General features: G+C 41.5%; 1 protein-coding gene across 1 annotated transcript; it reads left to right on the top strand.

Moving 5' to 3' along the window:
* The first annotated feature begins 22,481 nt into the window (after positions 1 to 22,481).
* On the top strand, positions 22,482 to 50,639 carry LOC147639355 (uncharacterized). The gene is made up of 7 exons (XM_086790441.1): positions 22,482 to 22,584; positions 24,059 to 24,093; positions 24,177 to 24,306; positions 24,413 to 24,589; positions 49,500 to 49,598; positions 49,680 to 49,925; positions 50,027 to 50,639. The coding sequence occupies exons 3-7, from the start codon at positions 24,250 to 24,252 to the stop codon at positions 50,297 to 50,299; spliced, it is 852 nt and encodes a 283-aa protein (XP_086646567.1). The 5' UTR covers positions 22,482 to 22,584; positions 24,059 to 24,093; positions 24,177 to 24,249; the 3' UTR covers positions 50,300 to 50,639.
* Positions 50,640 to 72,089: the final 21,450 nt, after the last annotated feature.

Raw genomic sequence — 72,089 nt, forward strand, 5'->3', positions numbered from 1 at the left:
GGTGTAGGTGGAAGTGGTCCCTTATGAGGTTTAAGTAAGTGAATATGAAATGAATTGTGAATGTGCCAATGTGGTGGTGGTGGTAAGTCTAATCTATAAGTTGCATCATTGATTTTTTATCAATAAAAATTTTAGACCCATCCACGGAGCGATATTTTGATTCGAAAACATGGAGAATAGATATATCGCACCATGAACAAAATCTCTTATCAATAAAATTCACCCAACCGTCCACGGAGCGATATGTCAATTCGATTTCACATGGAGAATAGCCATATTGCACCGTGAACAAAATCAGCAAAAGAAAAGGGAAAGAGAGAACTTATCAATAAAATTCACCCAACCGTCCCCACGGAGCGATATGTCAATTCGAAAACATGGAGAACTTCCATATCGCACCATGAACGAAATCAGCAAAAGAAAAGGGGAAGAGAGAGAAAAACTTATAAGCACTTGAAAAAAGGGCTGGGATGGATGGATTCAGTGAGCTGTACGAGCAAAGTGTGGAGAAACGCAATTGGAAAAAATCGTGAAAAAAACTGTGAAGAAAAAAGCGTGGAAAATAAAATATTCCTCCTTTTTATAGAGCAAAACACAATCATGCGTTGACTGTGTCAGCCCTACACGTGGCAATTCGTGAATCGACGATGACGTAAGCCCTTTGACACATGGCATTCGATCCTCAATCATGTGACATCAGCCCTATTATTTGACCTATATAAAGATGGTGCGAGTTTTTTTCTGCTTTTCTCTGCGCTCAAAAATTTCTCGCTTTCCATACCATCCACCATGGTGCGAGTCAGCTTTTTCCACGGCCATACCATTCATGGTGCGATAGGTGCATTCCTGCGTCGTTGCTTTTCCCTTATCGTATGGTGAACGGATTCCACCCGGATCAGAGAAGCGATGAAGGTTAAGGGTTCTCACTTGTACAATGTTGCAGATGATGTGGATGATTTATTGCTAGAGGAGATTAAGGACGAGCTTAGCACCACAGATCATCTCTTTAACCTGTTGAGGAGGCTTGGGTAGGAGAAATCCCTTTACCATGTAGAGCCTATGTTCAACGTTCCTTTCAGTCTGGAGGAGATTATCAAGGACATGACAAGGACATCCTTGGAGGGAGAGTGGACAGAATATTTTAGGTTGGTCAGTGGAGGGACTGTCTCTCATGGGTCCATTACGTATGTCCACATGTCAAGCTTCACAGTCACCTCATCTCAGAATTCAAGCATGTTGAAGAGGTGAGACACTTACTCAAATGATCAACGCATTAACATTTGTGTTGACATGGGCCCAGTGCATGGCAAGAAATGCAGGTTGCTAGAATATCATTTTGGGTTTGTTGCCTATCTCTTTCTTAATGCTGATAAGGAGGATTACACAAAAGAGGAGCTCAAAGGAAGGACTGATAAATCAGAACAGTCCTTTATTTCAAGTGCTCAATCTACAGAAGAAGAGATCCTGGACCTTGTGTCGGAGAAGGAGGAGGAACTTCTCAGCACAAATTTTGATGTGGCAGAGTTTAAGGCCTCCACCATCATTGATGAAGGAATGTCATCCATACATGGGGAGCAATTGACGTCCAATTTTGTCATGCCTGGGCTACCGTCCTTTCTAATTAATGGGAAGTATTACCTCTCCCACATTCAAAAACTCTACAATTTTAGGGAGGATTACTATCTTGCTATAATAGCAGACGATTGTGAAGCTGCATCCGGTGTTCTCGATGTATAAAATGAGCATAAGGATGAATTTCTTACATTGGACACATAAGTGATAGAAAACTTCTTAGAGGCCCCAGAAGTAATGTCCTTGTGCTTTAAAAAAGCCAAGGAGAATGAAGCTTCTCTTCCTTCAGAGGAAGAATTTCAAGCCCTTCAGCAAGATATGGGCATTTCTGAGTTTGGTAAGGAACTTGTTCCCGAACTTGACCAAGAAAATGAAGAGGGATCCATCAACCTTTGGGATGCAGTGAAGTTGGAGAAGGATGAGAACTAGAAGGTAAATTATTGCTTCTATTACTTGAATTAATTATTTCTTTAGTTTGTCGGGTTTAATTCTTATTGCTTTAGTCTGTTTGAATTCTTATTGCTTTAGTCTGGTTTAATTCTTATTGCTTTAGTCTGTTTGAATTATTTCTTACTTTAGTTTGTTCCCTCCTAGTTCTTTGTTGTCAATGCAGATAGAGCTTGACGACGCCGATGGATTTCTTGGACGAGGTGATGCTGGTCGTGCAAGAGTTGGACAAGATGCCGCTCTTGCACACTACATCTCTTCTATCAACAAAAATATATTTATTATATATCATAGAAAGTACTCCAGGGATGCAAAGATTTCACTCCTTACACTGAAAGCCCTATCTAGGTATACAGGGTATGCATTTATACCTTATAATATACATAAAGTCATGCTTATAGAGAAGTGTGCTGCCATCCGTATCTTTGGATACGACCCTGGTTTTGGGCCTTCTCGAGCAGGTTATTTTCTATGTTATTCAAGCTATGTCCTAGGTGCAGGAGTGGAGGATGTAAAGTCACTCAAGGGCTTGTTAAAATCCTAAGATCTCTCTAGATAATTGTTTTGCATAAACATGCATAAATCAGGCATAAACTCAACCACCCAACCACCCCCGAGCCCAAGGGATGCACACATGAATCATAAATGAAATACATCATGCCTCTACCTTGATGTCCCATACCATCAAGGGGTATAATTCTAATCCAATAGTGATGGTAGATGAGTAGATATGGACCTCTACACAAGAGACCATAGCATAAGCCTCCAAGCCCCCCAAGCCCCCTTGAGTGTGCCCCATGCCCCTATTATATAGGAGGGCCCTCAAGTGACTCTTGACTTTCCATTCCCCATGTGTGACCCTTGGATGCCTGACCCTAACCTTAACCCTTAAGGTTAGTCCTAACCCATGCTCTACTAGAGCTTGTTCCCATGCTCCCATGCTCACAAGCCTAATGTGGGTTAGCCTCCTAGTATATGCACTAGAGCTTGTTCCCTTGGATGCCTGACCCTAACCTTAACCCTTAAGGTTAGTCCTAACCCATGCTCCACTAGAGCTTGTTTCCATGCTCACAAGCCTAATGTGGGTTAGCCCCCTAGTATATGCACACATAATGTACATATAACATACTTCCCCTCTCTTAAAACATTGCACTCTTGCAATGAAAAGAAAGAGAACTGCGCTGAACAATCTTAACCGACTCCCAAGTCGAATCCTCAATTTCTCTATCTTTCCACCAAATTTTAACCTCAAGGATTAGTCAACTAGAAAGTTTCCTTTCCTCCCTGAATTTAAGAACCTTATCAGGTTCATGTGGAACATAGGATAATTCTTCGACTTCAACGAGTTCTTGAGGAGTAACTGTGTTATCCTCACCTCCCAGTTTTCCTTTCAATCTATTGATATGAAAGACTAGATGAACTCTAAAATGTGGAGGTAGTTTTAAGTTCAAACGCAACCGTGCCAATCCGATGTATAACTTGAAAATGGACCACAATATCTAGGAAATAAATTCGAGCATTTTTCCATTGACAAAGTCTGAAAAATCTTTAGGAACATTAAAATAAACCAACGCTCCTGGTTCAAAAGACCGAGATGAGCGTCTCCTATCAGCATAAAACCGTGCCCTATCTTGAGCACTCCTGATAGAATCCCGAGCTTCGGTCAGCATTTCCTGCATATCACTCAAGAAATCCCTCGATACATCAAGCTCAATGTCCTTAAGACCAGCATCAATAGGTGCCCTGAGTTGATACCCATACATAAGTATGCACGGACTAAAACCAATAGCCGTATATTTAAAACTGTTATAGGCAAATTTCATCATTGGAAGATCTGTTTTCCAATATGATGATTTTCTAGAGACATATGTACGAAGCATATATACTATAATCTGATTCATACGCTCTGTTTGCCCATCAGACTGCGGATGATCAGAGCAATTCACATTCAAAGTAACTTTCTCGTTGTAAACCATTTGGAGTAAAGTAGGAAAACATGGCATTTTAACAGCAGAAACCAGGGATTCATCGGCGCCCCGATATACCCACATCTGGATATGGAATAATTGACGTCTCGAGTTACCCATATCAACAAAGAGAGTCATCAACATCTCGATGAGTCACATATGTCCATCCGAAAACAATCAGGTTGACTATATAAATCACCTAAAGTATGGAACTAGAGAAAGAAATGCCAACAAAGGAAGAATCCAAATTTCTTTATCCGAACACAACAAGATAAACTTGTTTGAACTCTAAAGAAAGAGATTTCAGCAAGTGAAAACGCCAATAAGATTACCCTCCATCAAAACATGCAGGTTATAGATAAAAGAAGTTTATCTAGAGAATGCCCACACTATAACTTCTAATGAATTTAGAAAATAAGATTGTCTTTGAATGTTGAGGTCAACATGCTAAGTGATGTAAGCAAAGCAACAATCTTGAGCCCAAATTATCCCATAAGATAATATATGTGAGGGATCACTAGCGTCCCATACCACTATGATACCACCCATACATACCTTAACAATTTGAAACTCCCTAGTATGCCGTCTAGGAAATATGAATAAAATCCTGTATAAAAGGAATAAGATGGCCTTATCCAGACTTTCACATACTAAACCTGTCTCTATATACTTGAGACTACATCAAGGAATAACTCCTTCTGAGTACATCATTAGAAAAGAAATTGAATTATTGGCGCCTTTCTAATGATAACTACCGAAAATACAACAAAGTTAGGATAGAAAAATAACTCGCCTAGATATATAAGCAACTAGGTATCCGAGTTGGAATATATACAAGAGTACAAGAAATATACTCCAAAATTATGTGCAAAAAACGAAGGCAAATGCTACCTTCAAAGCACATGTAATTATTCAAAAGATGAAAAGATCCTTATAAAACCATGGATAAAAGCATAGAAGCTCCTCGAATCCATAAAGACCATAGTTGATTATAAAAATCAATGCATACCATCTAATGGACATTAATCATCCCAAAAGAAGCATTAAAATTGGTGGCCAACTCATCAATCCGGAGTATATGAACATTGTGTCGTTCAAGCAAAACTCCAAAGTAAGCAAGTGAAACACATGTGTGTAGCACTCAATAAAAAACCCCTAGACACAAGTGATCTAGGTAGAACCTGATGAGTCCAAATAAAACTTGAAAAACATCCAATAAAAATCCACCAAAACAAACCGATCAACTAACCCATGATAGAATTTATCTTAGGCTTAAGAAATTAAGCACAAACCACACTTAAACAAGTGCAAAATAAGTTATCATGGAAAAGTGTCAAAGGTGAAACACACTTTGAACGCAAATTACAGCCATCAAAAGAAAATAAGGAACATGTCCAAAAAGAATGGCTAAACAATGGTAAAAAATCATGAATACATCGTTTAGAATTAATCTAAACATAAATATCCATTTAATACGAGGTATAATCGTATTAATAATATGCGAATAACCTGCATCTATCTAATGTCAGCACGAGAAAACGTACCTCAATATTAAATAACCCTCGAAAATATTAAATTCTCGAGAAAAAGAATTATCATGATTTTTTTCTAATTTTACCTAATTTTCTAAGGCCTCAAATTATAATAATTTTGAATTCCACCAAACCTATCTTATGGCATTCCAAACTTATATTTTTTCAGAATATTTTTAGCAATTAATTTTGCCAAAATACCATTGATATTTTAAAAATATCAATTTTTAGGATTTCTAAAAATAATTTCTAGAAATTTCCTAATTTTTCCTGAGAATCCCATCGTTCACAAAATTTCCAATTCCGCCCAACAATTCTCAAATCCAATGAAAATTTATAATTTTAATGGATTTTTTAATTTTCTAGGTCCAAAATATATTTTTAAAGGAATTTGAATGGTCACGGGCGCCCGAATGGACACACCACATGCCAAACACCAACCCCACATTTTTCCAAAATTTAAAATAACCTTTGTCTAATTTTTCACTAATTTTCAGGAATTTTTTGAAATTTTTAAACTACCCCGAACGCATTTAGAATACGAACGGTCAAAAAATTTCAGAATTCCAATGGTTTTCCCGAAATATGGAAAGCCAAAAGTTTTGAGAAAATGAAAAGACAAAAAAAATCGGAATGTGAAAGGTCAAAGGTTTCCGGAATACGGAAGTCAAAAGTTTTTTTGGAATTCGGAAAGCCAAAAGGTTTCGGGAAAACGGAAAGCCAAAGGTTTTCCGGAAGATGAAAAGCCAAAAAGTTTCAAGAAAAAATTTCCAGAAATTTTTCAGAGAATTTAATCTCAAATCCCATAATTTCTCACTATTTTTTAGGCTTTTTTCAAGCTTTTTTTGAAATATTATCAAAAGCTTTTTTAATATAAAAACTTATTTTTTTTAAAAGCCTAATTAAGCTTTTGTGGGTTTTGATTTTTTTAGGGGGGGGCAAATTTTTCGCCAGCGGGGCAGCGGCGGCTGCAGCGGTCCCCCCCGCGTTGCGCCTGATGGAGGTGATGGAGAGAATCCTCCCTCTGCCCTCTCTCCTTTCTTTCTCCATCCAAAATACAATCCTCCTCTCCTATCTCTCCTCTATTAACCACAGGGAGATTAACTTTAATCTTTGATTAAAGTTTTTAATTAAACAATACTTAAACATAACCATTAATTATGATTAATGTTTAGAAAATCATTTTTAAGAGAATTTCTCACGGAAAAAAGAAGGAAAAATCATATGTGAGAGGCGGAGAGAGTCCCACGCACACGGGAGAGCATTTCATGCATCAACACGCTGTCCTACTGAATTTCAGTAGAAAATCGACAGAAATTTGATCGCATACCCACGGAAAAAACTCGTAAAAATGTATAAAAAATACATTTTTAATCATAGAAATGCACAAAAAATTCCTAAAAATTAGGAATAAACATGCATAAATCAGGCATAAACTCAACATCCCAACCACCCCCGAGCCCAAAGGATGCACACATGAATCATAAATGATACCTCTACCTTGATGTCCCATACCATCAAGAGGTATAATACCAATCCAATAGCATGTAGCTATAGTGTGAAATGGTAGATGAGTAGATATGGACCTCTACACAAGAGACCATAGCATAAGCCTCCAAGTCCCCCAAGCCCCCTTGAGTGTGCCCCATGCCCCTATTATATAGGAGGGCCCTCGAGTGACTCTTGACTTTCCATTCCCCATGTGTGACCCTTGGATGCCTGTAACCTTAACCTTTAAGGTTAGTCCTAACCCATGCTCCACTAGAGCTTGTTCCCATGCTCCCATGCTCACAAGCCTAATGTGGGTTAGCCTTCTAGTATATGCACACATAATGTACATAGCCCCATTACACATTGCCATACCACTGCCTCCCCATGCTGATGTGGTGGGAGTACCCACCGCCCATAATTCATGGGCAAGCAATCTCCCATGCCCAATCCCCCACCCATACATAGGTGGTGGGGTATGCGTAACGGGCCTTACTTCCATTGCATGTGTTTCGGGTAAGTCTCATGATCGAGTCTTACTTTCAATTCTCATCGGTAAGGACATTGCTTGGTACAAATAAAAATCTCACATTGGGCCAAAGTCTGGAGGTGGGGATCTGCGAGCCCCGCGGACAAGAAACACTTTTTGATTTAGGCCCATTTCAGACTACGAGGGACGACCTCACCGGTCATAAAGACCCCTAGCATGGATCAACGGCGGGAGGGTCGGTCGGTGGGGGCAAAGGACAACAAGGGCCATCTGATCTCCAATGCCTTTTTGTAACCTCGGGCATTTTTGTAAACTCATGCCAATTTGTAAACTTGGGCGTGAGCGACCGACGCCCATGCGTGATTCAAACCCGGGTTACCGCGGACCTAGAGCAAAACGCTACCATTACACCCGCCCGCATTCATGCTCTAAACAATCGGCCATTAGGCCTTAAGCTTATCTCCCCCTCCCCTCGGCAATCCAACCGACCGACCCTCCGTCCTCCGACTAAGATCAGACGACCCTCGTTGGCCCCACCCGCGCAACAGGCCTTCCACCATTGATCCCATGCCCAAAGGGGTCTTTATGACCCCCTGGGAGATAGTGTTGAGGGTGGAGAGTGCACAATAGGGCTCGAAAAATAATGGCATTTTAGAGTATTTGTACCGGTGAGAATTAAGAAAAACCGGCTAAGATTTTAAGTAGCCCTTATTTTAAGGAATGCATTTTTCATTTATTTTAGTTATAAAACCGGCATATTGTAGAGATTTTGAAACAAATACTGGATAGATTTAAGATTTGTCCTTATTTTGATTAAAAATATATTTTTTTGAGCACTGTGCAAAAGAGTCCTCGACTTGATTCACACAACAGGGTAGTAGACTTCTTAAAATACTACCAATAACATCAAATGAAATGGTGCCAATTGTGGTTAGAGGGGATGAAGCTACCCCAATGGACCTTGACCGACAACCAAGGAGTGGACCTTGACCAAAAAAAAAGGTCAATGGAAAAGTACCCTTTAACATCCTTGCCTTGTACATTCTTCTTTATCTGCTCTCTATGCATTGGCTTTGCCAAGTTGTTGTTGCAACAACAATCGACACCCGACCCCAAAGCCATTGCCTCCCACTTTGGCCGTGCTCAAGAACCTCGCTCTTCAAGAGAGGCCTCATAGCTTGTAGCTCTATAAGTGAGCTCGTTGCAATTCTTTGACCCTCTTCTCCCAATGTCAACGAGTTATGTACACTTGTTTCGGCCTCTCACACCCACTCTAAGTCGAATGCATCACCATGAACAATGTAAATGTTATGTAGCATTAGACAGGCACAACCACAACATCGAGAACATTGTGAAGATCCATATTACATCTCTTAAGCAACATATTGAACCTAGCTTTTAGCATTCCAAAAGCCCTCTTGATAGGCATCCTTGTGCTAGAGTATATGAAGGTCATATGTGGTAAACCATCCTTGTTTCCCACCAACATGTATGGGCGAGTAAAATATGCATAATCACCTACCAAATAGTACTTCCCAAGGTCTCCTCTTTCACATTCTAGCCAATTTTCACTTCGAGCAAAGTTCACATGATCATGGAATGAACCTACCCAACTGACATCATAGTTCCAAATTGGATAGTCTAGATATAGCTATAAAAGAATTGAGTGAAAACCCTTACGATTAAAATAATCCACATGGTTTTGCCTCGGTGCAACAATGGGTATATGTGACTGATCAATGGTTCCCACAACGTATGGAATACGTTGTGGGAATACCTTGAATACATATGGAATACCGTATGGAACTCTTCACCTAGCTTCAACAAACGAGACTTTGAAGGCCAATGGATGTAAAAATTATGCAAACCAAAATCTTTGATTGCATTACACTCAAGAACAATTCCAAATGTTGTGCTCTTTGCACACTCGTACAGGTCTACCAAAACGTCAAGTGTTGTGCCATATGCAAAGAAAGACATACTCAATTTTCCAAGCTAACCACCTCATGCAAAACTATGTTGCGGTGTTTCGTGATGGGAGAAACCTTGCCACATGTATCAGAATGTATCCCTACTCACATGGAGATGCCTATTGGCAGGGCAAGAGCTTAGCAAAAAACCCTCCAAGATATGTTGTGGGCAAGGGTAGGCCTAATAAGGACATGGAGCATGACCCTTCCTACAATTCATGGTGTTCTTTGACTTCACTAACTGGGCCACACATTTTGCCATCATGCACTATGGCCTCATCATGGTCAATGTTTGTTTCCATCAATTGTGCCAACATAAGAAAAACCATGCACAATAAATACCTCTCTTGACAAGGCCACGTAAACCTACAAAATTACGAGGCATAAAACATTAGCTCTACCATAGTTACATAGAGGATTTGAACACACACTATTAAAGTGTATGAAGAGAGAGAGAGAGAGAGAGAGAGAGAGAGAGAGAGAGAGAGAGAGAGTGGATTATGGCCATTTTTGTGTGCATGTCGAGTGTGTGTATGTGTGTGTGTGGAGTGTGGTCATTTGTGTGCGTATGGGGCGTGTGCATCTAAAATTAATGTGATGAAATCCAAAAGCAAAAGAAGCACATGTGTGTGTGTGTGTGTGTGTATGTATCGTCGAGTGTGTAATTGAGTGTGTGCTTGAGTGTGTGCTTGTGTATGTATCGTCGAGTGTGTAATTGAGTGTGTGCTTGTGTGCTTGTGTGTGTGTGTGTGTGTGTGTGTGTGTGTGTGTGTGTGTGGAGCACTAGTCAATAGCAATATTTAAGAAAGAAAATGCTAACAACTATATGGCATCAACATATATTCATCTTTGGCATAAACATGTCATTTTCCTTAGTGTGTATTCTTCAAAAGTCAATAGCATTATTAAAGAAAGAAAATGTTAACAACTATATGGCATCAACATGTATTCATCTTTGACATAAACATGTCATTTTCCTTAGCATGTATTCTTCAAAAGTGGAGTACTAGTCAATAGCATTATTAAAGAAAGAAAATGCTAACAACTAAATGGCATAAACATGTATTCATCTTTGACATAAACATGTCATTTTCCTTAGCATGTATTCTTAGTACTAGTCAATAGTATTATTAAGAAAGAAAGTGCTAACAACTAAATGGCATAAACATGTATTCATCTTTGACATAAATATGGCATTTCCTTAACATCGAATTGGCATCAAAAAAGGCTTTACCATACAAAGATAATAGTCATTAGGAGCTAAGAACTAAGATACTAGCTATACCCAAAAGAATACAACACTAATTATCAACAGAGAACCAAGATATTTATTCTACACTAAAGAACAATTGTAACAAAGTAAAAAGGGACTCAAGTCAATTTGGGCCCGAGGCCAAGGGACCCGAGGCCAAGGGATGAAGGGGATGTGAAAGGGGCCAAGGGTTAAGACTAGGTTGTCATGGGAACCTTTTTGATAATCATCAATATACAAGTCTCTCTTCTCTCTAAACCTAGGCTAATCAACCTAATCTAGGCTAATCCAAGGCTAATTAGGATAATCTAAGGCCAATATAAGCTAATCTAGATGTTTTTTCAAGATTTTCTTGAAAAAAATAGTGCAAACGTGGAGAAATCACTCATGTTGATGATAAAATTTAGGGCAATGGTGATCTTGGTTGTTGGCCATGGCATTTGGACATGATTTGTCTCAAATTTGAGACATTTTGGATCAATTTTGATAGGCGGATAAATTTTTGGCCAAAGTGAATGTGTAATGGATAACTCTTGTGTGGTGTGGACCTCCTCTTCATCTTTCCCCTTCTTCCCATTCACGTTTTTTATTCTAGGGTATCTTGGAAGTAGGTTTGTTCATCTTGGAGTCTTGAAGCATCAACATGGAGTTCAAACGAAGACTTATGATATTCCAATGGTTGTGAATGGCACCGAATCGCTGATGTTCTTCTTCGACAGGCTACACGAACTCGTCGTTTACTTGTAGGTGCTTCCTTTAGTTTAATCGACTTTGCTATGGCTAGCACTTGTGGGATTAGCAGTGTTTGAGCAAAAGCGGACTGCATTTTTCTTTTCTAGGGTTCCATGGAGATAAGAATGCATAGTGTGGCTTAATTGGTTGTTTATTATGCTCTTAATCATAATAAGCTTGGTTAAGTCTCTACATTAGTTGATTCCTTCAATTTCTCCAACTCTCAAGTGATATAATTGGGGATTTTATAATAATAGCCCTAATTTCTTGCAATTGGTCAAATACTCATGCTATTCACTTGTATGGAGAGCTATATGATGCCTCAATGAAGACCATATGCAACCATATGTTATCAATTGAAGCATTAGGAGAACCCTAAGAAAGATTTGAGTATTGGGGATGTGGTTCTATTTTCAACATTGCTTGGCAATTAAGGATTTCCATGGTTCAATCAATGGCATTGAGATCCTTTCATGCATTGTTACATGCCATTGGAAAGTTGTAGATGCCATTCATAGCCATTTTCATGCTATGATATGTCACATGACATGTATGAATCATGCTATGGTTTTATATAAGTTTATGGAATGAAGATGTATTCCATTCATTAGGGAGCATTTGAGCATAAAAAGGGCCCTATAAGGATCCCTAATTTTAAGGAATTAAGAATAATTTTATTGAGGCTTAAGGAGACAAAGCTCATAAAATGACGCCTACTTTTGGGCCCAAAAGTAGGGGATCTCTCTAATTTTTGAACTAGGATTCTCTTTCTATCTATTAAAACCCCCTACTAAGATCACTAGTATCTACGCTTTCATTCTTATTTACTCCACTTTAATAGTCATATTTGAAATCCCCCCCACATTCCGTTTCTTTCAATCATTACTATTATTCATCAAGTTTCCTACCAACCTCTGCAATAAGATTCTCTCTCTCTCTCTCTCTCTCTCTCTCTCTCCCCCTTTTTCCCAAGCTCTCTTCTCCTATTGCAAATACAATAGGACAACCCTGAGTCTGTCTCCCTCTCTCTCTCTCTCTTTATCTCTCTCCCTCTTCACAATAGAATAGCCCTATTGTGAATACAATAGGATAGCCCTGAGTCACTTCATATTAGTCTCTTCCATTTTTCGAATGGCAAAAATTTCAGATTTAACAAGAGTGCGGAAGGTGGACTTGCATATTCACATATTGAATGAATATGCACCAATAAAAAAAGAACATCTGAATGCACATGAGAAGCATGCAACAAGACAACAGGGTCGTACTAATGTGGATCTTTGGATTCATGGATATTTATATCCTATTGATCCTTCTTTGCATTATCCTCCACCCTTCACTGATCTCCCTTCATTTATTCAGGTTGTTCTGGAGAGGGTGAGAATGGGCTCCTTGGGTATTGTAGAAGGTTAAGCATGAACGATGCATGGAGAGTCCAATTTCTCCACTCACAAACACAAAGCTTAAAAAGCACTTTGAGTAGTGCGCAACATGCACTACAAGATGCACAAAATAATATTCTAGAGCTAGAGAAAGAGACAAAGAGAAAAAGGCTCGTGTTATGAAGCTACAAGACACAATCTCTTGCATATGAAGAGTACCCCCGTGGGAGCAAGAGAGCGAAACAGGACAATCAATAACATTCAAAAACTCATAGTTGGTGGTGGTGCTCGTCGCAAGCGAAGAATCCATGCAGCAAGGTTTGTTTTTTGTTCTTTGGCTATTATTGTTTGTTGCGAGTAATTTTGATTAAGGTATTTTTGGTTGTTGTGGTTGTTATAAGTAATAGATTAAGGTGTTTTTGGTAATCTTTATTGGTTTGTGATATGAACTTTTTGAAAGAAGCATGTGGTGATAATGGTCCTCAAGATTTTGGAGAAATATAACGTAGTTGTGTGAGGAGGCGTGACATTCTTTCCATCATTCGAGACCCATGCCACAAGAAGATACGTCAGGTACTCGTAAATGAGATAATGGATGACATTACCAATCTTCTAAGCATTAAGGAGGTTTAGAATACATGCGATGAGGTGGGCATTAGCACAAAAGGGTATCAAGCCCTCCATCAATTGCTAAAAGATACACTCCACAAACAAGGCATCACAAGGAATATTTTTCCTGTCCCCAAAAAGATAAGATTAGCAAAGAGGACATGCAATGATGATGTGCAACATAAAATTGGAGAATACTATTGCATCAATGATACATTAACCATTGGAGCTTGGGGGAAAAAGCAAAGCACAATGATGTGCAATGATGATGTGCAACATAAAATTGGAGAATACTATTGCATCAATGATACATGAACCATTAGAGCTTGGGGAAAAAAGCGAAGCACACATGGTAAGATTATGTATCCTACAATGAGTTCAACAATATATTTGTTGATCTACAATGTCTTCAGAGAGCTATGATCTTATTCTATGGAATGCCTAAACAATGTAAGTAATTTTTTACATTCTTTGCGAGCTAATAAAAAAATCTTTTAAGTACTAAAACTTATCTACTTTTGTTTGTCATGCAAGGTGACAGGGTAAGTTTTGTGTTAAAAGTGGATGAATGTCAGATTGTGAAAGGCAAGAGGTTAGAACGAATGAGTACCACACTTATGAATGAGGCAATGGCATATGCAAAGAGTGAGATCAACATGACTAAGGAGACTGAGTTACCTTTGGAAGGTTCTAATGAAAACCCAGACAATCAGATGAGCAATAGGGAGAGGGTTTGCAAGTTAAGTTTTCCCTTTTTTAGTGTCCAATTTGAGAGAGAGATATGGTGTCTTGGGGCATTTGAAGTACCAAAGAAGATGCATGAAGTGCTGGCTTGGATGTTTGATAGGATACCATGGATTACCAATGTCATTAAAGTATAGATTCAGGGGAAAAAATTAGAAGTGGAGGGTAAGGGCACTTATACAATAGACTGGCATTTAGGAGGTGACTTGAAGACAATAAAGTGCCTTCTTGGGTTTCCACAAGGTGCTAACACCCCAAATCCTTGTCCATGGTGCATGAGAATGGTGAGAGAAAAGAAACAGAAGAAGGCAAGAAGGAAGAGGAAGCTAGAGAATCAAGATGATGAGAATGACACAGTGGATGATAATGCTGGCAATTGGGTTGGTGGTGTCTTGTCTGCTAACATGCTAGCTGAGCCAAACAGGCATTTGAGAGACCTGAATGGAATCCTGTAATTCCATTCGAACTCAAGAATGTCCACTTTTGTACTTTGCATGCATTCATGTGTGTGTTTGATCGTTTGCTCAAGTGTCACGTTGATTATGCATTTACTATGCAAGGCAAGGAAAGACAACATGAAGCTCTTCAAAAAGTAGAGGAACTATTGAACTTAATTGGGTGCCATGGCAACAATGTGCAGATTACTGTTAACAAGAAGACCTCTGGCATTAATCTCATCATGAATTGGCCCAACAGGTGTCAATGAGTGGATATAAGGCAAGACATTTTTTAGAGAGGCCAGAAAAAGTAAAGAACTCAAAGTCCTAGGACTTGTGGAAGGATTTGTGTAAATACACAATGTTTGATTACACCAATCCAAGCCTTGTAGTTCTATGTGAGAAGGTTTGGTCAGACTTCAATAAGATGGTTAAATTAATGAGCAAAACCAAGACGACTGTAGAGGAGTGCCAAAAATTTCAAGAAGAGCTTCAAAATTTTACAAAAGCCATGGTCGATACATGGGATGATACCAACATTACACATTACATGGTAAGCAAGTTTCTTTCTACTCATCAATTTGAAATGATTATAAGGTATAAAGTATAGCTTCTGAAAAATCATTCAATGTATAATGCAATGGGTTCATTTTCATTTTGATTAAGCCATTCCCATTTTTGACCCATGGTGGAGCAATACATAGGTGACATAAAGTTCTTTTTAATTAAATCTTTGGTACCAATTTTACATTCCCATTTCATTTTATTCACTTTAAGCACAGCTTCAATAGTTTTTATGAGTTTCTTAGTGTGGTTATCATCACTTTCATCCTCATCCTCACTTTCTCTCATGTGAAATCATCCTCTTTTTCCCATGACGGTGTAATTTTTCCTCCAATGCCTCCCTCTTGAATCACTCACTAGCAATTGTCATTTGTAGAGATTCTATACTCTCTTGTTGCAAGTTAGGTAGTTGAGGGTTTCGTGTCATCATAAAGTAATTATGAGGAGTACTTACTATACTGAAATCCTTGAGGAAATATGTGTCATGCTTAAGCCTTGACAAGCCTTCTTTGGACAAGGAGAGATGGTGGGAAAAGCCTCTTCTGACTATGGAGGAGAGCCCTTAGTTCTCTGGATTGAATCCCAACCGACCATTATAGAGAAACAGTGGATTGCAGACGATACCCTTCAAGATGGGTATACAGATCCCATGCAAGAGAAATCCCTTGCAAGAGCCGAGTTCATCCATACTATCAGATCCCATGCAAGAGAAATCCCATGCAAGAGGCGCACGAAGCAGTCTCACAACATTGATAAAGCCTCACAAAACATCTTGGGAGCTGGATCAACTCAAATTAAGCCTCACAAAACATCTTGGGAGCTAGATCAAGTCACAACATTGATAAATGAATAGGCCGACAGCCAGGAAATGTAGCACAGCAGGTCTAAACTATAGTCCATATAGTGGTAGAGTTGGAGCAAAACCAAGTGCTTCGATAATGAATTCGATGGTATAAAGTGAACCATAGCTTGTAAGGGAACCATAGAAAGTAAACCAAGTGGTGAATACAATTGCCAAAATATCTGAAAACCTGCAAATTCATCAACAAGTGAGGAGGCTCCTAGATTGGTTATCTAGCACTACAAGTCTACATGAAATGGTGATGTTGTGCATGTGCATGGCATACATGAATGTAATATGTGAAATGTGTGGAGCCCATATTCTCATGATTGGAATCTAGAGAGTGTTGCAAATCAATAGACAACAAAAACAAAGAATGTTATTTGTGGACAGGTGTATGTGATGCAAGCATATGGTATGCTCATGTGATGTATGCATGTACTACATGTGACTAAGTTTATTCTAGAAAGTGGAGGATTGTTTTGGATGTGTTTCTTAGAAGTTGTGAGCGGAGCCAAGTGATTTTTAGCTTATGTAAACATACATTTTGAGTCCCAAATTCTGTCACCATAAACATTACGGAATGTGTGGACAGCATTGGTGATCAAGCACATGTATGTATGAGTGTAAGTTGGTTTGTTGCTATATCAGTGAACATTGTGCATAACAAGATTAGTAATGGTTTAGATAAGATTGTTGGCGAAAAGCTTGAAAGAAACAACTTCTAGATTTGGAAGTATGCGATGACAAACTTTCTGAAAAGCAAAGGACTTTGGAATTTGGTGACATGTGAGGAGACAAAGCCAAGGGCCAGTGAGAATGCAACACCCACCCAACTTATAGCACATAGGAACTAGATAGAGAGGGAATTCAAAGTGCTACATTATTTCTCAATTTTTGTGACAAATGGGATGTTATGCCATATTCAAGATACAGATAATCCCAAGGATGCATGGGATACATTGGTGAAGTTGTATGATACAACTACTCAACCAAAGAAGATGTAGTTAAAGCAAAAGATACATAGTGTGACTCGCAACAACAGGAGCATCAATAACAATGCGTAGGAGATTAAAGGATGTGTATATGCACTTGCATCTATTGGTGCCCCTATGGAAGATGATGATTTGGTTTCCATTACATTGAATGGTTTGGGCAAAGGCTACAAAGCATTTGAAACCTCTATCAGAGTTAGAGGTGGAGACTCCCTAGATTTTGATGAGTTGGTCTCTTTGCTTATCATGGAGGAGATGAAACTTGGTTTTAAGTACTTCATCTAGTACCAATGGACATGCAAGCGACCAAGCATTCTACACTCATAGAGGTGCTAGAGGTAGGGGGAGATCTACTTTGAGAGGATGTACATGCGGATGTGGTTTGCATGATAGGCCACCACAATAACAACAGGATTCACAGGCATCATTTGGTGCATATGGTGGTAGAGGTTTTTACCCTCATGCTAGAGGGAGGTCTGGATCTCATGGTAGAGGTCATTGGCAACCACAACAGTAGAATATGCATGGCATTGAGTGTCATTATTATGGTAAACTTGGACATATGGCTAGAGATTGCTACAAAAATCAAAATGATGTTCGTGGTGGTAACAGAGTGCAACATGGTAATTATGCATCATCTAGCCAATGGACATACAGATCATTTGTTTGCCATGAAGCATGTAATGGGTACTATGATATCTTGCAAAGAGAGTGATGAAACATGGATTCAGGTGCATCAAAACACATATGTCATGGAGAGTGGTTTGATAACATGATGCCTACACAAACTCAGGGTTATGTTGCTATAGGTGATGAGACTCAACATCCTATTACACATGTTGATAGTGTGCCGTTGAGGATGCATGATAGTAGAGGAAAAACTGACTAAGGTGTTGTATATGCCATCTATTACAAAGAGTTTGGCATGTATTGGAAAAATGGTAGAACAAGGATTACAAGTGAGATTTAATGAGCAAGGATATTTTGTTGAGGACTTTAAGCATGGCTACAAATTGATTGCCAAAGGTCAAAAGGGAAGGAGATTGTTTAAGCTAGATACAATAATATTAAAGTTGAAGTTAGCCATGCTTTCTCATAGCCGTGGGATAGTGCCAGACATCGATATTTGGCACAAAAGACTTGGCCATGTAAACATACAAAAGTTGAAATCTATGCAAATAAATGGCATTGTTGGTGATCTACCAAGATTCAAATATAATAGAAATACACATGTTTGTGATGCATGCCAATTTGGGAAACAAGCAAGGTTACCATTTTCCGGTGTTACATCACATTTATTGATGATTTCAGCAGGATGACAGAGATTTATTTTCTGAAAGAGAAGAGTGAAGCATTGGGTAAGTTCAAATAATTCAAAGAACTTGTGGAAAAGCAATATGGTCATTGGATTAAATGTTTGAAGACAGATGGTGGTGGTGAGTACATCTCACATGCATTTGATTATTCTTGAGAGACCATAGTATTAGATAGCAACTTACATGTAGGTATGCTCCTCAGCAAAATGGGGTTGCTAAGAGAAAGAATCGAGTGATAGGAAAAGTGGCAAGAGCATTGATGAATGAGAAGCAAGCCATCTCAAGTATACAATATAATCATGTAGAACCACATAAAACTGATGGTGGTAGACCATCAGTTTTATGTGGTAGATAATATAATCATGTAGAACCACATAAAACTAGTGGTGGTAGACCAAGGAGATGGTGGGAAGATGATTTCCACCAATCCAATGAAGAATCCACGAGAATATGCCGATGAAGAATCTTGTCCATGGGCACTCAAGTGTGCTACCATGTATGTCAATGAAGCTTGCTAGTGTAGGCCACCAACTTTGGCCTTCTCTTCCTCTTTGTGGATGTGGATGTAGTCATCCACATCAACAGGCTCTGTAGGTGATTCGATGTAGCCATCTTCTTCTGCTCCATTTGTCCAGGAAGTCAACTTTATCTTGAGAAGTTCATCTCTAAGAGTCTGGAAAGTTTGCTTTCGCTCCAGGTGTCCACAAAGTGAGTCCTCCCTTGGGTCGTGAAATTACAACACCTAACAAGTAACTACGTTCTAGAAATCATTACATTTTTTTCCTCTACAATTTTCTTATGCTTTTAACATTTTTATTTTGGATTTCTTTCCATTTTTCGTGGACTTACAGTACGGATTTCTTTCCATTTTTCGTGGACTTACAGGCGACTTAGTACGGATCTCTTTGGGCCTCCTTCTTAGACTTACAAGCGACTCGATAGGGACCTCTCTAAGCCTCTCCTCAGGCCCTCATGCAGTATTCTTGGACTTACAAATGGCTTAGTAGGGACCTCATTAGACCTCTCCTCTGGCCCTCATGCAACTTACAAGAGACTCGATAGGGAAATCTCTGTGCCTCTCCTCCGGTCCTCATGTTGTATTCTTAAACTTACAGGAAACTCGATAGGGACCTTTGTGGGTCTCTCCTCCAGCCCTCATGCCTTATTCTTTTTAATGCTTTAAGTAATACAATTTTTGCTTAGTAAAAATAGCCTTTCAAGGCAACATACAACAAATTATGTATTTAGAATTGGCCATTTACTCACCATCTATAATCATTAGGTCGTCCACCCCGAGTTTCCCACACGGAGGTTAAGGATGCATTCCTTGTACTCCATGCAGTAGGCATAGATGAGTTAGATCATCACATTAGGGGGCATTTGAACATAAAAAGGGCCTTGTAAGGATCCCTAATTTTAAGAAATCAAGACTAATTTTATTGAGGCTTAAGGAGATAAACCTCATAAAGACGCCTACTTTTGGCCCTAAAAGTAGGGGATCTCTCTAGTTTTCTCTCTCTAGGATTCTCTTTCTAGCCACTAAAACTCTCGAAACATCATCAATCTCGTCCATATAGGGGCCCCAAAAATATTTTTTATTACAATTCAAAATAATTGTCTCAAAATAACTTTCAATCACATTTAATGCACTTTCATTGTGTTTCTGAAGTTCCCTCTAAATTTCATATCAACAGTCATTAAAAGACAATCTCGTTAAATACACTTTCATTGCATTTTTTAAGTTCCCACAAATTCTAAATCAAGTCATTAAAAGACAAGGAAAACTTATGTTTTTTTATTTTTTTCACTTTTAAATGCATAAAAAATAAAAAAGTTTAATTTAAATTTAAATTTTCGGATAGGCTAGCAATTTAAAATTTATATTTTATAGCAAACCCACCTAAAAACTGTTTTCTTCATTGATTACTATCACATCTCCTCTCTGTCTGACTCAACAACTAAAAGATTCTCTCTCTCTCTCTCTCTCCCCCCCCCCCAAGCCCTTCTCTCATCACAGTAGGTCTCTCTTTCAAGCTTCTCTTTGGGATCCAAGCTATCTACTATCTTCCATTGTGTCTACTATGTCTCCAAACAATCTCTTGTTGAGTCACATTAACACCGGGGTGGCTTCTCGAGCCTTTGTCCTTAACCACTTCATCATCCCCTCGGTTGTTTACTTTTTGGCCTGTTGTTGGAGGCCCTCCGAGACCCAACTCCAATCCCTTAACTCTATCATGGGTAATTATCTTTGGGGGGGGTCACTTGACAGAAAGAGGATCAGCAAAGTTGCATTTCAAGTATGTTGCTTGGATAAAGAGCAGGGGGGTCTTGGCATAATTAATATTGGTTTGCTGGCTGAGAAACTTGTAGCTAAATGGGTCCAAAGAGCTATTGTGTCAAATGATGTATGGGCAGACCTGCTCGAAAGGGATGTTGGAAAATTTTGGCTCAAAGGAAAAAGGGCTTGGAAGGGGTTCTCTCTGTTCTCAAAGGCACATCTCTCTCCAATAGGCAGCAAGCTCTGCTCTGCAGAATGTGGGAGTCCTGGATGAACTATAAGAAGCTCTTCTGCTTTCAAACTTATACCAAGAGAGGGAGGTATGCATATGCTACGGATTCAGTCTGGTTTGGGCATCTTGTGATTCCGATTTCCAATGAACAGGTTTAGATCAGCCTCTCTTGTTTCAAAGCTGGTATAAACGTGTGGGGTGATCTATGTGACACATCTGGCATGTTAAACAGTGAGCAAATCAGTAATAAGTTTATCTTGCCACGGGTGGAGTTGAGCTTGTAATTCAAAGATGTAATGCTCTGAAGGTTTCCATTCCTTTGCGGTTTATTTGTGACTGCAAGACCTTTTCTAAAGCCCTTCGGTGGGGGTATTCTAGTAATCTTGTCAAGTTGCCTAATGTGTTTCATGCAGGGAATCTGGTTCTCAAGCTCAACAATAGATGGTCCTTGTCATGGAACAATCATCAATGGGCCTTCCGCTTCAAGTTAATCTGGGCCTTCACTCAAGAAAGGAAGCACGCCATTTTGGCCTGGTTGGTCATCCACAAAGCAACCTGGACCCTTGAGAAAGCTATGAAGATTGGTCATGGGAATGGTCTTTGTCCTCGTTGCAAAACCAAACTCGAAACTGTCCCACATCTTTTCTTCTCTTGCCCAGACACTAGGCAATTCTTGAGTGTTCTGAACAAGGCTTTCATGAAGATTAGGAACTCCCCTCTCAGCTGGAAAGAAGTCCTCTTAGGAGAATGTCACACCTTGCACCCTTAACATGGCAGTCCGTCAGAATGCTGCTTCTATGGCATGTATGGAATCAACGGAATGAAGCTCTTTATGAAGTCAAAACTAATCACCATTTTTATCTCTTTCTTGACAGTGTACGCAAGCTAATCCATCATCTTCAACCAACTGGTGTACCTATTGAGGTGGATCGTTGGCAGGACCTGCCATGGAGGAAATGGAAGAAGTTTCACAGCTCCTCACTTTCAAAAAGAAGGAAACCATGTTACAAGGATTGGATTTCGAATGTCAAAGAAGGCTCCAGTACTACTCGGCTTATCACATCCAGGCTTCGGAAGGTTTCCAAAGGGTCCTTTAAGGCCTCCTGGACTGAGGCTACTATTCACAAGTCCTTTGCTGCATGTGTTTTTGACCTGCCATGGAGGAAATGGAAGAAGTTTCACAGCTCCTCGCTCTGCAAAAAGAAGGAAACCATGTTTCAAGGAGTTGTTTTCGAATGTCAAAGAAGGCTCCAGCACTCAGGTTTTCAAAGGGTCCTTTAAGGCCTCCCGGACTCAAGCTACTGTTCACGAGGTCCGACAATGGCCTTTCAAGATAAATCAAGCTTCAGTTGGGTCTTCTCAGCCGATTTCATCAGGCTGTTCATCAAGTTTTGATTATGTCTCAGTTTTTTTTTTAAAGTTTCAGAGTTAATCCCATTATCTTCAGGGTTTAACAGTTCTCAGGGTCTCCCCATGGACCTTCCTCATGGGGACTTGTAACCTCACCTTTTTTCTAATATATTCCTCTGTTATAACTAAAAAAACTCTGGACATTTCCTTTTCCCTATTGGTATGACCATTCAATTACCTGCTTTCTTATTCTGAGTCAATAGTAAGGCACGGCATCGTCTTGTTCTTCTTTCAGACGTGACTGTGAGCCTTGAACAGTTCCGTGTCTCTAGTGTTGATCACGACGTCCAAAGCACAGATGCAGCTCGAAAAGCCCGTCGCCTTCACTGGTAACAAATCATCTCTTCAACCCTGTTTCTCGAACCCTAACTTCCTCCTTCTAACGCGAATCCTTCAAATCTCTGCATGCAAGGCCTCGCACCCACCTTCTAGTGTCATTCTAGCATATTTTGGATTCCTGACCTCTCTGTAGGAAAATTTCACACAAATCAAGCATTTTTCTGGACAATCACCTGCTGCTCCTGTGGAGAAATTGATTATTCGGTTCAAATTTCCCCTTTTACTTATTTTTCCTCTGGTAATGAGTGTTGTGCCTCTTTTGAGAAATTTTCAACGTAATTGATGGAACTTAGCCTGTCTAGTTCAAGAATTAGGATAATCGGCTTCTAGAAAAGAAATTTGCAGCTGGTAAGAAGAATCTCCATTGAACCATTTCTTTTGCCTAGTTGAGGACCACTGTTTGGAATGTAATCTTCAGCATTTGAGGGCTGTCATAATTGGTACTTGGAACTGTCATTATGGTGTTTGACGGTGGCTACAGGCCATAGCTGGATGATTTGGCCGCAGGTGGATGTCTTAACAGAAAAGTAGCCCAGTTTCTCACAGCTGGATGGTTTAGCTAAAGCAGTAGCCAGGTTTCATCTTCTGATAGAAGGTAGAGTACACTATTACCAAGATCTCAAAAGAGAAAGAGGCCCTTTTGATCATGCACGTGATAACACGAGGATAAAAGAGGCAAAGGGGATTCATCTTGGTGGCAAGATCATTGATGGACATGCTTTCAATGCGCATAGCATAGAGAGTGTAAGGCTATAAAAGGCATCAGCATCTCTTTTCATCTCTTTTTATATAGAGATTATAATGCAGCCAATTACCGATCAAGGATAGCACCAGAGGGCGTTGTTATCTAAGGATAGTTCTCAGCATGACCAACTTTACCTCCCTGAGAGAGGTTGAGAACCTCAGCATTGTTTGTGTGTAAGGGTCAAAATATAGATTTGGTTTTCTTGTATGCCATAAATTTTGAACTTAATCTTTGATGTACATGAGTTGAATGTTGCAACACATAGTTTGCACAAGCTCAAGTAGACGAGCTAACAGACTGGTAGGAAGGCAAAGTGATGAATCATTTGAGAGTGGCCTTATGTGTCTTGAGAACTTGCAGTGCAGCGATGTCTGGTATTGATCACCTCCAATAGTTCTCCTGCATGCTATGTTAGTAGCATATACCCATGGTGAGGTGAAGGTGAGTTGAGACTAATCATTAGACACTATGGCATTTGCACACAGTAGTCAGGGCAAAAAATAAGAGGGCAATCCCACGAGAAAGATAGAGGTAGGTTGGCAAATGTTATTCATGTCTGAACTAAGAAGTATAGAAGAACGTGGCAAATCTTTTGAATTTTCTATTGTATGTCCTGACATTTAGTGCATTTTTGGTGAATTTTTGGCCAAATCTTACCCAAAAATGTCATTTTGGGTGAATATGTTAAGAAAAACTCATTTTTTTTTGCTCTAAAACAGCCCATGACTTTCTGGAGACCAACTCTTGTCGTCAAGTAAGTTTGTATTTTGCATGCTAGTGAGTGGATCCAGAGATTTTCAAATGAGGAACTGAAAATTCTGCTTCCTGTTTCTGCAGGCAAATCAGGAGATCTGAACGTTGTGTCTATTTTATTATTATTTGACACACTGCGGCACAGATTACCACCAGCATGTTCTGGGGCCATGATCCTCTTAAACATCAAACTTTGGATGAAGAGCTTGCCAAGGTATTATGAGGTTTTGTTCAAGTGAGAGACAAATGTGTTCATTGGTTGAGATGAACTTGTAGGGCTTCAAACAACTGGTTTTACCTGTCGTTTATGAATACTGCAGGTGGAGGAGCTTCGAAATGTACTAGGTTCTTTCAATGGTTGGGAAAAGCTGTATTGCTCCGATGCATGCTTGAGACGTTATTTGCGAGCCAGAAATTGGAATGTGAAAAACGCCAAGAATATGCTGAAAGAGACCCTCAGATGGAGAGATTCGTATAAACCTGAAGATATAAGATGGGTAATAAGCTGCACGATCATAGTTATTGGGAATTCTGAAACATGGGTTTATGTTTTCTCTACATATGTCATGTCAATTGCACCATATGTTTCTTTAAAAAGCAAGACAAAAATTCATGTGGAGAGAAACTAATGTGTTGAAAGCTTTTGTAGTAATAGGAAAGGGAGGAACCCGCTAATCAAATTCTCTTCTGCTAAATAAATCACCATGATTAAACATCTGCCAAAATCATCGAACTGAACCCTAGATGAAAGAGAGGGTTTCCCTCTTTGCGGCAGAAAAAATAATTTCAATACGCAGTACCTTGTTTTGACACATGCACATGCCTAGTTTGATTTTCTTCTGCAAACGTATGAAAACAAGGTGCCAATGGCATGAAGGCTCGCCTGGTGTGGTAAAGGAGGGGGCTAATGGGTGGCTCTCTTTGCACACAATATGTTCAGGGTTTCAATCACGTAGACCCAACACTGAAACAATGACGACGTAGCAAGGTAAGGGTGGCATAGATACTTCCTCTCCTTCAGCCTACACTCATTTGCCTCCAACATGATGACGCCATAGCAAGCCTGACTAGAAAGGGGGATCGACGCTGATTGGAGAGGGGATGTGAAGTGTGCGTAGTTGGTTGATGGCGGAATACCTTAGACGAAATGCTACACCATCCAAAAACAAGATTCATTAATTAATTGAATTTCATTTTCCACTCATTGGAGTCCCCTAATCATCTTGTCCTTGGGCTAAACATTTCTTGAAGAAGGTCGTACCCCAGCTGGGCCCTCATCCAGAAGGCAGGGCCTTGTGGCAACTGTTGGTTAGTGAGTCATCCCTTGCCTTGGTGTTGTACCCAATCTCATCCATCAAGCCTGCCCATAGATACATATCATGTGGCAAAGGCCATATTTCCTCTTGGAGAACCCCTGAACCTGAGGCTCAACTCACATCAACTCAAGCCTCTCGACTGACAGTCAAGCTTTTCCCTTACTACCAAATTTCACTATTGGAGTGCCTAGCTAGAGCTTGGTCAAGGCCAGATCCAAGTGCTTGTCTTATGGTGTCCATCCGGGATTATGAGCATCCCTGACCACCACTTATATAGGCTCTGAAATTTGGGCTAGCAAGAAAGTGTTCTAGTCCTAAGGCGACTTCATTTTGTCCCTTATTATCAAGTCATAGCCTAGCCTCATCATAGATGTTTTTTGGGGAGATAACATCTATGGGTCACCAAAGATGCTGAAAAAGGGAGAGAGGGGACCCAAGGGGGGGGGGTGAGAGGAGCAGGGGCAGCCGAACAGAGCTCTCGACCCTACAGCTATTCTACTTGCCTTGTTGCATGCGCGGAAGCCTTGTTGTACTGATCCACAGCCCTAAGCCTGATTAAGAACAAGATGCTCATTAAAACATGATTAAGATAGAGGAGAGAGAAGAAGAGAGAGATCGGTGTTAGGTTCTCTTGTATTTAATATTGTACAAAAGGTTACTGATGAATGTACATGGCTTGGGCCCTTGGTCAGCTCCGGAGGGGTGACCTCTGGCATATCTACATGACCACTGCTGAATTCTAACGATTTACTTGCTGAAATGCTGAGAATGACTTCATGTTTATATATTTCATTGAGCACCAGCTCGACCAGAATGTTGGACAAATATTCCTTGATTTTCTTCCTTTTAATGCTGCGCTTTTGCCTTTGTATGTCCCACTGCTGGCCTTCACTTGGGTGCTGTCCCACCTATTGCCTGGGACCCCATGCTGGCTGCCGATAGGTGTTCACATGCACCGTGCACTCGAGTGCTATGTGACTCATTGGCTCTACATCAATGCACCATTCATCGGTAGGATTTACCTTTTTAGGAATATTTTGTCGTATGCCGTGGCCCCAGTTCGGGACATGTGAGGCACGAGCTACGTAGGTCAGTCTCCAGAGCCATAGAGAGTCTGCATGTGTCAGTCCTCTTAACCGACTTGGAGAATTTATTAGATAGTGCATGTAGTGTCAACCTTAGTATTAGTTATGGGCCAGCCCATGGCCTTAGGAGCTTGTCCAGGGGTTGGTCACAGCCGTGGACAGCATTAGGGGATAGCTGACTGGCTTGTGGAAGTACCTTACCCCAGTTGGCCAGCATATACAGCAGGCCGACAGCATCCATGGTGAGCAAGCTCTAGTTGGCCAGGTTTGTTGAAGACCAACAGGTAGTTGGATTGCACCACAATAGTCGGGCAGCATTAAATATCATCTTTTTTCCTATGTGCAGCATTAAATAGCATTTAATGCTATTTTATTAGCATTTTTGTCCATATCGAACTGGCCTACAGCTTTATGTTGGCTGACCAGCAGCATGGGACCATATAAATGCAGCGCTTCATTTACCCATAAATCATACAGGTACTCAGCAATATTCAGCCAAGTTAGGTTCAGTTCCAAGCATTCCCAGGTGTCACGACCCTGTGTTTTTCTTTGGACAGTATGCAGGTGTGCACGGGGACATGGTGGACAGTGTGAATGGCATGAGTTTGGAGTTAAAAAAAAGAAACCCATGTGTGGACAACCCCAAGTGTGAAGGGGACAAAGAGATTTAATTAACATTTGGTGGCCCAAAAGCTAATTTGGGAGGCTACTCCACTTTTGGAGGATGCGCCTCTTTCTATCTCATGCTTTTTGGGAGGCGCCTTCTGGATCTGAATGGTATGCTTTTTTGGGAGGGGCTGGCGGGCTGCTTTTGGGCGCTTCTCTATTGGTGCAAAAGCGGAGGGCTGAACAGCAGGAGGCGGGCTGGAGCTGCGGCACATGCTCTCTCTCTCTCTCTCTCTCTCTCTCTCTCTCTCCCCCTCTCCCCCCCCCCCCCCCGCACACGCTCAACTCTCTCTCTCTCTCTCTCTCTCTCTCTCTCTCTCTCTCTCGCTGGTGGTCGTGCCGTGCTCGCACTAGTGGTCCTACCTTGCTCGCTGCTTGCGCTACGCGTTGGTGGTTATGCCTTGCTCGCTGCTCGCGCTATGCACTGGTGGTTCTACCTTGCTCGCGAAAAGCCGTCTAGTCCATGGCGTGATGTCGCGCAAGCTCTCCCTGCTCGTGCTACGCATTGGTGGTCTTGCCCGGCTCACGAAAGCCGTCTGGTCCATGACGTGACGCCGCGCAAGCTCTCCCTGCTCACGCTACACGCTAGTGGTCTTGCCCTGCTCGTGCTGCGCACCCTGGCTGTGCTGCACCTAGCGTTGCCCTGTCCACGTTGTGCTACGCCTATCCCCACCCGAACTGCCCTGCTTGCGCTGCACGCCCCCTGTGCTCCGTTTGGAATTGCTGTGCTCGCATTGTGCTGGCTTGCTTCCGATGCCAGAAATACTCTTTCTCTCTCTCTACTACGATCCCTCTCTCGCTCCTCTCTGCCTGCCGGTGGGAAGCACTGCAGAGTAATCTCGAAGAATGGCTCCGAGTCTCCAAGAGAAGCTTGAGGCCCTCGAGACGGCAATGAAGGCACTAATCAAGGAAAACAAGAAGACATCTGATTCCAACCTCAATGAGGTGGAGAACAAGTTACACAAGCACATCATGGCCCTCAAAGTACGGGTCACGGAACTTGAACAAGAGAACATGGCACTCAAGGAGGAGGTGAGTGCATTGAAAGTGGAACTGGTAGCTGTCAAGAACACCGAGAAGGAAGAAGGGGAGATCAATGGCAACACTCTTAGCCATCAAAGAAGAGATCTCCAAGGAGATCACAAAAGACATGGAGGGGAAACTCAAAGCCAAGCAATTAGGATGGGTTGAAGTGGTGAAGAAGAACATCCGTAAAGAGGTGAGGGAGGAGACTCAAAGGGAAGAACACCAAATCATTCACACCACCATTGAAGAGGAGAAGATGAGGCAGGCCCGCCGCCTCAACCTTCGAGCCACAGGTATAACCGAGACACCCGACTCCACTCCCGAGAAAGATGGACAGCTTCTATGCACGAAGCTCGGCTACAGGAAAGAGGACCCTCCCCCCTTCACCAAAGCATGGAGAGCCGGGAAAGACTCAACATGCAAGCGAGCCTTCATCCTATAGTTTGTAGGGGAGATGGAGAGGGCCACCTTCGTGAGGAAGAGGGTGATTCTACGAGGATTAAAGGGAGATCCCATCTATTTAGATGATGACCTTACGAGGATGCAGATAGAACACAAGAAAACATGTATGCCGAGAGTCCTATAGGCCCGGAAAGAGAGCATTCTATCGCGATGGTCGTGTCATCATCAATGGCAAGGCCACCGATTAGCGCCAGGCGGCCTATGGGACATCGACTATGGAGGATCTAGATTCACAGATACACATAGCAGTTTGGAACTGCAATGGAGCACTTTGGACACATCCTGGGAGGATAGAGGAGGTCATGGAGGGACGGGACATCATACTACTTACAGAGACACACCAGAGCCCAGAGAGGGGGCTACCCAAAGTAGAGGGTTATCAGTGGGAGTCTACACACAGGGGGACCACATGGCAGAGCACATCGAGAGGATCTCGAGGTATAGCGGTACTCTTCAGGCGAGAGCTACATGGGCGCCTACGGGTGGTAGAACGTGACCAGGAGGCTAGATACATGTGGATCAAACTGCAGCTCTCGGCAGATAAGGTGTTATACATTGCTCTATGCTACTTCTCTCCTAGAGGATCGAGATATGCCATGATAGCAGAGGAGGAGGACACAGGGCCATTAGGAGAGTCACCGTATGCAGCCCTTTCAGATGAGATCATACACTACTCCAACCTGGGGGAAGTCCTCCTTATGGGGGACTTCAATGCATGGACACAGAGCTGACAGTGCGACATTTATGATTTCGAGCTCCCCGAGGTGATGCACACACTAGAGGTGGAGGACACGGGAGCTTGCAGGGTGTCAGAGGACATGGGGCCGGATAACACCAGATATGGTCATCACCTATTTGAGTTGGGAGCCCGACACCATCTCGTTATTTATAACGGGATGAGACAGTGGGAGGATTCAGGAGCACTGACATGCTTTCCACGGTCAGGGGGAGGTAGCACAATGGACTACATCATGGGGTCCATGGAGACCACACAGGCAGTGACATCTTTCACCATCCCCCCCTGTCCTATTGGTGTGGATCACACGTACCTCTTGCTGTCATTGGCGAGCTCCACACCAGCACCCACACAGCCCACACAGGCATCGCATACCACTTTCTACTTCACCCATGACCTGACATACATATATGAGCATCATGTATATGATGGGCTACTCCGAATGGATCCCCTGTCACCCCTAGACACACTCACCACTCAAATGTCGTCTCTACTACATACGGCCGCCACCCGCAGCTTCCCCGACCATACACATTGCACACACAAATAGATCGGGGAGCATACCCGAGAATCGGTGGTATGATGATGAGTGCAGAGAGCTATACAGACACCTCCATGCCTAGAGAGCACTGGGGACCATCACACAGAGATAGGCGAGCCGACAGATACAGACCCTCTCACGCCGTAAGAGGCGTGCATATGAGGAGGCACAATACTGGGATATGTACCACCTTCTCATGAGCAGAGATACAGCCACTGCATGGCGCAGGATGAGAGAGCCTCACCGTCGTACCCCGATTGAGGATCCACACACATGGCACACATATGCAAAGAGCCTCTACCATATCCCTCAGCAACCGCCCATACCACAGCCACAGGAGTCCCGCGCTACCACCACCTCTACTTTCTTTACCGCCTCGATGGTAGAGAGAGCTATACGCTGGTTACAGCATGGGAGATCGGCTGACCACACAGGTATATAGACTGAGCATCTTATTTATGCAGTTGACACATTGGCACCCTTTGTTGCTCACCTCTTTGATAGGGCACTAGTGGAGGGCCTACCAGCTGAATGGACTATGCACACCATCATGCCTCTCGACAAAGCGGGAGACGTGCTAGACCACCCCAGCAACTTTAGGACTACATGTGCACAATGTGTATCTACCGTGTGCTACACGCACACGACTAGCTTCGAGGTTTGGGAAAGCTTGGAGCTAGGCAGGCTAATTAGTGAGCTGAGTTAGGGATAGACTAACGGGCGGGCACCCAAGTATGGACGGGCGGGTGTGGACGCCCGATGACCGGGCAAGGGCCTATAAAAGGGTGGCCAAGGTTAGTCATTAGCTCATAGTCTCGCGTGTCTTTGTGACAACTCTATGGTCAGGAGCCTGGATCTAGTGTAGACGTGCACCTGCTTTATGCAGCCGAGGCCGGCAACAGTCTCGAGCATAGTTACCAAGGGACGGGGACGGGGACGGGGGACAGGAACGGGTACGGGGACGGGGACGGCTAAAGGTAGGGAACGGGGACGGGGGGGTGGGGACGGTGTAGTGAGTAGGAGAGGGTGGAGAGGAAGGTGATGGACCGTGGAGTAGGAGAGGGAGATAGTGGAGAGGAAAGCTAGAGTAGGAGAGGGAGATCGTGGAGAGGAACTCAAGTCTTGGAAGGCTTGAGTAAAAGAGGAGTGGATCCAAGCCCATTATATAGTTGTGTTGCTCTCTCTTCTCTCTCTCAAATGGCCAGTGTTAACGGCTAGTAGCTGTTTATTTGAAAAAATGCCTGAAGATTTAGGTGTTGCAGCCGTCCCCGTCCCCTGCAGACAACGTCTCCCCGTTCCCAAAGGGGGGAACGCCCGTCCCCTGCTAACGTCCCCTCCGTCTCGTCCCCCTGGCCGTCCCTAGCCCGGTGTGCAGGTCTCTCTGCTCGGGATGGCGTTCCCACGTCCCACGTGGGCGTCCCTCCATCCCCCTGTCACTATGGTCTCGAGGCCTGCGAGGGTAGCTTCGTGACGGTATGGGACGTCACAAGGTAGAGATTGGTTGGTACGTCCATCTAGTTAGCTCAGCTTGTGGCTCGGTGGGGATAGCCAAGACTTGTGGGCTTGCCCACAGCTGTCAAGGTTGGGAGGTGAGTCAAGCCTGCACCCCCTTCACGTTTGTTTGGTTTGTTTGCAAGTTTCGAGTCTTGTATCAGGAGCGTTCTACGAGGTGATCCTACGGGGATTTGACAGTGGTATCAGAGCAAGCCTCGAGAACGAGCAAGTCGGTATGTAGAGAAGATGAGGTCTAAGAAAAGGTATGAGTTCGAGAAGATTGCTGTTTTTTTGTGTATAGTGCTGTTTTTTCAAGTTCAGCATGTTACTTTTGCATCGTCGGAACCCGTGATGAAGGTGTGGTCTTGTATGGGTTGTTTGCTTTGTTGCTTTGTTAAGTGTAAAAAAATAAAAGAAAACCAGGAAAAAAATAAAAATAATATATATATATATATATAACAAAAAAAAAACACAAAAGCAAAGGCTAAGTTAGATTTTGGGGAAGCCTATAAATTCCCCTTAAGTGGGCTTCTTGCCACACATCTCTCAAGCTCTCAAGCTCTCTAGCACTCTTATTGTGCAAGATCAAACTTTTCTCTCACCTTGCTCTCTTCAAGATGTCGACCCAAGAATCCGAGTTGGAGCCCATTCTCGAATGTGAAGACTTGCCGGCTACGGAAGTCACCGATGGCGATCTTTTTGACGATTTTGTTTCAAAATCAGATTTCCAAGAGTTGAAAGTTGCTCTCGAAGCTTATTTCTCGGAATGTCAAGCACAAATCGCCGCGCAGATGCAGGCTTTACAGAACTCCATCTCTTTGTTGACCACTATCCTATCTACTCTTTCGGGTATGGATACTTTGGCATCTGCTTTAGGCCCCAATATTACTCCGGAATAGTTTGGGGACGAGCAAAAGCAGTGTACCAAAGAGATAGTGGACACTTGGCTACTTAAGTGGCAAGTCCATTTTCAGTTTCATCCATATGACGATGGCAAAAAGATCCAATTAGCAGCAGGTTCCCTCTCAGGCAAAGCTCTGCTTTAGTGGAAAGAACTCAACCCTAAACCAACGACTTGGGCACAATTCGAAGAAGTCTTCAAGAAAGAGTTCCTCTATCACCATTTGGTCCATCTCCATTTCTGGAGCCACTTCTATGGGACTGTCACTCCATAGAGTGGCCAGATTTGTGCCATGTTCACATGGGGCCGGGCCAGTGTCCCATGTGAAAGGGCCAGTTTTATGGTGTCACATGGACGGGAGCCAGATCAGTGCCACCCGTGTGTGACCAGTGTTGCGTCACATGGACAGGAACCAGTTTCGTGTCACCCGTGTGTGATTTGCTTCGTGCTGTATGGACGGGAGCCTATTGGTGCCACCTGTGTTTAGCCAGGATGGTGTCTTACCTATGGGACTATCACTCCATAGGAAGACCAGGACATATTTATTTATATGTCGCACCAGTTTTGTGCCCGACAGGAACCTCTTGTACAAGTTTCATGAAAGGGAGATTTCGTCCACTATTTGTGCACATGCATTTATGCTTGCATGCATAAATTTGTTTTTGCATGACTTGTTTGCGTGTCTGCTTGTTATGTCGTGCCAGTACACTGGACGGGGACGCCCCCAGTGTACCGTGGAATGCTGTTTGCTGACTTGGTGGTGTGGCGTGTGAACAGGTGGTAAGTATTGTAAAATCCATAAACTGTGGTTAACTTCTGTACCCACCTCCTTGCTGCTGGCTGTACCCGCCTATTGAGCTGTGTACTTGCCTGCCTGGTACCCGCCTGCTGCCCACGCCTCTACCTGCCTGGTACTCGCCTGCTGCCCATGCCAGTACCTGCCTCGTACCCGCCTGCAGGGCTGTTCACGCCTGAACCTGTTGCTCTACCTACCTGCAGGACTGCCCACGCCTGTACCTACTTGTGTACCTGCTGGCTGCCCACGTGTACCTGCTGGCTGTCCACACGTACCCGTTGTACCTGACTATACCTGCCTGCGGAATTCATTGTACCAACTGTACAAACAGTACCTGTTGTACCTGCACACATGTGAAGTTCTTGATGTGCTGGATTGTACCTGCTATAAATTGTACCGGTTGTATCTGGATTGTACTCACCGCACCAGGTGCTCTCATACTTTTCTCATTTGAATAAATTTGAAATTTGCAAATTTAAATTCAGAGAATGCTTTAAGTTCCAGTATTTGTGTTGCTGATGTTGTTTCCATTGTTTAATAACAGTTAAATTAAGTGTTCTAAATATGTGTATATTGTTTTCCGATTTGTAGGCCTCCTGTAGGGAGCGGTCACATTGGTATCAAAGCTCGGTCGTCTCTCTTTCTCAAGAGGAGACGGAGTTTTGAGATCAGAAGCAAGCACGAACACTTAATTCAATGGACAGCCAGGGCAACCCATTGGAAGTGCCGAATTTGAGGGGCCAATGAAGTGCTTCACAGGATTCTGGTGCATTGCATGGAAGGCATAAGCCTCTTGAGAGAGTCTATGACAGTGCATACATGGGACAGCCATCACGTGGTAAAAAACCCATGCACGAGGAAGAGCCCAATGCATTGAGGGCTGAGTTGGAACGATCACGAGGAGATCTGTGGGGATTTGATAGTGGTATCAGAGCATACCTCGTGAACGAGCAAGTCGGTAGGTAGAGAAGAGGTCGAAGAAAGGTATGTGTTCAAAAAGCTTGCTGTTTTTTCTGTGCATACTGCTGTTTTCAGATTGAGTATGTGTTTTTCTTCATCAAAGAAACCCATGTTGATGGGAGGTGGTAGTCTAAGTAGGGTCGTTGGCTTTGCAATGAAGAGGCATGATTCGTTTGTGCAGTCGCATGAACGTAGAGATAGAAAACAGAAAAAAGCATGATTCGTTGCTTTTGGTTGAACGCGAACGAGAGCGAGAGAAAGAGAGCAAGCGTGTGAGAGGAGGCGTTGGCGGGTTTGTGCTCTGGCGGGTGTTGACGTTTGGCTATCGGAGGCTGGCAGCCGGCTAGGCCTCTGTAGGCGGCCCTGCTGGCGGGCGCCCAAGGCGGTGTAGGTAGGCATCTAGGCTTGCGTAGGTAGGCAGCCTAGGCCTGCGTAACCAGGCGGCCTAGGCCTGCGTAGCTAGGCGACCAGGCTAGGCCAGGCAGGCGCCCAGGCCACGTGGCCTTGTGGCCAGGCCTACATGGGCTGTCGCAGGCGCAGGCTGGCGAGAAGGCACCGGCAGCGAAGGTGACGGCTGCATCATCCGGCGGCTAACCCAGGAGGGAAGCGAAAAAAAAAACAAGGAAAGCACTCGTTTTTTTGGGCTTTCGTTTTTTTTAGTTGATTTTTTTTTTAAAAGTTTAAAAACCCCTCCTCCAAGGTTTAAAAGTATTTATTTTTTTTAAGAGTATAGAATATATATATCATATATATATATATTAAAAAAAAACACAAAAGCAAAAGCTAAAGATAGCTTTTGGGGATTTTTAGCTTTTGGAGATTTTTAGCTTTTGGGGAAACCTTTATAAACCCCTTAAGTGGGCTCCTTGCCACATATCTCTCAAGTTTTCAAGCTCTCAAGCTCTCAAGTTCCCTTGCACTTTCATTGTGCAAAGATCAAATTTTCTCTCCCCTTACCCTCTTCACGATGTCGACCCATGCTAACCGATCAATCAGGTCATCTGATCTAGGGAGAGGATAACGGTTCTTAATTGTCAGCTTGTTCAATCTCTTGTAATCTATACACATTCTCCAGGTGTTGTCCTTCTTTCTCCTAAGCAACACAGGTGCACCCCAAGGTGATTTACTTGGACGGATCTAGCCCATCCTCAAATAATCTTCGACTTGATAGCCAACTCATCATCCTCAGCTTGGCTCATCCTGTAAGGTGGAATACTGACAGGATGAGCACCAGGGATCAAGTCAATACGATGATCTACTGCCCGTTCAGGTGGTAAACCCGATGGCAGTTCCTTAGGAAATACGTCTTGAAACGAATCAAGTATCTTCTGTAATTCTTTGCTTTCAAACACACTTAATTCATTTACATCCAAGGAAGGGATGAGAAAGGAAGAAAGTGGAATCAATACACAATGGAAAGCGGTATACAAAGAAGAATCCATTATATTTCCAAAATCAATTGTATTTACAAGAGGTCCCTGAGAGGGATGTATACAATCACCTAAAATACTATATTGGATGTCCTTATGCTGAAAAGAAAAAATATGACTAGACCAATCTATCTGGGTTCTGGAGTAATGTTGGGGCCTAAAGCTGAAGCCAAGGTATCCATACCCGATAGAGTAGAGAGGGTAGTGGTCAATAGAGCGATGGAGTTCTGCAAAGCTTGCATCTGGGCTGCGATTTGTGCCTGACGTTCCGACGAAGAAGCTTCCAGAGCAGCGAAATATTTCACGAAGATAGATTTACGTACTGGCTACCACCAGATACGTATTCATGAAAGGCATGTCGAAAGAACCGCCTTTCGGGCTAGGTATGGCCATTACGAGTTTCTCGTATTACCTTTTGGGTTAACCAATGCTCCAGCCACTTTCCAGCAAATGATGAACGATCTTTTTCGTGAACATTTGGGAAAATTTGTGGTGGTGTTCTTGGATGATATTTTGATATATAGTCGTACTCTTGAGGATCATGTTAGACACCTCACGATTGTCTTATCTATTTTAAGACAGAATCGACTATATGCTAAATTATGTAAATGTGAGTTCTGTATGACCGACATCATTTACTTGGGACACAAGATCACTCGAGATGGATTGAGCATTGACTATGACCGTGTTCAGAAGGTTCTGGACTGACCTATACCGCGAACAGTGAAACAACTTCGTTCACACTACCGATGACCGACTTATTGAAAGGTTGTGGACATAAGTCAAATCAGTCTATCACTTGGAATAATGATTTGGATATGGCCTTCAGACTTTTGAAAGATAAAGTCAAGGAAGCATCTATCTTAGCATTACCCGATCCTAGTCGGCCTTATGTTCTTGAAACTGATGCCAGTGACTATGCTATCGGGGCTGCTCTATTTCAAGATGGTAGATCGGTTGCTTTTGAAAGTAAAAAGCTAGGCGACACTCAATCTCGTTGGCCAACCCTTGAGAAGGAGCTTTATGCTGTGATTCATGCTCTCAAGGTTTGGAGACATTATTTATATGGCTCCAAGTTTGTGGTATTGACTGATCATCAGTCAATCAAGTATGTGTGTGATGCGGATGATTTGAGAGGAAGGAAAGCTCGTTGGGCTGAGTTAATGCAAGATTTTGATTTTGAGATCCGTTATCAGAAAGGGTCCATGAATAATGTTGCAGATGCGCTTAGTCGAATTAGAGAGGTGAATACTTTGTCGCTCATCGAGATTTCTATTGACTTATTTCAGTCATTGAGAGGGCTTTGCAGGACTGATAGTTATTTTGGTCCATTTTGGCAGAAGATCCAGGACGGGAGCTCATTGATTGACCAAGACTCAATGACTGAGTAGTCTACCATTCAGGCTGCAGGAGGCCAGTGGATGATTCGGAATGGTCGACTATTCCGTAATGACAAAATTTGTGTACCACAGATCTCGGACATGAGCTCCAAGATTCTTAAGGAGTGTCACGACGCCCCTTTTGCTGGACACCCTGGGGTACACAGGACACTATCGTTAGTGAAACACACATTTTATTGGCCAAAGATGAAAGGGTATGTAGAAGATTATGTTCTCAAGTGTCAAATTTGTCAGGCAAATAAAGCTGAACGCTTTAGACAGGCTGGGTTGTTGCATCCTTTGCAAATCTCAGGTAATAAATGGGAAAGTATTTCCATGGATTTTATTACCAGATTGCCAAGAACACATCAAGGCCACAATTCTATTTGGGTTGTGGCAGATCACTTGACAAAAATGGCTAGATTTTTACCGACCCGGAAGACTATTACAGCTACGCAATTAGCACGGCAGTTTATCGAGCAATTGTTTAGACTGTACGAGACATAGTCAGTGATAGGGACTCTAAGTTTACGAGTGATTTTTGGAAACTTGTTTTTGAGAAGTTGGAAACAACTTTGAATTTGAGTTCCTCAGATCATCCTCAATCTGATGGCCAGACTAAAAGAGTGAATCAAATTTTGGAGGATATGCTTCGAGCATATGTATCCAAAAGACAGAGTTCATGGGAGGATTATCTTCCTATGTTAGAATTTACATATAACAGTACTAAGCATACGAGTACAGGTTTTAGTCCTTTCATGCTTATGTATGGTTTTCAACCTAGATCACCTGTTACAATAGGATTCTCAAGACTTCAGCATGATACAGCACGTAATTTTTTGCAAGATATGCAGGAAATGTTACATGTTGCGAAGGAATCTATTAGAAGTGCTCAAGACCGAGACAGGTTTTATTCTAATAGACATTGTTCACCCAGAGAGTTCTCTGAAGGAATGATGGTGTATTTGCGAGTTCCGAAAGATTCTGAGACTTTACCGACAGGTCGATCTCCGAAATTATCCCCTAGATACTCTGGACCATTTCGTGTTACACGACGGATTGGTTCAGTTGCATATGAATTGGATTTGCCTTCTCATGTGAAAGTTCATCCTGTATTTCATGTCAGTAGACTTAAGGAAGTACTGGGTGGAACAGATCAGTTAGTTACTCCTCAAGAAATTATAGATGTCTAGGACATGACATTTGTTCCGCACGAACCTGAAAAGATTCTTGGATTTCGTGAAAGAAAATTGCGTAGTACGCTTATCACGGAATACAAGATCAAGTGGAAGGATCGTGTTGAGGAGGACGCTACATGGGAGACATTGACCACTCTTCAGAGAGATTACCCTGGCTTTTTAGTGAGCTCAGGAGTGAGCTCTTAGAGGAAGGGGAATATGTCATGTGCACAGTGTGTATCTACCGTGTGCTACACGCACGCAAGACTAGTTTCGAGGCTTGGGGAAGCTTGGAGCTAGGCAGGGTGATTGACAAGCTGAGTTAGGGATAAACTAACGGGCGGGCACCCAAGTATGGACGGGCGGGCGCCTAAGTATGGACGCCCGATGACCGGCCAAGAGCCTATAAAAGGGTGGCCAAGGTTAGTTATTAGGATAGAGAGAGTCTCGCGAGTTTGTGAGAGCTCTATGGTCTTGGAGTCTGGATCTAGTGCAGACGTGTACCTGCTTTACCAGGCGAGGCCGGTAGCAATCTCGAGGCCCGCGAGGGCAGCTTCGTGGCGGTATGGGACGTCGCGAGGAGGAGATTGGTCGGTACGTCAACCTAGTTAGCTGAGCTCGTGGCTCGGAGGGGACAGCCAAGTTTGTGGGCTTGCCCACGGCTGTCATGGTTAGGAGGTGAGTCAAGCCTGCACCCCCTTGTTTGTTTGTTTGTTTGTTTGCAGGATTCGAGTCTCGTACCAGGAACGATCACGAGGAGATCCGTGGGGATTTGACAAACACCTATCATTGCCCATGAAACTCATGCAGAGAGAGCTGCCCCATTGGATAAGGGGAAGAGAAAAAGAGGAGAACATGTACCACATCCCAAGAAGCTCGAGGAGTTCAAGGCAGGAGACAAGTCCGTGAAATTTGATGCCTTTCATGGAGAGTATGATGCCTCTAAGGTGCTAGCTTTTGTGGCATAGTTGATATTGCTTTTAGTAATGAGGACTTCACTGAGAAGTCCAAAATTCGTCATGCAAGCATGTTCTTGAAGGGACAGCTGCCCATTGGTGGATCACTGAAAAGACCACCAAAGACCCCATTTGCACTTGGAAAGAGTTTAAGGACAGATTTTATGCCCAATTCTTGCCTCCTAATGCAGAGCAAACTCTTAACCAAAAGTGGGATAGACTTGAGCAAAATAATGAAAGTGTGCAGCAGTATGTCAATAAGTTTTGGAAAGTGTTGCTTGAGGTAACTCTCCGAGGATGAAAGAAAGAGGAAGTTTCGCTCCTGATTGCAACCAGCTTATGTTCGGGCATTGAATTGCACCCGAAACACACTTTGCAACAGCTTATAGCCTCTGCTCTTGCTACGGAGCAATTGGTGCTCAAAATTAAGCAAGATCAAGGGGGTTCTAAGGGCAAAGAGAAGGCTGTCCCAAACCTGCAAAAAGGTGGACAGCCACCTAAAAAGAGCTTCCGGGATATCCAGAAGGGAGGTAAAGCTGAAAATACCTCATCCAAGGATCATGGACCAAAGAAGAACAAATTTGGCTTGACCCCCGAGCAAAGGGAGCATTATGCAAAGGAGGGGAAATGCTTTTCTTGTGGCAGCAAAGAGCATATGTTTAGACAATGTCCTAACCGCAAACCAAAGCATGAGGACAAGCAAACCAAGGCAAATGTGCATGCAGTTACCGATGTGCAGGGAAACACAAAGCATGATGGAAAAGAGAGGATGGTATGCAAAGCATGGGGTCAAATCAAGGATCAGCCTGCTCTATTTATGTTTGATGATTGTGCAACAGATAACTTCATCTCTATTCAGATGGCAGCCGCCTTGGGTATTGAGGTTGAGGACATGGAGCCTCGAATTGAAGCAGAAGCTGCCTTTGTTGGTAAAGAGGTGCAGGTTACCCCACTTATTGGGAAGTTGCGCATACATATCCAGGGTTACCTTGATCATGAGCATTTCTTGGTTGCACCACTTAATGGATGCGATGTATTGCTTGGCAAGCCATGGCATCATAGGCTTGAGCCCGGCAAAGAGTACAAGACAAACAGGATTTCCTTTATGTATAGAGGTTGTATGCATGTTATTGATGCTGGCAAGGAAGGAGATTCTATCCCACTTGTATCTCACATCCAGATTAATAAAGTAATGAAAAAGAGTCTTTCTGCGTACTTGGTTTTTGTTCGTGATAGCATTGAACCAAGTCATCAAAATGTGGATGTTTTGACTCAGGATAGGCTGAATTTTCTTCATGCATATAAAGATTGTTTTGCTGATGCATTGCCTGGTGAACTACCTCCTCAAAGGCCTGGGGATCATCGCATAGATCTTATTCCAGGTAGTTCTTCACCTAACAAACCTGCATATCGTGTGAGTGCCGCACAAGAAGAAGAGATCATGAAGTAGGTTAATGAGCTTTTGGAGAAAGGTTTGGTTCAACCTAGTTCCTCACCTTATTGCTCTCCCGTGCTTCTTGTTCAAAAGAAAGATGGATCATTCCACATGTGTGTGGATTATAGAGCTCTAAATAAGCTCAATCCCACGTATTGATGACATTCTGGATAAGCTTGATGGCTCGGCTTGTTTCAGCCGTATTGATTTGAAGAGTGGTTATCACCAGATACGAGTGGTGCCACAGGATGTCTACAAAACTGCATTCAGGACAGCTTTTGGATTGTATGAGTTTTTGGTGATGCTAAGACAGAATCGATTGTATGCTAAATTAAGTAAATGTGAGTTTTTCATGACAGACATCATTTACTTGGGACACAAGATCACTAGAGATGGATTGAGCATTGACTATGACCGAGTTTAGAAGGTTCTGGCCTGGCCTATACCGCAAACAATGAAACAGCTTCGTTCTTTTCTTGGTTTTGTAGTTTTTCTTTGGAAATCTGTGCGGGAGTACTCTCAGCTCACACTATCGATGACCGACTGTTGAAAGGTCGTGGACGTAAGTCGAATCAGCCTATCACTTGGAATAACAATCTGGATATGGCCTTCAGACTTTTGAAAGATAAAGTCAAGGAAGCACCTATCTTAGCATTACCCGATCCTAGTCGGCCTTATGTTCTTGAAACTCCATCATTCATAAGCATTTACAGCATTCTAACATAGCTTAGAACAGTCCACCGCCTTCTTTCGCAGCCTTAGGTGTGCAGTCCTTCCTTATGCCCTTGGGAAGAGTGTGTAGCTTATCTACAGTCCACAGTCATTCTCTCTAAAGTAATAAAGCAAATACTATCTCGTTATCGGGATAGGGGGCCCTTCAGTGGGTAATTCGGGACCCAATCTGGTGTACAGATCTCTCTCTCATCTCTTTAAAGTTTGAAGTATTAAAGTGGATTGCTAAACTCACGAAACTCAGGATACAGAAGACGGTGTGAGCATTTGTGTGACAGGATCTTCCAATACAAAGACTTCTGCTGTATATCACATTGGTATCAGATTCAGATTGTCCACACACACTGTATCCTAGCGTGGGGGCATCCTTGGTTGCGTTCGGGCACGACCACCGACTTCAATATCATGTCTACAGATGAGAGTACTCGTCAGCCGGAAGACGTCTCCCCCAAAGGAGACCATGTTCTTCCGCCTACAGCAGACACCATAGCTCTTCTGAGAGCTCAGAACCAGCACTCCTGATCTCCACTTCCAAGTCTTACTGAAGAACTGAGCATCTGTTCAATTGTTGTCCCCATGCTTGCTTTTCCCTTATCCTTAACAAAGTCGCGGGTCACTTGCCGGAACTGATCATGCTTGTTGCTAGGCCTTTGGAATTGATTTGAGAGCTTAATGATGTATTAGTTCTGCGTACATACTCTCAGGGAATGCTTCCTTTGGCTTTGCTTGTTGCAGACCACTCCATCTGCTACCGTGTTGCTTCCTATCTACTGGAACTGAGTACCTTCCTTGGGACAATGCTTAGTGGGCTGAGCCTGAATGCTCTGATACCAATGTTGCATCATGCATGAGCGGAAGCCTTGCTGTACTGATCCATAGCCCTAAGGCTGATTAAGAACAAGATGCTGACTAAAACATGATTAAGACGGAGGAGAGAGAAGAAGAGAGAGATCGGTGTCAGGTTTTCTTGTATTTATATTGTACAAAAGGTTGCTGATGAATGTACATGGCTTGGGCCCCTAGTTAGCCCCAGAGGGGTGATCTCTGGCCTATCTACATGACTAATGCTGAATTCTAATGATTTATGAATGAATGATGACTTGCTGAAATGCTGAGAATGACTTCATGCTTATATATTTCACTAAGGACCAGGTCGGCCAGCTCCTCTGCTGTCAGCCAGAACGCTGGACAAATATTCCTTGATTTTTTTCTTTTAATGCTGTGCTTCTGCCTTTGTATGTCCCACTGCTGGCCTTCACTTGGGTGCTGTCCCACCTATTGCCTGGGACCCCATGCTGGCTGCTTACAGCTGTCAGGCTGCCTGCCAGCAAGGTTCCATGCCCCCAGATGATGGTGATGATGATGAAGAGAATGATGCTGCTGCTGATGCTTATGCTGCTACTGATGACTGATGATTAGTCAGGGATTAAGAATGTTCATGCAGAGGATTAGCCATGGCACGGGTGTGCACGTGACATGCCTTCACCTTGATCTCCAGCCTAGCGTAGTGCAGTTAAGCTTGGCACAGCCACACAATGTTGAGCAGCTCAGAATTTGTCAATCACCACCACAGAATTAAAAGGATAAGTTTAGAGAGGGGAGACTAAACAATGCCGAAGAAATTCGCATTAGCGGGTGACACCCAAGAAACCTTCCTCCACTTGATCCAATGAGTAGACAGAGTACCACATGGAACAAATCAAAGGGTGGGGCAGGTCCACATGCTTTTAGACTGCATCAAGACTTCAGAGAACAAGTCAAGGAGTATACTTCAAGCTGATCACACAGAGGAAACCATTGCTAAAGTAAAGGAAGAGATGAAAGAAGAGGTGAAAGCTTCGTCAAGCTGCAAGAAATTTGGGGACATGGCTCAAATAGGGTAGGGAGGCTCTTTTTGTAGACACTGATTGATGAGCTGTAGCAGCCCACAGATGACACCAGCCTGCAGGACCACCTGGTGCTGAATGTCAAACTGGCTTAGTTACATTATGGAATCTCTCTCTCTCTCTCTCTCACACACACACACACACACACACACACCCCACCCCACCCATCCATGCACACGCCTCCACAGTCCACACATGCACTTGACTGCCTGCGCAGACAGCTGTGAGAAAATTGGTACTCATCGCAGTGTTCACAGAATAGTTTTTTGTGAACAAATCTAAAAAATTGAATTCAGATTGTTCAAGGTTTTTTTACAAAATTTGCAAACTTTTTTGCCAAATTACAACTAAGATGTATATATATTTACAGGTTTTGAAAATTGATACTTGAATATTTACAAGTGAAACCACAAATCTTGCAGTTTCATTGTAACTGTTTGCAGGTTTTCTATGAACACTGATTCATCGCATTGTTAGTTTAGCTTTTCTATGAAGTTAATACCCTCTCCCCCCCTCCTCACACACCCACCCAGCCACCCCATCCACCCCTGCGCACACACATGCACTCGACTGCTTGCACGGACAGTTGGTGAGAGAGTTCGTATTCATCACATTGTTAGTTTATGGCTTTGTTTTATTTTTATGGAATAAGTCTCTCTCTCTCTCTCTCTCTCTCTCTCACACACACACACACACACACACACACAACACATCCCCCCCCCCCCCTCCCAAAAAAAAAAAAAACCAACAAGATACACACGTAAACACGCACATGCACATGCACATGCACATGCATGCACTTATCTGTATGTGTGCTGTTGAGATTTCGAGCTCATCTTGTGAGGCGGTGGACACTGATGACCCGCCTGGGGGATAGGCCCCACATTCACCACTGGCATGGTTGGTGAGATCATGGGTGATATGCGGCCACTGGGATGACGGGCTGTGTGACAGCCATTCTAGAGACTGCTGGCATAGTTATAGCGTCAACTCATTTAGTTGGGTTCACACTATACAGAACCCTAGTATGTATTTGGTTGAGTACCTTTTCATATTGTGTGTACTCTTATCTTTGTATATGGTGTGTTGAGTGTTGTGTGAAGAAGAAGAAGATTTTCAGCCTCTCACCTTGTGTGTTCTCTTTTAGGGTTTTGTGAGTGTGTGTGTGCTTGCAAGAGCTCAAGCTCTCTTCTCCCCTGCTTCTTTTCATGGTATCATAGCCTGGTTCATGCTAAGGGCTGAGCTACAAGCAAGAGAAGCACAGGAAGCGGTACGAGGGTAAGAGCTTCATCTACTCTTCCTTATTTGTGTTAGCGACTACACCCTTGTCGGGAGCTCTACGGGAGGCACTAGCAAACGATCTCTGATTGAGGAGCTTTCTTCACGGGAGTAAAGCTATAGGGCAACTATTTTGTCCTATTGGACAACATTTTTTGGGCTGAAAACGCGTTTCGGGGGCGCGTTAGGACCTCCGTTTTTCAGAAAGCAGGCGATTTTGAGCACCGCGGGTAAGTCATCGATTCTATGCAGAACTCTGTTTTAAGAACTGTAGGAAGACAGATTGGTTGTGCAGACATTGTGTGTGCTGCAAGGAGGTCAACAGTTGCCATTGGGTGTATGTATGCACATTGAGGTCACTGGTTATGACATTTGAGTGTAGTACAGTATCGTTGCAGAAAATACAGCAGTTTGTGCATGACAAACCAGAGTGCTGTTTCTTATTTCAGGTTGACAAATTTCCTGATGAGAAAGGGTTATTGGGACTACATAGAAGGTGAGTATGAAGAGGCACCGGAGATACCAGAGATCAATCCGACTGCTGCAAACGTGAAAGACTTCACGGATTGGAACCAAGGAGCCAGAAAAGTTATGTATTGGCTCTCTATCAGTATACACGACACCATGATTGGGCACATACAAGATGCCAAGTCCCCCAAGGAGACGTGGGACACCTTGGTAAAACTCTGAAACCAATACCAAGGCACGAAAGATACAGTTGAACAATGAACTTCATACTGTGGAGAAAAAGAGTGTCTGTGAATGATTATGGATTGAAGATCAAGGGTATTGTGGTATCCCTTGCATCTATTGGTGTTTCAGTAGATGATGATGATAAGGTGGAAGTCTGTCTACGTGGTCTCGGGCCACAACACAAGGCGTTCAAGACGTCTATTCAGACTCGGGAAAACATTCCCAATTTCACAGATTTGGTGTCTATGTTGATTATAAAAGAGAAGAGCTTGGGTGAAGACCAACAGTCTTCACAAAACAAAAACAGTTCTGAGCAACAGGCCTTCTACACAAGTTCAGGAAGAGGACGAGGTAGAGGAGGCCGTGGACGTGGCCAAGGAGGTGGTCGAACAGGTAATCAGAATTATGGCCGGCAGCAGCAACAACAACAGTCCCAGAATTCACAACAACAACACGCAGAGGCCAATTCAGAGGCAGGGAGAGTCAAAGAGGTCGTGGAAATCAGCAAAGGCAGTATAATGATACACGTGGATGCTTTTATTGTGGTAAGCCTGGACATGTGCAGGTAGATTGTTATAAGAAGCAGGCTGACATGCAAAATGGAAAATTGCAGCAAAACAACTATGCATCCTCGAGCAAAAACAATGAGGATAATGAAAGGTTGTTTGTTATGTCGTTAATGCCATGTCTGAAAATGTTGAAGCAGCACATAACGATGATGTATGGTACGTTGATTCAGGTGCCTCGAATCACATGACGAGTCATGGGGAGTGGTTCAAGGAGATGAAAAACCTTGAAAGACTAGGTTTTGTGGAAACAGGGGATGACACTGCTCATCCAATTGCCCATGTTGGAGATGTGGCATTGTCTATGCAGGATGGCAAAGTGAAGTACCTTGCATATGTACTTCATGTTCCGAACATAACAAAGAATCTGGTTTCAGTTTGCTAGATGATTAAGCAGGGTTTGCAGGTTCGGTTTAACCCTGATGGTGGTTGTTATGTTGAAGACTTTAAAGACAAGTGTAGGTTGGTTGCAAAAGACAACAGAGTGAGTAGATGTTTACATTGAATGTTAACATGCCTGAAGTGAGTGCTGCGATGTTTGCAAATGGTTCAGGAATTGTTGCAGACACAAACATTTGGCATAAAAGAAATGGACATGTGAATGTGCAGAGAATGAAGTCTATGCAGACTAAAGGAATTGTGACAGGGCTGCCAAAGTTTAAAGTTGAAGGTATGCAGAAAATATGTGAAGCATGCCAATTTGGAAAGCAAACAAAGCATGTATTTCCACGTGACTGAAATGTGAGTAGAAATGCACTAGATGTTGTGCATTCAGATGTATGGGGTCCTATGAAGACCATGTCTATGGGAGGCTGCATGTATTATGTGACATTTATTGATGACCACACAAGGAAAGTGTGGGTATACTTCATGAAGGAGAAGGGTGAGGTGTTCACTCATTTTGAGAATTTCAAAGTTATGGTTGAAAAGCAAACAGGGAAATATGTAAAGTGTCTAAGGTCAGATGGAGGAGGAGAGTACTTCTCCAATGAGTTCTCTGAATTTTTGAAGAAGAATGATATTCGGAGACAGTTTACATGCAGATACACTCCGCAGCAAAATGGAGTTACTGAGCGGAAAAACAGGCACATTGCTGAGATTGCGCGAGCATTGATGGGAGAGAAGAATATGCCGCATAGCTATTGGGCGGAGGTTATTTCTACAGCAGTTTACATCATGAACAGGACTCCAACTGTAGCCATACATGATGTAACTCCAGAGGAGAGGTTTACTGGTAGAAAACTTGATTTGTCTCATCTGAAAGTCTTTGGATGCATTGCATATGTGCATGTGCCAGATGAGCTGAGAACTAAGCTAGATCCAAAAGCTGAAAAATGTACGTTTATTGGGTATTCCCTTGAGCAAAAGGGATACAGGTGTTATAACCCTGCTACACGTGAGTTGAGGGTAAGCAGGGATGTTGTTTTTGATGAGATGAGCAGCTCGTATGTTGCTGAAAAAGAAGCTGTTGGGACTGATGTGAGTGGAAATGTGGTTGCACAGAATACAAGTCAGCAATCACAGTCTTTGAGTGGACCAGGAGAGTCCTCATCTAGTGGTTCAGTTGATAGACCATGGAGTGGCAGGCTGCGTCATAATACCAGTCCTGCAAATGTGATTAGTACATCACATAAAGGCAAAGAGAGAGTGATTGAGCCCCTTAATATGCCTGACATTTTTGCAGGGCATTCTCATGTTGATGGAGAGTCTAGTGGCTCTGAGATGAGCCTTGATGAGGATCTTGGGATACCAGCTATGAGAACACCTGGTGTAAAGAAGGTTATGGAAGCCATGAATGCAAAGCTGCGAAGATATGGGAGAGTGAAGAATCTTGTGTAGAGGTTTACCTATGATGGTTATGTGGCACATCACTATGCATACATGGCAAAAGTTGTACAGGCTGTAGAGCCCACATGCATTGATGAGGTTGTTGGAAATGTGTGTTGGGAGAAAGCTATGGATGAGGAGATGGATGCACTATATGGAAATGAGACTTGGGATTTAGTGCAATTGCTTGAAGGCAAGAAAGCCATTGGATGCAAGTGGGTGTACAAAGTAAAACATAACAGTGATGGAAGCATACGCAGGTACAAGGCTAGATTGGTAGCCAAAGGATATGCGCAGACATATGGCATTGATTATGAGGAAACTTTCAGCCCAGTTGCCAAGATGGCAACAGTGAGAGTTGTGATAGCAGTGGCTGCGTCAAAGCAATGGTCTTTACATCAGATGGATGTAAAGAACGCATTTTTGCATGGGGATTTGCAGGAAGAGGTGTATATGTTGCAGCCACCTGGTTATGAGGATGTGGGTCACTCCGAGCATGTTTGCAGGTTGAAGAAAGCCTTGTATGGCTTAAAACAAGCACCAAGAGCATGGTCTGACAAGATTTCTGAATACCTTGTCACTATTGGCTTTCATGTAGCCAATGTAGATTTCTTGCTGTATGTGAGACACAGTGATAGAGGGGTTGTGCTTGTTGTCATCTATGTAGATGACTTGATCATTACGGGGGACCATGATGCAGAGATCTTTGATGTAAAGATCTTGCTTAGACAGAAGTTTGAGATGAAGGATCTGGGGAAGCTCAGATATTTCTTGGGCATTGAGGTGATTAGGTCACAACATGGTATTGGATTACTATAGAGACAGTATGGCTTGGACATGTTGTCCAAGTATGGTATGACAGGCTGTAAGTCTATCTCAGTGCCATTGGATCAAAATGGCAAGTTGAGTGCAGATTCAGGAGAGATTTTGGGGGATCCTACTGTGTAGGCGCATAGTAGGAAGGTTGATCTACATGACGATCACCAGGCCAGATTTGAGCTATGCTGTTGGGTTGGTGAGTCAGTTTATGCAGGTTCCTCGGAAGCTGCATTTGGATGCATTGAGACGTATACTGAGGTATGTGAGGTCTACTTTGCATTGTGGACTATTTTATGAAACTGAGACAAAGATATGTGTACATGGGTACACTTGCTGATTGGGCTGGTAGTATCTCAGATAGAAGATCTACTAGTGGCTTCATGTTTTCTTTGGGGAGTGTTGCTGTGACTTGGAGCAGCAAGAAGCAGCCTACGGTTGCTCTATCCAGTACAGAGGCCAAGTACAGAGGTGCTGCTATGGCAGCATGTGAGGTAGCTTGGTTGAGAAAGCTACTTGTAGATTTGGGTCTATCAGTGGATAGACTAGTTGTCATTTTCTATGACAACATTAGCAGGATACAGTTGGCCAGGAACCCAGTTTTTCATGCTCGCACGAAGCATATAGAGGTCCACTACCATTTTGTAAGAGAGAAGGTTTTGGCAGGAGACGTTGACCTTGTTTATGTCAGCACACAGGATCAGGTCGTTGACATCTTCACCAAAGCATTGGGTAAAGAGAAGCTCCGCAGATTCAGGGCTTCGCTTGGTGTACATGAGATGGAGTTGAGCTCGAGGGGGAGTGTTGAGATTTCGAGCTCATCTAGTGAGGCGGTTGACACTGATGACCCGCGTGGGGGATAGGCCCCACACTTACACCACTGGCATGGTTGGTGAGATCATGGGTGATATGCGGCCAGTGGGATGACAGGCTGTGTGACAGCCATTCTAGAGACTGGCATAGTTATAGCGCCAACTCATTTAGTTGGGTTCACACTATAGAAAACCCTAGTATGTATTTGGTTGAGTACCTTTTCATATTGTGTGTACTCTTATCTTTGTATATGGTGTGTTGAGTGTTGTGTGAAGAAGAAGAAGAAGATTTTCAGCCTCTCACCTTGTGTGTTCTCTTTTAGGGTTTTGTGAGTGTGTGTGTGCTTGCAAGAGCTCAAGCTCTCTTCTCCCTTGCTTCTTTTCACGTACACCATTGATAAAAACATTGCCATTATTGTTTTGTTTGGTATTTCAGGAAGAAGTTGCAGTGGAATTTGAAACAGGAAAGATGTATAGAGGTAATTTCACCGATAAGCTCGGGAGGCCAGTGATCATAATGATCCCCAGAAATCAGGTCCTTTTTGCAGATGTGTTGGGAGTTTCTCAAGTTTGTGATTATAATGCATGATAACTCCCCTGAGCTTTTGTGCTGCAGAATACGAGCTCACATGATGGGCAATTGCGACATCTGGTTTACACAATGGAGGATGCTACCTTCCATTTGCCTCCAGATCAAGATCAACTCTTGTTTATAATTGATTTTGAGGGCTGGTCACTCTCCAAATCCTCTCCAATCAGAACAGTGCGGGAAACGGCACACATTTTGCAAAACCACTATCCAGAGAGGCTTGCTTTGGGCATCATGCTAAATGCACCCAAGTTATTTGAGTATACTTGGAAGGTAGAACTGCTCAAATGCAAAAAGGTTTTTTTGTTTGTTTGGACTCTTTTTGAGAGCTGCCATTTTCATGTGATGATAACTAGATTGCTTGAATCTTGCAGCTATGGAAACCTTTCATTGATCCAAACACTTATCGGAAGGCCAGGTTTGTATACACGAGTGATTCCAGCAGCTTGAATATCATAGAGGACCTTTTTGACAAGGAGAGTATACAGCTGGACTTCCATGGCCATTATAATCACACAGAGTATGGGCAAATGATGCAAGAAGATGATGTTAAGAAGAAAGCATTTTGGGACCAGGCAGATACCTACTCTGAGCCCATGAATGGTATGTCGTCAGAGATTAAGGAGGTTACAAATGGTGGTGTTTAGGGTGGCAAATATGTCATGGCAAATGCCATGCAGAAGCTGGTAGGAGATAGTGGTCTGTGCTTTGTTGTGCAAACAGAAAAGGTTCAGCCAAGAGCCCGTAAGCTGCTCTTGAAGGCTTAACATTGCTTATCTCTAAAACAAGAGAAGCTTCTTTAAACCTAAAGCTTAAAAACATTTGTATGCTTATTCACAGGAACAGTTCACCACCCACATACTGCCATGTAAGTCATCATCGATGCCCTTCTCCACCTAATGTGGATTCCTGTCATCCATCTCAAATTAGCATTGATGATTGCAAAGGAATCTTAACATACCATCAATGAGTTTTTTTTCTGTTGAACTTGGCTGGAAAGTAGAAAGTACACACATTATCCCCGGACCCCCACACCCGCCCACACAAGTGCCATCACTCACACAGGAGATTCTTTAAACGGAAAGCTTTGTATTCTTACTCGCAGGAAGAGTTCTCCACCCACATACTGCCATGTAAGTCATCAACCCATCCATGTTTTCCTTTTATCTATGCCCTTCTCCACATAATGTGGATTCCTTTAATCCATCTCAAATTAGCATTGATGATTGCAGAGAAATCTTAACATACCATTAATGAGTTTTTTTTTAAAAAAAAATTTGTTGAACTTGGCTGAAAGGACAGACTTTATCACCCACACACAAGTGCCATACCTAGCACAGGGAGATTCTAACACACAACCTTGGGACTGTCGAACCCATTCTAACCACTGCACTTTCACACAATCGACACCATTAATGAGTTTTGCTAATTTTATTGTTGACAACCCGCCATGTGTGGCGTGAGAATGAGCCTTCATGTCATTGAACCAATGCCTTAGATTGTGCATATAGAGCTGCACAAAATCTGCTGAGAGTCAGTTAAAGGCACAGCGATTGAAACGTAGGGGCCATCTTCTGCATGCCTCATCGCGTGCAGGAAGGCTTCGTCATGGGATGATGGCTGCTGTTAGTTTGCTGAAAATTTGAGCTGTCTGTGTTGAAAGCATCGTGGCCGTTGTTGAAGGGCTAATCGCCACGATTGAGTGTTCGGCCACCTAGATCCGCTTCAGCCCATTTTGGAGACATCCAGTCCGTCGATCTGGGATGCATCGGAACCGTCCATCTTGAGATAAAGGGGTCCGTTCCGCAAAATTTGCAAAAGGGGGTGATTGTGTGGTGTGCAAGGTGGTGGTGTTTCATATCATGTGCATGTGAATACACCTGCATACATTTTGATATAACCCAATATCTATTGCAAGGCTTATAAATCATTTGATGTCAATAATTGTGTAGATACTTACTAAGCTCTTTAATCAAGTTGAGGTAGATTTCCACAGAAAAATAGTGCCTCGCTCGTAAATATCTATTGTGAGTAACTATAAGTAAATCTAAACTTTAACACTATTGCAAACAAAGTGGATAATATATTGTATGTTACGTCTAGGTCACTTTTTTAAATGAAGCCAAATAAACAAGTTTGTCATTCATTTATTTGGAGTTTTATCAAAATCACATGACAGTTCCTAAAATCGAAAAAAATAACAAGTTTCTCTTGTGTATGTATTAGAGAAAGAGTAGTCCATTGAAAAAGGAAATCCATCATAACTATAATTTAAAAATTAAACAAAAGTTTGAAATCATCACACAAGGGCTCTCCATTTGACTAGATTTCATCTTTTTCCATGTCCTTTGCATAATAAGGCAAGGAGGTAAGATTGACGAGTCTTCTTCTTATATGTTTCGTAATAAGGCAAGGAGATAGTCATACTACTTAATGGATTGCTCCAAACCATGCCTCGTGAACAGGTGCAAAAATGAGAGAACACTTTCATGTCCATTTGTAAAGGAAATTTTGAGGCATGTAGATTTCTTGTTGCATTGTTTGTTACAAGATTCAGCTTAATGGAATGTGCAAGTGAGCACAAAATTAATATATGTGCAAATGTGCATAAAGTTATTTTATGTAACAAGGCTTACTAGTAATTTTATTTAGACAAAAGTTTTTATATGTACAAAACTTAAGGATTTTGATATGATTTAAAATTTGTAAAGCAATACCCCAAAAGTGAAAAAAGTAAGCCCAATTTGTACGTTCATCTATTCTTAGTTCCTTGGGTTATTTTTATGAATAATTTTTTTGAAATATTCATGTCGGGAGATTGTACCCAATCTTGTCTTGATAGTGATGTTATTTTAATTCTTTTGTCTTATGTTATGCTTAATTATTTATTCATCAATTTTAATTCAAGTCTTTATTTTAATTTTGATATATTTTATGAGTTTTTAATTATTTCTTCAAGAAGTAAAAAAAAGTCCCGTGACAGTGGTATCAAAGTTTTGGTTTAATTTAATCTTTTTGAAGGCTATCAAAGACTTATGGACAAAGAGGTGAAAGAGACCAAGGAACATGTGATTTTGGTAAATTTTTTGAATTTTAATTAAAGAAGAACACCTTTATGGATTTATGTTTATGTATGGTTGAAAAAAGACTTTGTTTTTAATCATTGGATAATCAATCTATTGTCCAAAGGGTAAAGCAAGGATAATCAATCTATTGTCCAAAGGATAATCAATCTATTGTCCAAAGGGTAAAGCAAGGGAGAAAACCATTAGTGGGTTTGTAAAACCACAAAATCACCTTTAATTTTACTAATATGTTTCATAATCAGTCCGTATGGATTGAATCAACAAGGAGAGGAGCATGGAGAGCAAACTGCTGCAACGTCAAGAATTCCATCATGGAGGGATGAGGATTGTTCTGAGAATTTGTTTTTCAAAATTACTTTTGGGATTTTTATTTTTCTCCTCCTCAGTTTAGCGTTGGGCGTAAATTTCTCTGCCAAAGCGCTTTAAACGGTCGATGGAAGAAGAAATTCAGCAGCGCCAAACCGCCTCATTGCAGCCCGCCTCCAAAACTGCCTTGCTCGTGAAGAAGGATGGGTGGAGACAAATCTATATATATATATATATATATATATATATATATATATATATAGGTTACCCACAAGTTGCACGCTATTTCTTGTAGCTTTAAAAAAACTTTAATCTAAGCTTTAAATAAAGCTTAATAATCACCCTCTTATATATATATATATATATATATATATATATATATATATATATATATATATTCTCTTGCTCTAATTTCGGTGCAGCATATTGAAAAAGTTTGCATTTAGACCAAAGCGGCTCTGCAGCCAGCAATTTTACTCTCCATTCACACAATAGCTGTGTGTTGTTTCGGTGGTCGTCCCTGAGCTCACAATAATGAGATTTGAAGAGTAAAGCTTTTACCAAAGCTTTGTTAATATATAGATATATACATATATAAAGCTTTATCTTTTATTATTTCCCGGCAGCGCACATGACCGAAAATTCCTCCTCCTTTCCAAAACATGCGCTGCGTGATAGAGGTGCCTGTCTTAATTAAGCATTAATTAATACTTAAGATTTAATATTATATATATATATATATATATATATATATATATATATATGCTTCATCTGATCGATTTTTGGAACGCTTTAATTTAGGCTTTAATTAAAGCTTAATGCTATACATACATACATACATACATACATACATATATATATATATACATATATATATATATATACATATATATATGTACATATATATATATATAATAATAATATTTTTCTAAACTAAGAACCTAATTATAATATTTTTATAATATTTTTCCAAACTAAGAACCTAATTAATAAACCATAGACGCAACATTAAAATTAGTTCAAGTTCAATAACTTTAATGAAATTTCTAGATAGGAAAAATTTGTGTCGGAATTTAAGTTTCAGAGGGAAGTGGCCACTCCGCCTCAAACTTCTATTCTGAAGGAAGTGATGTATGGAATTAATCTGGTGGTATGGGACATCAGATTGGTTTCATATACTTACTCCAGACACATTTATGTCTTCTATCTTTCTACCATCCTATGTGTGTATATACAACGCGCCTATGTGGTATGAGACACTTAGACTCGTCTTACATGCATTCATTTAATTGGTTGCATTTTGTGTAAATCTAGTCTTCCACACCAATCATGAAGCCATCCTCTCATGCGTTTATGCAACTGTATATCGAGGACGCCCGTATATGGGCCTCCACTGTTTGTTTCAGTTGGTTTGTATTATGTAGACATGCCTGAAGTGAGTGCTGCGATGTTTACAAATGGTTCAGGAATTGTTGCAGACACAGACATTTGGCATAAAAGAATCGGACATGTGAATGTGTAGAGAATGAAGTCTATGCAGACTAAAGGAATTGTGACAGGGCTGCCAAAATTTAAAGTGGAAGGTATGCAGAGAATATGTGAAGCATGCCAATTTGGAAAGCAAACAAAGCATGTATTTCCACGTAACAGATATGTGAGCAGAAATGCACTAGATGTTGTGCATTTAGATGTATGGGGTCCTACGAAGACCATGTCTATGGGAGGCTGCAGGTATTATGTGACATTCATTGATGACCACACAAGGAAAGTGTGGGTATATTTCATGAAGGAGAAGAGTGAGGTGTTCACTCACTTTCAGAATTTCAGAGTTTTGGTTGAAAAGCAAACAGGAAAATATGTAAAGTGCCTAAGGTCATATGGAGGGGGAGAGTACTTCTCCAATGAGTTCTCTGAATTTTTGAAGAAGAATGGTATTCGGAGTTAGTTTACATGTAGATACACTCCGTAGCAAAATGGAGTTGCTGAGTGGAAAAACAGGCACATTGCTGAGATTGCGCGAGCATTGATGGAAGAGAAGAATATGCCGCATAGCTATTGGGCTGAGGCTGTTTCTATAGCAGTATACATCATGAACAGGACTCCAACTGCAGCCATACATGATGTAACTCCAGAGGAGAGGTTTACTGGCAGAAAACCAGATTTGTCTCATCTGAAAGTCTTTGGATGCATTGCATATGTGCATGTGTCAGATGAGCTGAGAACTAAGCTGGATCCAAAAGCTGAAAAATGTGTGTTTATTGGATATTCCCTTGAGCAAAAGAGATACAGGTGTTATAACCCTGCTACACGTGAGTTGAGGGTAAGCAGGGATGTTGTCTTTGATGAGATGAGCAGCTGGTATGCTGCTGAAAAAGAAGCTGTTGGGGTTGATGTGAGTGGAAATGTGGTTGCACAGAATGCAGGTCAGCAATCACAGTTTTTTAGTGGACCAGGAGAGTCCTCATCTAGTGGGTCTGTTGATAGACCATGGAGTGGGAGGCTGCGTCATAATACCAGTCCTGCAAATGTGATTAGTACATCACGTAAAGGAAAAGAGAAAGTGGTTGAGCCCCTTGGTCTGCCTGACATTTCTACAGGGCGTTCTCATGTTGATGGAGAGTCTAGTGGCTCATATATAAGCCTTGATGAGGAGCTTGGGATCCCAGCTATGAGAACACCTGGTGTAAAGAAGGCTATGGAAGCCATGAATGAAAAGCTGCGAAGATCTAGGAGAGTGAAAAATCATGTGCAGAGATTTACCTATGATGGTTATGTGGCACATCACTATGCATATATGGCAAAGGTTGTGCAGGTTGTTGAGCCCACATGCATTGATGAGGCTGTTGGAAATGTGTATTGGGAGAAAGCTATGGATGAGGAGATGAATGCACTCTATGGAAAAAAAAATGAGACTTGGGATTTAGTGCAATTGCCTGAAGGTAAGAAAGCCATTGGGGGTGTACAAAGTTAAACATAACAGTGATGGAAGCATAAACAGGTACAAGGCTAGATTGGTAGCCAAAGGATATGCGCAGACATATGGCATTGATTATGAGGAAACTTTCAGCCCAGTTGCTAAGATGGCAACAGTGAGAGTTGTGATAGCAGTGGCTACGTCAAAGCAATGGTCTTTACATCAGATGGATGTAAAGAATGCATTCTTGCATGGGGATTTGCAGGAAGAGGTGTATATGTTGCAGCCACCTGGATATGAGGATGTGAGTCACCCTGAGCATGTTTGCAGGTTGAAGAAAGCCTTGTATGGCTTAAAACAAGCACCAAGAGCATGGTTTGACAAGATTTCTGAATATCTTGTCACTGTTGGCTTTCATGTAGCCAATGCAGATTTCTCACTGTATGTGAGACATGGTGATAGAGGGGTTGTGCTTGTTGTCATCTATGTAGATGACTTGATCATTACGGGGAACATGATGCAGAGATCTTTGATGTAAAGATCTTTCTTAAACATAAGTTCGAGATGAAGGATCTGGGGGAGCTCAGATATTTCTTGGGCATTGAGGTGATTAGGTCACCACATGGTATTGGATTACTAAGTGCAACGACCATAAGGTATGTTATTCAATCTAACCTCAAAAAAGTATTCATTCCAAAACTACGCCATAATCATTATTACTTATATACATTACTTTGATTTTGGAAATAGGTACCAAGGAGAAAAGACAGGACCATTCAATGTAAAGACATCATAAGGAAGCAAGTTTTCATGGTGCAAACGATCATCACATAGAGATAAATGTATTTTTGACAGCATATAGTTACATCAATCATGACAACATTTTGTATTTCTCAGAGCAATAGAAACTAAGACAAATATTTTACATTTTCTTATTGGATATTTAAAATATTGATATGTTCTTTTTTTTTCCTACGAAGCGTGCTATTGTGTGTGGGATGATTCTTGTTGTTGTGTTGAGGGGGTGATGAGGCTTGTTGTTGAGGGGGTGCTTGCTCTTCGGGATGCTCTTGGGTTGGTTGCTCTTTGGGACGCTCACCACGGTGACATGGAATTCTTCACCTGATTTGGCCAAGTAACAAGTCTTGGATTCCATATCGTAAAGGATCAAACTCCAGTGTGAACTACAACATGCAATTAGGAGTATCAGAAGTAACATAAAAAATATATAGTAAATTTAGGTCACAATACTAAGACTATAAATGAGATTGCATGTCACTTACTCTTCATTGTATGCCATTAGAATTTTTTGAGCTACATCAAAATTTATCGAACTAAATGTTAAAACCCTAAGATCTCTCTAGATAATTGTTATGCATAAAACATGCATAAATCAGGCATAAACTCAACCACCCAACCACCCCCGAGCCCAAGGGATGCACACATGAATAATGAATGAAATACATCATACCTCTACACTGATGTCCCATACCATCAAGAGGTATAACACAATCCAATAGCATGTAGCTATAGTGTGAAATGGTAGGTGAGTAGATATGAACCTCTACAAAGAGAGCATAACATAGCCTTGGCCTCATGGAGCCCAAAACCCCAAGCCCCCAAGCTCCCTTGAGTGTGCCCCATGCCCCTATTATATAAGAGGGCCTTCAAGTGACTCTTGACTTTCCATTCCTCATGTGTGACCCTTGGATGCCTGACCCTAACCTTAAACCTTAAGGTTAGTCCTAACCCATGCTCCACTAGAGCTTGTTCCCATGCTCCCATGCTCACAAGCCTAATGTGGGTTAGCCTCCTAGTATATGCACACATAATGTGTATATAACATAGCACACATAATGTACATATAACATACTTCCCCTCTCTCAAAACATTGCACTCTTGCAATGAAAAGAAGGAGAACTGCACTGAACAATCTCAACCGACTCCCAAGTCGAATTCTCAATTTCCCTATCTTTCCACCTTATTTTAACCTCAGGGATTAGTCAACTACAAAGTTTCCTTTCCCTGAATTCAAGTACCTTATCAGGTTCATGTGGAACATAGGATAATTCATCGACTTCAACGAGTTCTTGAGGAGTGACTGTGTCATCCTCACCTCCCAGTTTCCCTTTCAATCTATCGATATGAAAGACTGGATGAACTCTAACAATTGGAGGTAGTTTTAGTTCATACGCAACCGTGCCAATCCGATATATAACTCGAAATAGACCACAATATCTAGGAGATAAATTCGAGCATTTTCCCATTGACAAAGTCTGAGAATCTTTAAGAACATTAAAATAAATCAACGCTCTTGGTTCAAAAAACCGAGATGAGCGTCCCCTATCAGCATAAAACCGTGCCCTATCATGAGCACTCCTGATAGAATCCCGAGCTTCGATCAGAATTTCCTGCATATCTCGCAAGAAATCCCTCGATGCATCAAGCTCGATGTCCTTAAGACTGACATCAATAGGTGCCCTGAGTTGATACCCATACATAAGTATGCACGGACTAAAATAATAGCCGTAAATTTAGAACTGTTATAGGCAAATTCCATCATTGGAAGATATTTCCCAATATGATGATTTTCTAGAGACATATGCACGAAGCATATCCTCTACAATCTGATTCATACACTCTGTTTGCCCATCAAACTACTGCGGATAATCAGAACAATTCACATTCAAAGTAACTTTTTCGTTGTAAACCATTCAGAATAAAGTAGGAAAACATGGCATTATAACAGCAGAAACCAGGGATTCATCGATGCCCCGACATACCCATATCTGCATCATATAGAATAATCGACATCTCGAGTTACCCATATCAACATAGAGAGTCATCAACGTCTCGATGAGTCACATATGTCCATCCGTAAACCTATCAGGTTGATTGTGTAAATCACCTATCAGGTTGATTGTGTAAATCACCTAAAGTACGGAACTAGAGAAAGAAATGCCAACAAAGAAAGAATCCAAATTTCCTTATCCGAACACAACAAGATAAACTTGTTTGAACTCTAAAGAAAGAGATTCCAACAAGTGAAAATGTCGACGAGATTACCCTCATCAGAACGTGTAGGCTATAGATAAAAGATGTTTATCTAGAGAATGCCCACACTATAACTTCTAGTGAATTTAGAAAATAAGATTGTCTATGAATGTTGAGATCAACATGCTAAGAGATGTAAGCAAAGCAACAATCTTGAGCCCAAATTATCCCATAAGATAATATATGTGAGGGATCACTAGCGTCCCATACCACCATGATACCACCCATACATACCTTAACAATTTGAAACTCCCTAGTATGCCGTCTAGGAAAATATGAATAAAATCCTGTGTAAAAGGAATAAGATGGCCTTATCCAGACTTTCACATACTAAACTTGTCTCTATATACTTGAGACTACATCAAGAAATAAATCCTTCTGAGTACATCATTAGAAAAGAAATTGAATTATTGGCGCCTTTCTAATGATAACTACCCAAAACACAATAAAGTTAGGGTAGACAAATAACTCACCTAGATATATAAGTAACTAGGTATCCGAGTTGGAATATACACAAGAGTACAATAAATATACTCCAAAATTATGTGCAAAAACGAAGGCAAGTGCTACCTTCAAAGCACATGTAATTATTCAAAAGATCAAAAGATCCTTATAAAACCATGGATAAAAGCATAGAAGCTCCTTAAATCCATAAAAACCATAGTTGATCATAAAAATCAATGCATACCATCTAATGGACATAAATCATGCCAAAAGAAGCATTAAAATTGGTGGCCAACTCATCAATCCGGAGTATATGAACGTTGTGTTGTTCAAATAAAACTCCAAAGTAAGAAAGTGAAACACATGTGTGTAGCACTCAATAAGAAAACCCCTAGACACAAGTGATCTAGGCAGAACCTGATGAGTCCATATAAAACTTGGAAAACATCCAATAAAAATCCACCAAAACAAACCGATCAACTAACCCATGATAGAGTTTGTCTTAGGCTTAATAAATTAAGCACAAACCACACTTAAACAAGTGCAAAATAAGTTATCATAGAAAAGTGTCAAAGGTGAAACACACTTTGAACGCAAATTATAGCCATCAAAAGAAATTAAGGAACATGTCCAAAAAGAATGGCTAAACAATGGTAAAAAATCATGAATACATCGTTTAGAATTAATCCAAACATAAATATCCATTAATACGAGATATAATCGTATCAATAATATGCGAATAACCCGCATCTATCTAATGTCAGCACGAGAAAACATACTTCAACATTAAATAACCCTCCAAAATATTAAATTCTCGAGAAAAATAATTATCATGATTTTTTCCTATTTTTTCCAAATTTTACAGGGCCTCAAAATATAATAATTTTGAATTCCACCAAACCTATCTTATGGCATTCCAAACCTATATTTTTCCAGAAAATTTTTAGCAATTTAATTTGCCAGAATACCATTGATATTTTAAAAATACCAATTTTTTAGGATTTCTAAAAATAATTTCTGGAAATTTCCTAATTTTCCCTGAGAATCCCATCGTTCACGAAATTTCCAATTCCGCCCGACAATTCTCAAATCCAATGAAAATTTTTAATTTTAATGGATTTTTTAATTTTCTGTCAAAAATATATTTTTAAAGGAATTTGAATGGTCACGGGCGCCTGAATGGACACACCACATGCCAAACACCAACCCCACATTTTTCCAAAATGTAAAATAACCTTTGTCTAATTTTCCACTAATTTTCAGGAATTTTTTGAAATTTTTAATCAACCCCGAACGCATTTAGAATACGAACGGTCAAAAAATTTCGGAATTCCAATGGTTTTCCCAGAATATGGAAAGCCAAAAGTTTTGGGAAAATGAAAAGACAAAAAAAAATCGGAATGTGAAAGGTCAAAAGTTTCCGGAATACGGAAGGTCAAAAGTTTTTCCGGAATTCGGAAAGCCAAAAGGTTTCGGGAAAACGGAAAGCCAAAGGTTTTCCGGAAGTTGAAAAGCCAAGAAATTTTAAGAAGAAAATTTCAGAGAATTTTCAGAGAATTTTTTTCTCAAATCCCCTATTTTTCAGTATTTTCCAGGCTTATTTTCAAGCTTTTTTCTGAAATATATTCAAAAGCTTTTTTTTAAATAAAAAACTCATTTTTTTAAATAAAAAACTCATTTTTTTAAAAAAAATGAAAAAAATGGCTTTATTGGCTTATAGCCAATTTGATTTTTCTTAGGGGGGGGGCGTTTTTTTCCGCCCGGCTGCAGCGCAGCCCCCCCTCCCTCCCGTCGTCGCCTGCGTCTGAGAGAGAGAGAGAGAGATGGAAAGAGTCACAACCATCTTCTCCCCTCTTTCCTCTCCTTCACCTCCTTTCCATTCTCTTTCTCCACTCTTCTCTCTGTTAATCAGAGATTAGCTTAATCTTTAATTAAGCTTTTTCAATTAAATCCTTAATCACAATTAGCATTAATTATGATTAATGTAAAAAAAATTCATTTTTAAGAGAATTTTCACCCGGAAAAGAGAAAGAACAATCAGATTTGAGAGGCGGAGAGGACCCCACGCACACGGGAGAGCAATTTATGCATCAACACGCTGTCCCCTACTGAATTTCAGTAGCAAATTGACAGAAATTTGATCGCATTCCCGCGGAAAAAACCCGCAAAAATGTATAAAAATACATTTTTAATCATAAAAATGCTCAAAAAATTCTTAAAAAATTAGGAAAGGATTTCTAAAAATTCTAGAAATTCAGGGAATCCATCCTACAAAAATATCCACCATAAAATTTATGGTATTTTTGTAAAAAATTCCATTAATGCTCGATTTTAACCATTAAAAATAGGAAAAAATAGCATTAACTCACGGCCATAAGATAATATATGTGAGGGATCACTAGCGTCCCATACCACTATGATACCACCCATACATACCTTAACAATTTGAAACTCCCTAGTATGCCGTCTAGGAAATATGAATAAAATCCTGTATAAAAGGAATAAGATGGCCTTATCCAGACTTTCACATACTAAACCTGTCTCTATATACTTGAGACTACATCAAGGAATAACTCCTTCTGAGTACATCATTAGAAAAGAAATTGAATTATTGGCGCCTTTCTAATGATAACTACCCAAAATACAACAAAGTTAGGATAAAAAAATAACTCACCTAGATATATAAGCAACTAGGTATCCGAGTTGGAATATATACAAGAGTACAAGAAATATACTCCAAAATTATGTGCAAAAAACGAAGGCAAATGCTACCTTCAAAGCACATGTAATTATTCAAAAGATGAAAAGATCCTTATAAAACCATGGATAAAAGCATAGAAGCTCCTCGAATCCATAAAGACCATAGTTGATTATAAAAATCAATGCATACCATCTAATGGACATTAATCATCCCAAAAGAAGCATTAAAATTGGTGGCCAACTCATCAATCCGGAGTATATGAACATTGTGTCGTTCAAGCAAAACTCCAAAGTAAGCAAGTGAAACACATGTGTGTAGCACTCAATAAAAAACCCCTAGACACAAGTGATCTAGGTAGAACCTGATGAGTCCAAATAAAACTTGAAAAACATCCAATAAAAATCCACCAAAACAAACCGATCAACTAACCCATGATAGAATTTATCTTAGGCTTAAGAAATTAAGCACAAACCACACTTAAACAAGTGTAAAATAAGTTATCATGGAAAAGTGTCAAAGGTGAAACACACTTTGAACGCAAATTACAGCCATCAAAAGAAAATAAGGAACATGTCCAAAAAGAATGGCTAAACAATGGTAAAAAATCATGAATACATCGTTTAGAATTAATCTAAACATAAATATCCATTTAATACGAGGTATAATCGTATTCATAATATGCGAATAACCTGCATCTATCTAATGTCAGCACGAGAAAACGTACCTCAATATTAAATAACCCTCGAAAATATTAAATTCTCGAGAAAAAGAATTATCATGATTTTTTTCTAATTTTACCTAATTTTCTAGGGCCTCAAAATATAATAATTTTGAATTCCACCAAACCTATCTTATGGCATTCCAAACTTATATTTTTTCAGAATATTTTTAGCAATTAATTTTGCCAAAATACCATTGATGTTTTAAAAATATCAATTTTTAGGATTTCTAAAAATAATTTCTAGAAATTTCCTAATTTTTCCTGAGAATCCCATCGTTCACAAAATTTCCAATTCCGCCCGACAATTCTCAAATCCAATGAAAATTTACAATTTTAATGGATTTTTTAATTTTCTAGGTCCAAAATATATTTTTAAAGGAATTTGAATGGTCGCGGGTGCCCGAATGGACACATCACATGCCAAACACCAACCCCGCATTTTTTCAAAATTTAAAATAACCTTTGTCTATTTTTTCACTAATTTTCAGGAATTTTTTGAAATTTTTAAACTACCCCGAACGCATTTAGAATACGAACGGTCAAAAAATTTCAGAATTCCAACGGTTTTCCCGAAATATGGAAAGCCAAAAGTTTTGAGAAAATGAAAAGACAAAAAAAATCGGAATGTGAAAGGTCAAAGGTTTCCGGAATACGGAAGTCAAAAGTTTTTTTGGAATTCGGAAAGCCAAAAGGTTTCGGGAAAATGGAAAGCCAAAGGTTTTCCGAAAGATGAAAAGCCAAAAAGTTTCAAGAAAAAATTTTCAGAAATTTTTCAGAGAATTTAATCTCAAATCCCATAATTTCTCAGTATTTTTTAGGCTTTTTTCAAGCTTTTTTTGAAATATTATCAAAAGCTTTTTTAATATAAAAACTTATTTTTTTTAAAAGCCTAATTAAGCTTTTTGTGGGTTTTGATTTTTTTAGGGGGGGGCAGATTTTTCGCCGGCGGCGGCGGCGGCGGCTGCAGCGGTCCCCCCCGCGTTGCGCTTGATGGAAGTGATGGAGAGTGAATCCTCCCTCTGCCCTCTCTCCTTTCTTTCTCCATCCAAAATACAATCCTCCTCTCCTATCTCTCCTCTATTAACCACAGGGAGATTAACTTTAATCTTTGATTAAAGTTTTTAATTAAACAATACTTAAACATAACCATTAATTATGATTAATGTTTAAAAAATCATTTTTAAGAGAATTTCTCACGGAAAAAAGAAGGAAAAATCAGATGTGAGAGGCGGAGAGAGTCCCACGCACACGGGAGAGCATTTCATGCATCAACACGCTGTCCTACTGAATTTCAGTAGAAAATCGACAAAAATTTGATCGCATACCAGCAGAAAAAACTCGCAAAAATGTATAAAAAATACATTTTTAATCATAGAAATGCACAAAAAATTCTTAAAAATTAGGAATAAACATGCATAAATCAGGCATAAACTCAACAACCCAACCACCCCCGAACCCAAAGGATGCACACATGAATCATAAATGATACCTCTACCTTGATGTCCCATACCATCAAGAGGTATAATTCCAATCCAATAGCATGTAGCTATAGTGTGAAATGGTAGATGAGTAGATATGGACCTCTACACAAGAGACCATAGCATAAGCCTCCCCAAGCCCCCCAAGCCCCCTTGAGTGTGCCCCATGCCCCTATTATATAGGAGGGCCCTCGAGTGACTCTTGACTTTCCATTCCCCATGTGTGACCCTTGGATGCCTGTAACCTTAACCTTTAAGGTTAGTCCTAACCCATGCTCCACTAGAGCTTGTTCCCATGCTCCCATGCTCACAAGCCTAATGTGGGTTAGCCTCCTAGTATATGCACACATAATGTACATAGCCCCATTACACATTGCCATACCACTGCCTCCCCATGCTGATGTGGTGGGAGTACCCACCGCCCATAATTCATGGGCAAGCAATCTCCCATGCCCAATCCCCCACCCATACATGGGTGGTGGGGTATGCGTAACGGGCCTTACTTCCATTGCATGTGTTTCGGGTAAGTCTCGTGATCGAGTCTTACTTTCAATTCTCATCGGTAAGGACATTGCTTGGTACAAATAAAAATCTCACATTGGGCCAAAGTCTGGAGGTGGGGATCTGCGAGCCCCGCGGACAAGAAACACTTTTTGATTTAGGCCCATTTCAGACTACGAGGGACGACCTCACCGGTCATAAAGACCCCTAGCATGGATCAACGGCGGGAGGGTCGGTCGGTGGGGGCAAAGGACAACAAGGGCCATCTGATCTCCAATGCCTTTTTGTAACCTCGGGCATTTTTGTAAACTCATGCCAATTTGTAAACTTGGGCGTGAGCGACCGACGCCCATGCGCGATTCAAACCCGGGTTACCGCGGACCTAGAGCAAAACGCTACCATTACACCCGCCCGCATTCATGCTCTAAACAATCGGCCATTAGGCCTTAAGCTTATCTCCCCCTCCCCTCGGCAATCCAACCGACCGACCCTCCGTCCTCCGACTAAGATCAGACGACCCTCGTTGGCCCCACCCGCGCAACAGGCCTTCCACCATTGATCCCATGCCCAAAGGGGTCTTTATGACCCCCTGGGAGATAGTGTTGAGGGTGGAGAGTGCACAATAGGGCTCGAAAAATAATGGCATTTTAGAGTATTTGTACCGGTGAGAATTAAGAAAAACCGGCTAAGATTTTAAGTAGCCCTTATTTTAAGGAATGGATTTTTCATTTATTTTAGTTATAAAACCGGCATATTGTAGAGATTTTGAAACAAATACTGGATAGATTTAAGATTTGTCCTTATTTTGATTAAAAATATATTTTTTTGAGCACTGTGCAAAAGAGTCCTCGACTTGATTCACACAACAGGGTAGTAGACTTCTTAAAATACTACCAATAACATCAAATGAAATGGTGCCAATTGTGGTTAGAGGGGATGAAGCTACCCCAATGGACCTTGACCGACAACCAAGGAGTGGACCTTGACCAAAAAAAAAGGTCATTGGAAAAGTACCCTTTAACATCCTTGCCTTGTACATTCTTCTTTATCTGCTCTCTATGCATTGGCTTTGCCAAGTTGTTGTTGCAACAACAATCGACACCCGACCCCAAAGCCATTGCCTCCCACTTTGGCCGTGCTCAAGAACCTCGCTCTTCAAGAGAGGCCTCATAGCTTGTAGCTCTATAAGTGAGCTCGTTGCAATTCTTTGACCCTCTTCTCCCAATGTCAACGAGTTATGTACACTTGTTTTGGCCTCTCACACCCACGAATGCATCACCATGAACAATGTAAATGTTATGTAGCATTAGACAGGCACAACCACAACATCGAGAACATTGTGAAGATCCATATTACATCTCTTAAGCAACATATTGAACCTAGCTTTTAGCATTCCAAAAGCCCTCTTGATAGGCATCCTTGTGCTAGAGTATATGAAGGTCATATGTGGTAAACCATCCTTGTTTCCCACCAACATGTATGGGCGAGTAAAATATGCATAATCACCTACCAAATAGTACTTCCCAAGGTCTCCTCTTTCACATTCTAGCCAATTTTCACTTCGAGCAAAGTTCACATGATCATGGAATGAACCTACCCAACTGACATCATAGTTCCAAATTGGATAGTCTACATATAGCTATAAAAGAATTGAGTGAAAACCCTTACGATTAAAATAATCCACATGGTTTTGCCTCGGTGCAACAATGGGTATATGTGACTGATCAATGGTTCCCACAACGTATGGAATACGTTGTGGGAATACCTTGAATACATATGGAATACCGTATGGAACTCTTCACCTAGCTTCAACAAACGAGACTTTGAAGGCCAATGGATGTAAAAATTATGCAAACCAAAATCTTTAATTGCATTACACTCAAGAACAATTCCAAATGTTGTGCTCTTTGCACACTCGTACAGGTCTACCAAAACATCAAGTGTTGTGCCATATGCAAAGAAAGACATACTCAATTTTCCAAGCTAACCACCTCATGCAAAACTATGTTGCGGTGTTTCGTGATGGGAGAAACCTTGCCACATGTATCAGAATGTATCCCTACTCACATGGAGATGCGTATTGGCAGGGCAAGAGCTTAGCAAAAAACCCTCCAAGATATGTTGTGGGCAAGGGTAGGCCTAATAAGGACATGGAGCATGACCCTTCCTACAATTCATGGTGTTCTTTGACTTCACTAACTGGGCCACACATTTTGCCATCATGCACTATGGCCTCATCATGGTCAATGTTTGTTTCCATCAATTGTGCCAACATAAGAAAAACCATGCACAATACATACCTCTCTTGACAAGGCCACGTAAACCTACAAAATTACGAGGCATAAAACATTAGCTCTACCATAGTTACATAGAGGATTTGAACACACACTATTAAAGTGTATGAAGAGAGAGAGAGAGAGAGAGAGAGAGAGAGAGAGAGAGAGAGAGAGAGAGTGGATTATGGCCATTTTTGTGTGCATGTCGAGTGTGTGTATGTGTGTGTGTGGAGTGTGGTCATTTGTGTGCGTATGGGGCGTGTGCATCTAAAATTAATGTGATGAAATCCAAAAGCAAAAGAAGCACATGTGTGTGTGTGTGTGTGTGTGTGTGTGTGTGTGTATGTATCGTCGAGTGTGTAATTGAGTGTGTGCTTGAGTGTGTGCTTGTGTATGTATCGTCGAGTGTGTAATTGAGTGTGTGCTTGTGTGCTTGTGTGTGTGTGTGTGTGTGTGTGTGTGTGTGTGTGTGTGTGTGTGTGTGTGTGGAGCACTAGTCAATAGCAATATTTAAGAAAGAAAATGCTAACAACTATATGGCATCAACATATATTCATCTTTGGCATAAACATGTCATTTTCCTTAGTGTGTATTCTTCAAAAGTCAATAGCATTATTAAAGAAAGAAAATGTTAACAACTATATGGCATCAACATGTATTCATCTTTGACATAAACATGTCATTTTCCTTAGCATGTATTCTTCAAAAGTGGAGTACTAGTCAATAGCATTATTAAAGAAAGAAAATGCTAACAACTAAATGGCATAAACATGTATTCATCTTTGACATAAACATGTCATTTTCCTTAGCATGTATTCTTAGTACTAAGATAATAGTCATTAGGAACTAAGAACTAAGATACTAGCTATACCCAAAAGAATACAGCACTAATTATCAATAGAGAACCAAGATATTTATTCTACACTAAAGAACAATTGTAACAAAGTAAAAAGGGACTCAAGTCAATTTGGGCCCGAGGCCAAGGGACCCGAGGCCAAGGGATGAAGGGGATGTGAAAGGGGCCAAGGGTTAAGACTAGGTTGTCATGGGAACCTTTTTGATAATCATCAATATACAAGTCTCTCTTCTCTCTAAACCTAGGCTAATCAACCTAATCTAGGCTAATCCAAGGCTAATTAGGATAATCTAAGGCCAATATAAGCTAATCTAGATGTTTTTTCAAGATTTTCTTGAAAAAAATAGTGCAAACGTGGAGAAATCACTCATGTTGATGATAAAATTTAGGGCAATGGTGATCTTGGTTGTTGGCCATGGCATTTGGACATGATTTGTCTCAAATTTGAGACATTTTGGATCAATTTTGATAGGCGGATAAATTTTTGGCCAAAGTGAATGTGTAATGGATAACTCTTGTGTGGTGTGGACCTCCTCTTCATCTTTCCCCTTCTTCCCATTCACGTTTTTTATTCTAGGGTATCTTGGAAGTAGGTTTGTTCATCTTGGAGTCTTGAAGCATCAACATGGAGTTCAAACGAAGACTTATGATATTCCAATGGTTGTGAATGGCGCCGAATCGCTGATTAGGAATGCACAAAAAATTCCTAAAAATTAGGAATAAACATGCATAAATCAGGCATAAACTCAACATCCCAACCACCCCCGAGCCCAAAGGATGCACACATGAATCATAAATGATACCTCTACCTTGATGTCCCATACCATCAAGAGGTATAATACCAATCCAATAGCATGTAGCTATAGTGTGAAATGGTAGATGAGTAGATATGGACCTCTACACAAGAGACCATAGCATAAGCCTCCAAGTCCCCCAAGCCCCCTTGAGTGTGTCCCATGCCCCTATTATATAGGAGGGCCCTCGAGTGACTCTTGACTTTCCATTCCCCATGTGTGACCCTTGGATGCCTGTAACCTTAACCTTTAAGGTTAGTCCTAACCCATGCTCCACTAGAGCTTGTTCCCATGCTCCCATGCTCACAAGCCTAATGTGGGTTAGCCTCCTAGTATATGCACACATAATGTACATAGCCCCATTACACATTGCCATACCACTGCCTCCCCATGCTGATGTGGTGGGAGTACCCACCGCCCATAATTCATGGGCAAGCAATCTCCCATGCCCAATCCCCCACCCATACATAGGTGGTGGGGTATGCGTAACGGGCCTTACTTCCATTGCATGTGTTTCGGGTAAGTCTCGTGATCGAGTCTTACTTTCAATTCTCATCGGTAAGGACATTGCTTGGTACAAATAAAAATCTCACATTGGGCCAAAGTCTGGAGGTGGGGATCTGCGAGCCCCGCGGACAAGAAACACTTTTTGATTTAGGCCCATTTCAGACTACGAGGGACGACCTCACCGGTCATAAAGACCCCTAGCATGGATCAACGGCGGGAGGGTCGGTCGGTGGGGGCAAAGGACAACAAGGGCCATCTGATCTCCAATGCCTTTTTGTAACCTCGGGCATTTTTGTAAACTCATGCCAATTTGTAAACTTGGGCGTGAGCGACCGACGCCCATGCGCGATTCAAACCCGGGTTACCGCGGACCTAGAGCAAAACGCTACCATTACACCCGCCCGCATTCATGCTCTAAACAATCGGCCATTAGGCCTTAAGCTTATCTCCCCCTCCCCTCGGCAATCCAACCGACCGACCCTCCGTCCTCCGACTAAGATCAGACGACCCTCGTTGGCCCCACCCGCGCAACAGGCCTTCCACCATTGATCCCATGCCCAAAGGGGTCTTTATGACCCCCTGGGAGATAGTGTTGAGGGTGGAGAGTGCACAATAGGGCTCGAAAAATAATGGCATTTTAGAGTATTTGTACCGGTGAGAATTAAGAAAAACCGGCTAAGATTTTAAGTAGCCCTTATTTTAAGGAATGCATTTTTCATTTATTTTAGTTATAAAACCGGCATATTGTAGAGATTTTGAAACAAATACTGGATAGATTTAAGATTTGTCCTTATTTTGATTAAAAATATATTTTTTTGAGCACTGTGCAAAAGAGTCCTCGGCTTGATTCACACAACAGGGTAGTAGACTTCTTAAAATACTACCAATAACATCAAATGAAATGGTGCCAATTGTGGTTAGAGGGGATGAAGCTACCCCAATGGACCTTGACCGACAACCAAGGAGTGGACCTTGACCAAAAAAAAAGGTCAGTGGAAAAGTACCCTTTAACATCCTTGCCTTGTACATTCTTCTTTATCTGCTCTCTATGCATTGGCTTTGCCAAGTTGTTGTTGCAACAACAATCGACACCCGACCCCAAAGCCATTGCCTCCCACTTTGGCCGTGCTCAAGAACCTCGCTCTTCAAGAGAGGCCTCATAGCTTGTAGCTCTATAAGTGAGCTCGTTGCAATTCTTTGACCCTCTTCTCCCAATGTCAACGAGTTATGTACACTTGTTTCGGCCTCTCACACCCACGAATGCATCACCATGAACAATGTAAATGTTATGTAGCATTAGACAGGCACAACCACAACATCGAGAACATTGTGAAGATCCATATTACATCTCTTAAGCAACATATTGAACCTAGCTTTTAGCATTCCAAAAGCCCTCTTGATAGGCATCCTTGTGCTAGAGTATATGAAGGTCATATGTGGTAAACCATCCTTGTTTCCCACCAACATGTATGGGCGAGTAAAATATGCATAATCACCTACCAAATAGTACTTCCCAAGGTCTCCTCTTTCACATTCTAGCCAATTTTCACTTCGAGCAAAGTTCACATGATCATGGAATGAACCTACCCAACTGACATCATAGTTCCAAATTGGATAGTTTACATATAGCTATAAAAGAATTGAGTGAAAACCCTTACGATTAAAATAATCCACATGGTTTTGCCTCGGTGCAACAATGGGTATATGTGACTGATCAATGGTTCCCACAACGTATGGAATACGTTGTGGGAATACCTTGAATACATATGGAATACCGTATGGAACTCTTCACCTAGCTTCAACAAACGAGACTTTGAAGGCCAATGGATGTAAAAATTATGCAAACCAAAATCTTTAATTGCATTACACTCAAGAACAATTCCAAATGTTGTGCTCTTTGCACACTCGTACAGGTCTACCAAAACATCAAGTGTTGTGCCATATGCAAAGAAAGACATACTCAATTTTCCAAGCTAACCACCTCATGCAAAACTATGTTGCGGTGTTTCGTGATGGGAGAAACCTTGCCACATGTATCAGAATGTATCCCTACTCACATGGAGATGCGTATTGGCAGGGCAAGAGCTTAGCAAAAAACCCTCCAAGATATGTTGTGGGCAAGGGTAGGCCTAATAAGGACATGGAGCATGACCCTTCCTACAATTCATGGTGTTCTTTGACTTCACTAACTGGGCCACACATTTTGCCATCATGCACTATGGCCTCATCATGGTCAATGTTTGTTTCCATCAATTGTGCCAACATAAGAAAAACCATGCACAATACATACCTCTCTTGACAAGGCCACGTAAACCTACAAAATTACGAGGCATAAAACATTAGCTCTACCATAGTTACATAGAGGATTTGAACACACACTATTAAAGTGTATGAAGAGAGAGAGAGAGAGAGAGAGAGAGAGAGAGAGAGAGAGAGAGAGAGAGAGAGAGAGAGAGAGAGAGTGGATTATGGCCATTTTTGTGTGCATGTCGAGTGTGTGTATGTGTGTGTGTGGAGTGTGGTCATTTGTGTGCGTATGGGGCGTGTGCATCTAAAATTAATGTGATGAAATCCAAAAGCAAAAGAAGCACATGTGTGTGTGTGTGTGTGTGTGTGTGTGTGTGTATGTATCGTCGAGTGTGTAATTGAGTGTGTGCTTGAGTGTGTGCTTGTGTATGTATCGTCGAGTGTGTAATTGAGTGTGTGCTTGTGTGCTTGTGTGTGTGTGTGTGTGTGTGTGTGTGTGTGTGTGTGTGTGTGTGTGTGTGTGTGGAGCACTAGTCAATAGCAATATTTAAG

The sequence above is a fragment of the Cibotium barometz genome, chromosome 4 (genome assembly GCF_041138505.1).
Source record: "Cibotium barometz isolate CiBa-2024 chromosome 4, ASM4113850v1, whole genome shotgun sequence".
In the NCBI taxonomy this organism is placed as follows: domain Eukaryota; kingdom Viridiplantae; phylum Streptophyta; class Polypodiopsida; order Cyatheales; family Cibotiaceae; genus Cibotium; species Cibotium barometz.

Bases quoted from the DNA above. Each gene is read 5' to 3' on its own strand.
- LOC147639355 (XM_086790441.1), top strand. From the start codon at position 24,250: ATGTTCTGGGGCCATGATCCTCTTAAACATCAAACTTTGGATGAAGAG. The intron at 24,590-49,499 runs GTAATAAGCTGC...TTGGTATTTCAG, and splicing joins AACCTGAAGATATAAGATGG to GAAGAAGTTGCAGTGGAATT. The intron at 49,599-49,679 runs GTCCTTTTTGCA...TTTGTGCTGCAG, and splicing joins TAATGATCCCCAGAAATCAG to AATACGAGCTCACATGATGG.